Source organism: Ochotona princeps, chromosome 11 (genome assembly GCF_030435755.1).
Source record: "Ochotona princeps isolate mOchPri1 chromosome 11, mOchPri1.hap1, whole genome shotgun sequence".
Classification (NCBI taxonomy): domain Eukaryota; kingdom Metazoa; phylum Chordata; class Mammalia; order Lagomorpha; family Ochotonidae; genus Ochotona; species Ochotona princeps.
Genome location: NC_080842.1, coordinates 20,346,769 through 20,418,857, shown reverse-complemented (window position 1 = coordinate 20,418,857; position 72,089 = coordinate 20,346,769). Strand labels below are relative to the sequence as shown.

Below are 72,089 nucleotides of genomic sequence, written 5' to 3'. Positions count from 1 at the left end.
AAATTAGAAAGGCACCAGGTAAATATGCTAAGCATACATCTGAGGAGCTAAAAAAATAACAGCAAAATAATCCTGGGCCTGGTGTGATGGCTCAATAGCTAAATCCTCACCTTGCAAACACCAGAATCCCAGATGGTTGCCAGGATCTCATAAGGGTGCTGGCTCATACCCAGATGCTCTACTTCCCTTCCAACTCCCTGCTTGTAACCTGGAAAGCAGTAGAGGACAGCCCAAAACATCAGGACCCTGCACCCGTGTGGGAGGCCCAGAGGAAGTGACTGGCTCCTGGCTTCGGATTGGTGCAGCTCCAGCCTTGTGGCCACTTGGGGAGTGAATTAATGGATGGAAGCTCTTCTTCTCTGTCTCTTCTCCACTCTGTATATCTAATTTTATAGTAATTTTTAAAAAAAAATTTTTAAATAAATTAAAAGTCCACATTTTTAAATTGACTATATACTAAACTTAATGTAAACCCCCATCATTTTTGGTATCAAAGCACTTTTTTGTACTTTATTTGCTTTCCTTTAGAGCTTTTCATTTATTTTTTAAAAAGATTTATTTATTTTTATTGCAAAGTCAGATATAGAGAGAGGAGAAAAGACAGAGAGAAAGATCCATCTGATGATTCACTCCCCAAGTGATGGCAATGGCCAGTGCTGCACCAAGCCGAAGCCAGGAGCCAGGAACTTTCTCCAGGTCTCCCACACGGGTGCAGGGTCCCAAGGCTTTGGGCCGTCCTCAACTGTTTTCCCAGGCCACAAGCAGGGAGCTGGATGGGAAGCGGGGTCGCCAGGATTAGAACCGGTTCTCTTATGGGATCCAGGCACGATCAAGGCGAGGACTTCAGCCGTTAGGCCACCACACTGGGCCCTAGAGCTTTTTAAATTAACTGATATCTTTATAGACTGAATTTATTTCAATGAGTCATTATAATTATTTACTTTTTATTTTATTATTTTATTTATTTTTTATTGTTATTATTTATTACTATCCTATTATAGTATCTAATGTTCATTAAAAATTCATTTAAAAAATGATGGAGGGCCCAGCCTGGTAGCCTTGTGGCTGAAGTCCTCACCTTGCATGCCCAGGATCCCATATGGGTGCCAGTTCTAATGCCGGTGGCCCCACTTTCCATCCAGCTCCTTGCTTGTGACCTGGAAAGCAGTCAAGGATGGCCAATGCCTTGGGACCCTGCACCTGCATGGGAGACCCTGAAGAGGTTCCTGGGTCCTGGCTTTGGATTGGCTCAGCTCCAGCCCTTGTGGGCACTTGGAGAGTGAATCAGTGGACAAAAAATCTTCCTCTCTGTCTCTCCTCCTCTATATATCTGATTTTAAAATAAAAATAAATCTTTTAGAAAAAATTCTATGATGGATGTTAATATAATACTCATGAACTAGTTCATTTTCTTATCCTGAAGTTAAAACTGTCAATAATCTAAAACTCAAGACTTCTCCACAGTGTCTGACTGGAGAGTCTAAGTGATCAACCTAAGCACCAAGAGTGTACAGAAATGATGGCAGGCAAAGCACACTGCTGCTTTTTTGTACTACCATTTGTGATTTTAAGGTTATACTTTTTCCAATTTTACATGTATATTATTGCATGTTACCTTTTTGTGCTTTTTGGTTATTTAAAAATTTTACTTTCATAAACTGTTAAGATTTTCTCTTATACTGACAGAAGCTGTTTTGAACAATAATAGTACTTACGTCTTGAAAGGCTGATTCTCATCGTTGTCCTGCTCCAATTGTGAACTGGAACACCTAACAAACCCATCTGAATTTGCATCAAAATATCTTCTATAGCCACATTTCAGGGCAAGTCTTTAAAATAATAAAATATATATTATAAATTTTAAAAATGAAATATGAAAAAATAAAATAATATATGTGTGTATAGATATGCAAAGCAATTTACTCTGGATATGCACCAAGCATTCAAAACTATAGGCAGCTACCTGTGAACAGAGTGGAAAGTGCAATTCCATAGTCATATATACAATTTATATTTGCCTAATGTAAACATTGTATGATATCTTGCATGTATCATACTGCAAATATTTTCCAAACTCATCATTCTTCAAATATTCTATTATTGGTATTCCATCTTGCTTAAAATATTCTTAACAATAATTGCACACACTTAGGTGCTATAGTAATGCATATATACAGTGAATGATTAAAACAGGGTAATCAACATTTCTCCATGTCTGGCATTGCTTTATTGTTTGAAGCTTGAAATTTCTTTCTGCTATTTAATCATACACTATCTAAGTTTTTGTAAATGATAGTCTCCCCATTATGCTTGCCAACACTGGGAACTTCATCCTGCATTGAGAGTCTGATCTGATTCCTGTTATCCAAACTCCATTTCACTACCCTTTTCAGCCTTTAGTGATCACCATTCTGTGCTCAGATTGAATGATTTTTTTTCTTTTAGCTCCGCCCATATGAGGGATAACATGCAGTATCTGTCTTTCTGCATCTGACTTAACAGCAAGTCTTCCAGTTCCATCATTTTGCTCCAAGTGACAGGATTTTCAAAGCAGACATCTGAGCAGTACTTACTATGTAGATTATAAGCACTCCGTATTGCTTACACAAATTTAATTCTCAGAACCCTAAGAGATGTTAGTGCTAAATCTATTTTAAGATAATGAGGCATTTAATATTTTTTAAAGATGTTTTGGTCAAAAGCCTAAAAAAAAAAAAAAGCCAACGTGAATAGCCTCCCATACTATCTCTTATTACTGACTGGGAATATTTTTCATTTTTTTCTTTTTTTAAGATTTGTTTGTTTTTATTGGAAAGGCAGATATACAGAGAGCAGGAGAGTCAGAGAGGAAGATCTTCCGTTTGATGTTTCACTCCCCAAGTGACCACAATGGCTGGAGCTGAGCCAATCCGAAGTCAGGACCCATGAGCTCTTCTGGGTCTCCCACATGGGTGCAGGGTCCCAAGGCTTTGGGTAGTATTCAACTGCTTTCCCAGGTCACAAGCAGGGAGCTGGATGGGAAGCAGGGCCACTGGGATTAGAACCGGCGGCCATATGGGATCCCAGCGCATGCAAGGTGAGGACTTACAACCACCACGCTATCACGCTGGGCCCTGGGAATATTTTTCATAATGACCTATGAATTGATCTAATAGGGAGTTATTATGGAGAACGATAATAATAGCAAGGACACTGTTCAAAAACTTATGCAGGATGACTTTGTCTTCAGACTTGGCTTTGTGATGGGGCTTATGCTGATTCAGTAGTGCTCCGCTTCAGTTTACACAAAGATCTTGAACAGCAGTTAGAATTTGACAAATGCAGACTGTGCACACGTGTGTGTGTGTGTGTGTGTGTATGTGTGTCTTGCTGCGAGCTGACTAATCCTAACCCCAAAATGAGTCAGAGGCAGACTCTTGGAAGCTCGGGAGTCTTTATTCACTGGCACGAACTAGTGGACTGTTCCGAACCGTTGTAAGTGGAAAAGGGGCGCAGCTGCAACCATCCGTACTCAGGGGTTTTTAAGCAACAATCATCTAATCAACAAAGATCACTGACACATGATACAAATCATTCACTCAACCAAGCTTCATCAGTGCACAATACAAAATTATTCAATCAACTACAGTGGCATGAAACACAGAAACCCAATCAGTCTAAGTAGGATGTACTCTTAACAACCCAGTCAGTAAGGGCTGTATAGTAGCGAACAACTGAACCAGGCAAACAAGTCCTTCCAATTCCATGTATAGAAACCAATTCAGAACAATCGGCTTACTACACAAGCTGTAAAAGAAAAGCAAGATCTCACTGTGGAATGAGATACCGTCTTGTGATAAGTACTCTCTCTCCCATTGGGATTTTCCAAGAACCGGAGGTTATAGACACATCTGGATGTGTCTACAACCTTACTATCACCATTTGTTATTATCCAGGCTGTCACACTGTGTTTGCGTGTGTAGCTATAAGGAATCCAGTTGACTGGAATGCAGGGCCAGTATAGTAATGGGAATTAGATCTGAGGCGATAATTTGAAGACATACTGGAATTTAAGAATTTACAACACCTGTGGGCCTCATGTGAACTAGATCGGGGAGGGCCAGGTTGGGCTGACTATTCCGACTGGTGCAAGCAAAAATTAAAGTGGGTGAGGGTTGATTGGGCTTTGCCACAGCATCAGCTGATAGAGGCTGGCTCTGGGAGCTAAATCTATCAAGTTAAACTCCAGAACCACCTAGAGAGTGCATAATCTGGGAGTGGGAGTGGCCTAGTAGGGAAATAGTGGGCACCTCCCTCTTGGGTTACCCCTCCCACTGGACAGCACGAAAACCAGGACAGGGCCAGGGGTGACCAGACAGAAAGGCACCTGCCAGTATGTGTGTGGGTTGGATAGCAGGTTGGTTGGGTTGAACTAGGCTTCAATGCCTATTGACATGTACAAGAGCTAAATGGGGTGTGGGACAGACTGAACATATCTGCGGTACATACTGGCATGCATGGGAACCAGGGTAGGGGCAGGCCTGGTGTGGGTTATGGGGAGTCACCCCAACTAGGCTGCAGCTCCCACTGGTTTGAGTGAAGGCTGAGTATGAAGTGGGCAGGATAGGGTTGGACTACAACACCCATTGGTTCTAGTGGAAGACAGGGCTGGAAACAGACCTGACCCAGCAATTGCAATGACCAACATGTGCATAAGCTGATTGGGGCGACAGACTGTGCCAGACCCTGTACTGCCAAGCACACACAAGAATCAGGTCTGGGATTACCTCAGATGAAGTTTCTCTGGAGATACCTCCAACTGAACTGCTGAGCTCAGAACCCCAACCATGAAGAGACTATGTCAGCTGAATAGATTTCATCGCGACTGGAACGGCAAGATTGGCAGCAATTCAGAACTGTTGAACTGTCAAAACTGCTTGAGCAGGACCCTCAGACCGTGCCCCATATTGGGGGCCTAGGATGGATGGGAGGCTGGGTGGGGCTTTTCCCTTTGTTTCTCCCCTGACCCCAGATACAGGGAAAAAGATGATGACATTAGTGTGGAAACAATGGTATTACCCACTTTCCTATAGCCCTTGACCCTTTGTATCCTAAACAACTAAGTAAGATTATTTTAAAAAAAAAGAATTTGAATAAAAGTAGGAAGCAGTTGAGACATTCAATGGCAAGAAAGTGAGATAAACATCAATACTCCAGGATGATTATTCATTGTAGAATCCATCCTTCATGCTGGCGCAGTACTGCTCTGTTTATCTCATTTTCTGTCACTTAATCAGCCTCAACTGCTTACTGAATTCATTCAAGATCTTCTACTGCAATATGATCTCATCTTACCACCTCAGCCCAATCTGCCATCACTCTGCACACAGTATACTCTAACCAGCAGACTACTCACTGCTCTTTACATAGGTGGTGCCTGTTCTAACTCCAGGTCTTTACCCATATTGACTCCACTGACATGCCTATATGCACACAGACAGAAAACACACACACATACACACACAGATACATACACAACTTAAGACCCTTTCAGCTATTTTCTCAAGTATCATGCTTATCCTAACCTTGAAACATGCCATGAGCACCTATCTCTTCCTTAAAACACACAACATGTTTTGCCTCTATATCATACTATAATATTTTGTTTGTACCTTTTGCAGCAATTTGGACAGCGAAGAATACATAATATCGACGAAGAACTTAGTATTTATTAAGGATTTTAGGATTTTAAAAGTGCTCTACTATGCTGATTCAAGCATCATCCCACTCATTGGCTAAAGAAACTTAGATATACAGATCCTAAATAACTTGTCCAAAGGCATCCATCTTCAAGAACAAGGTTTGGCCAACCAAGCACTTCCATTCCCAGAGCTGTGCTCGTGGTTACATGCTAGACGCATTTACCTAGGTGAAAGTCCTCAATGTCAGGCCCTGTGCCTACATTCGCTTTACATTCCCCGGAATAGCTGCTTACACCAAGATGGTTGAGAAATCAATAAGTAACCGACTTCCAGCAGCCTCCAAAGATACATGCCCTCCCCTCCCATCCAGCTTTCCTGCCATTTTGCCCCACTCTTCCTCCTTCCCATTCACATCACACTTCCAACTCTCTACATTCTCCCCAGGATTGATTTTAGCATGAAAGTCCTTGACATATTTTTTAAATATTTAGTGATTGATTTGAGAGAGCAAGAGATACAGAGCAAGAGATACAGCACCTATCCACTGCTTCGTGCTCCCAACTGAGCCAGGAACTCAAACCAGGTCCACTCTCATTGAGTGGCAAGCACCTTCATTCTTTCACAACCCCTGCGCCGCGGCTACTCAACAGCTGGCAGCAGGGACGGTGTGGGGAAAATGGGGGTGAACAAGCTACAATTCCAGTTGTTTTTTTTTAAATAAAGGAACGGTGTGAGAATATAGGAAATGTCGTTCAAAGATTTTTTAAGGAAGTGATGCCTGAGCCGGTCTGAACATTCGAGAAAGGGAACAAAGGCATCATTTTGTATAGAGCACTCAAACATTTACGATAACTATGCCTACAGTGTCATGATACACTTAAATAGCAGAATGATGGACTTGTGACCATTGTTGAGGACTATACAACTGTAATTATATATATACATATATATATATATGAAAATGGGAGGGGGAGGGAGAATAGGGAGGACGGGAGGGAAACCCTTGAACCTATGAAACTGTATCCAAAAATTAAAATTAAATAATAATAATTAATAAATAAAGTGGAAAGGGTTGTATGATAAGGAAAAGGGTCAAATCATAGTTTCTTGCCTGCCGCTAGAATCCTTGCTCCTGCACTAAAAATTGAGGACTTTGAAAGAGGCGGGAGAAGCACTCGGGTGAGCAGCCCTGGGACGCTGTCTCACAGCTTTCTCTCGTCACCTGAACCTTCAACGCCAACCGCCACCTCAACTGCACCCACAGAGCTGTGTGCTTGCAACTTCCGCAGTCCCAAACTGGCACAGAATCTTAGGTTATTCCTTAAGTGCTTCCTACACGTCACGCACGCCTCCCTGGTTCGAACAACAGGTAAACGTTTATGAGATTAAAGTGACTTCTAAAGTTGCCTCAGGCTCAGCGTTCGGCGGCACCAGCCAGTCACACGGGGTCCGCAGCAGTCCAGCACGAGGGAAGCTTGACTGGGTTTTTCCACCCTCCAGTTAAGCCAATCCTCACCTACCCCAGAGACCCAGCCGCAGGCTGCTGGGGAACGACGACTGTCACCGCTGACAGAACCGCCACCTCCACCGGAGCCGCCACCTCCGAAACCCCGAAAGAAGGAGCCGTCAGAAGATCCGCCAGAGGGCGCCCCCGCCAGGAACGCGGAGGATTTTCGACCCGCTGCAGCCGCCGTAGCGCCCGACAGAGAAAACAGGAAGTAGAGTTTTTCATTGGAGATTCCTCTTCCCGTGAAAACACGACTGTTCTTAACGGGGGGCCTGAGCAGGCTCCGGTAACTCCTGGTCCAGAAGTTCCTTCCGAACCATGGCGGAATACTCTTATGTGAAGTCCACGAAACTCGTGCTCAAGGGGACGAAGGCCAAGAGGTGAGGCGCCGCGCGGGGGCCGCCTCAGGGCTGCCCCGCGGGTCCGTGGCAGGGCTGTCCTGCGTGGACCGAGGCCGTGCCTCAGGGCTGCCCCGCGTGGACGGAGACCGTGCCTCAGGGCTGCCCCGCGGGTCCGTGGCAGGGCTGTCCTGCGTGGACCGAGGCCGTGCCTCAGGGCTGTCCTGCGTGGACGGAGACCGTGCCTCAGGGCTGCCCCGCGGGTCCGTGGCAGGGCTGTCCTGCGTGGACGGAGGCCGTGCCTCAGGGCTGCCCCGCGGGTCCGTGGCAGGGCTGTCCTGCGTGGACGGAGGCCGTGCCTCAGGGTGCCGGCCGCTGCAGGGCCCGGGAGGGACGGCCGAGGCCCTGGACCCCTGAGGGAGGCAGGGCTTGCCCCTCCCGACGGGGGCTTGATGGGTCAGAACAACTGTCCTCCCTGGGATTTGTTTTCACCCTCATCGCTGTTCTTCCTAATATGAGTGGCTTTTGGGTAACTCTGTCTTCCTGATGAATACGCTGGATGGTACTGGGAGGGAGGGATACAGCCTGACGCCCCATTGCTGGCCTCGTGTACGACGAGCTCAGCTATGGTGAAGCTTCCCCGTGCTCGCCTGGACTGCAAATAATGTGATGGAGTGTAAATAATGAGGAGCATTGAATGAGAGGACACGTGCGGTCCACAGAGCCAGGGGTCGGGGCGGTGATGGGTGAGCGTCGGCTGTTCACCTCGTGAACCTGCACGGCTGTCCGAGATTGGCCATTCATACCCCCGTTGGACGGGTACAGCCGGCCGCGGAGATCAGCAGAGTTTGTGTGTGATTTGAGGTAAAACGGTAGGAAAATGTTTAGGAGCAAGGTGAAGCCGTCGCCCTTGAGGAACCTGCCTCAGGGGCTGGCGTCATGAAGAACTTGTCCTGAATAAATGAAACTTTTGCTATCTACATTTGCTGGGAAGAAGGTAAAGTTCGTTTTTGAAAACTTACTTTATGATTAAAAGACAAACAGACATGTCTCAGAGTTGCTGTGATTACTGATCACAGCCGGGATGTGTCACTTTCTGTGTGCCGAATACTGTTCTAAACACTTGTGTATTAGCTTTTTTCTAGAATCACCCTTGAAATCTGTTTTACCATTATTGAGATGTAACTCATATGCCCAAAAAAATTCACTCTGAAAGTGTGGTATTTAATACTCTTTAGTATATTTGTAAGATTCACTGTAGTATAGTTTTTCAACATTTTCATTTAAATCACCCTGATTTAGCCATCAGGTAGTCCCACTCCGCCTCTTCTCTCCCTTCCTGGAAAACCGGTCATCTGCTTTCTGTTGGCCGGGATTTACCTCTTCTCACTATTTTGTGTGAGTGGACACGTACACCATATGGACTGGTCTCTGGCTTCTTGTACATAGTATGATTTTTCTTGAAGTCCATGTATATGTTGGCTCCTGCCATTATATAGCATAATAATACTCTTATATGATTATAACACAGTTTGTTTCTCCACTGGCTGTTTCTACTCTGGCTGTTATGGATAATGCTGGTATGAATATTCTTATGGAATGTTCATATGGACATATTTTCATTTCTCTTGGGTATTTATACCTAGGTTTGAAATTGGTGGGTCCTGTGATAACTTTGTGATTAAACTTCTTGAGAAACCGCAGACTATTTTTTAAAAAGGGGCTGTGCCATTTGAAATTTGATTTAGCAATGTAGGAAAGTATATTTTAACACTTAATCCTTTAACTCTAGCCTAAAGAACTGGACTAAGTTAAACCCATTTTATAGAAAGATAAGTAAACCGGACTCGCAGATAACAAGACTCTCCCAAAAATCACAGAGCTAAGAATTGACTAATAGGATTTAAAGGCATGCAGTCTGGCTCCAGGCTCTCTTCCTGCCTGTGACAGTTTTCACAGGCCCAGAAGCAACCTCTCAGTACCACAGAAGTGTGTATCTGTGTGAATCCATAGTTTGTAAATCAACACATAGCATAAAAGCTCCATCTAGGTTTCTATCTTGTGATATTTAACACTTAAGTCAGTATATGTATAAGTTGATCCAGATTAATTACCTCCTGTAGTAAGAAGAAAAAGAACAAAGATAAGAAGAGAAAGAGAGAAGAGGATGAAGAAACTCAGCTTGACATCGTTGGTGAGTCAGTTCAGTACCTTATTCTGTACTTACTTAACATTTGTTGAATTCATTAAAAGTGTCTTCCTAGTTAGGAATTCATGACCTATTCTTATTTGCCTTGAAATTTATAAGAGCAAACATTTGGCACAGCATTTAAGATGCCACTTAGGACCCTGTATGCCGTATTAGATTACCTGGGTCCAAGTGCCCTCATGGCTGATTCTTAGATCTCCTGATCTCCCTCTTGCATTTCCCTATCTCTGCACTCTGACTTTCAAATAAATATGTAAATCTTAAAGGAACAAGAGGTTTCCTTTCTTGTTAAAAATAAGTATATACTTATGTTTATATATGTACACATATACACAGAAACAGACACACCCATAAACACATACACTTATGTATCAATTTTGTCAAATCCACAATGTGAGAGAATCAGTGAGGATAAAGAGAGTAAAACAAGACTTCCTTTTCCAGTCAAGACAGCGTAGCTATTTCTCGGCTTGGAAATCTGTCGCTGTTGCTGTAGCAGAGGGAGGGAGATTGGGAAGAGATCTTCCATCCACTAGTTCATTCCCCACATTGCTGCTGCAGCCAAGTTTGCATCAGACCAAAGCCAAAATCCTGAACGCCATCTAGATCTCCCATGGGAATGACAGACACACAGGTATTCGGGGTATATAGGAAGATTCATGTAAAGCTGGTGAAATCTAATTGGGATTCATGAATTATATCAGTGTCAAATTTTTGTCAGTCATTGTATCCTAGTTATGAAAGATGTATTGGGAGAGAGTTTAAAAAACAGTATGAGATTTCTCTATATTACTATTTGTAGTTGCAGCATAAAGTTTTTTAAAAAATGTTATGACAATAACAAAAACCTGTATCAAATCTGAAACATAAAGGTTATTTATCAATTTTAATTTTTAGGAATTTGGTGGACAGTAGCAAACTTCGGTGACATTTCAGGAACCATAGCGATTGAAATGGATAAAGGAACCTATATCCATGCACTTGACAATGGTCTTTTTACTCTGGGAGCTCCACATAAAGAAGGTTTGTGTCTGGATGAAGGAGTGGAATGGAAAAATTCTTTAAAAGTACATATTTTGATATTCATGCACTGAGGCCAAATTCTAACTAGTCAGGCATGATCCAAAGTAATGGAGGCCTGTCAGTGGACTCCTTCATTTTTTTTTTTCCCTCATTTTTACCAACTGTTGGCAGCTGTTCTTTCCAGTGTAAGCACTTGAAAATATTCTGCATAGCTCCAGAGGAGAATCTGTGGAAATTAAAAACAACATGAACAGCTTAAATAGTAAATTAAAAGAAAGAGGAAACCTGGTTGAGTTAAAAGTTTGAATTTTTTCTTACAAAACTAACCTGGCATGATAGTTAACAGTTGAAAGTGTTCTCATTCTTCTTAGTCCATCAGAGAAAGCATTAATGAGGTATAAAATAATTTAAAGTAAGTAGCAGTATCACTTGGGCCAAAATGGTTATCCCTTCAATAAATGAAAGCATTTACTGTTTTAAGTATTCTGTGTTTCCATATTTATGCACTATATTTTATTTTTTTATGTACTGTATTTTAAAACCAAAGAGTAAATAGCTTAGAAATGACTGACTAAACATCTTGCGGGCCTCTTAATAATGTAACTTAGCACTGTAGTTATAAGATAAAACAGATCTTGTTACTGTGAATACCTTACCATTCCAGTGAGTCCAAATATCTTAATGCTCTCACATTTAATTTCAGAATTAAAAAGATGCATTGTTAGAAGACAGAGTGTGTCTGCATATATGTGTGAGCAATTAACAAATTTATTTCAGCGTTTTGCTTTTTTTTTTCCTGTAGTTGATGAGGGCCCTAGTCCTCCAGAGCAGTTTACTGCCGTCAAGTTGTCTGATTCCAGGTATGTTTGAGTGGAACTGTAATAAATAACCTAAGTAACATTTTATTTCTTAATTTAGCTTCATACCTTAAAAAAATTCCTGTATCTACATAAATAAAGCAGTAAATGTTGTGCCATTTCAAATATATAACGTGTGTACCCAGCAAATACTGAAGTATATAGATTGGGTTTGTAATAACTATGTTTTTAGAAGAGAATTAAAATTCCATATATAAAGTGTAAATCATGATTCTTACCAATATGTGATAGTAGGCTGTAAATATATATTTGTAAATTTTTTAAATGAAGATTAATAGTGTCAGATCAGATAATATAGATTTGAAGATCATGCAAAAAACAAACATAAGACAAAATCTGATACATAAGGGTATTTCAAAAAGGTCATGAAAAATAAATGCATTGTGGTGCGACAAAGTTTTGAAATACATACATTTAAAAAGTTCACAGAAAGTGCGTAATATGAAAAAACTATTCATGGATTTCAAAAGTTGTTGCACCTGAATAAACTTACCTTTTAATCCCATTTATGCAGAGACTTCTATAAACTGTACTGATTCAAAGATATGTAAATAAATGATTAATAAAGGGATTTGGGGGGCAGATATTGTGCATGGCTGTAGAACATCCAACGTTGGAGTGTTCTGATTGGAGTCCCGGCTCCTCTTTCTGTTCCACCCTCCTGCTAATGCAAAGGGAGACAGCAAGTGATGGCTGAAGTCCTTAGATATCTGTCCCTCTCCCCCGTTGACCTCTGGGCTCCTGCCTCTACTTCGGCTCAGCCCTGATTGTTGAAGGCATTTGGAGAGTGAGCCAGTGGTTGGAACATCTCTATCTAACTGGTGTTTTCTGTACTTTTCACATAAATAAAAAGAAATAAAAAATTTTAAAAGAATATTGTTAGAGCCAGCAAATAAGGTAATGTGATAATAAAGAACTAAAGAATATTTTACTATTTTTATGATCATTTTTGAACCAGACATTTTGTATTCTCACAATGCAGAATGATACTTTGTCTGGTAGATTAAGAAAATTAATATAGAATATGGTGTTTCACTGTTCCAATGATTGGTTACATCAACAGATTAATCATTAGTGCTATATTACCATTAACCAATGAGTATATGAAGTCAGTTCAGACATGACAGAATTTTATTACAATGAAATATTAGAAACATTCTTTTTGTAATCACAACTATTTACTTTGTACTTAATTTGAAAGTCTCAAGTATAGTAAAAGACTTCAAAAATAAAGTGGAAGATCAGTTGATTAAAACTTCTTTTTAAGAAATGTGTAAAAAAATATATACAAGTGAGGGAAATACTTGGAACAATCTTAAAAGGCATTGAGTTGTTACTCTGAATGCACAGGATACATTTTGCTATTGTTTCAATAGGAAAACGGTAAACAATATGATGGACAAACAACATAACCAGGTATTTTTAAATTAAAAAGGAAAATAAATGATTCACACAAAGATTAAAATGCAAATAAATAAAATCTGATGCTTTTTTTAAAGCGTGTTTTTCAAATCTGATTAAAGAAGATACTGAGATGAGACTATAAGTTGACACATTTTTTTCTGGACAGCAGTTTGACAACATAATATGAGCATTAATGTTGACACACTTCAATCCAATGACTGATTTGTAGAGATAGACATTTATTACAGCGCTTAAGATGCCGCCTGGGACAGCTGCAGGCCATATTGGAGTGTCTGGGTTCTAGTCCCGACTCCAGTCTGATTCCAATTCCTGCTAATAATATACATCGTGAGTGGCAGTGGTGATGACTCAAGTGCTTGGCTTCCTGCTGCAAACATTGGAGACCCAGGTTGAGTTCCAAGCTGATCTGAGCCTGAACCAGCCTTAGGTATATGAGCATTTGAGAATTGTACCAGCAGATGGAAGATCTCTTTCCCTCCGTCTGTATTTCAAATAGCTAAAAATGAATAGAAATTTTAAGTCCTTTTTGATTAACCTCTTCTAAGGATAACACAGTGATTTTACACATAGAGGTAATATCAGTAGGACTACTGATAATACACAAAATTCTAATGTAACTTTAATGGAGCAGCTATGAATAGTATTTTTGAAGAATAATGAATTTGAAAACTGTTTGCTTTGTAATATGTAACATGTTATGTAATGCTTATATTAGAAACCAGAAAATGCCATACATATATAGAACTACACTGTGTAATGTAGCAGCAGCTAGTCACCTACAGCTTTTGAACACTGGAATATGTCTAATTTAATTTTATACATTTTTGCACAAATATATGCACACTGTTTTTCTGTTTTGTTTCTCTGAGTTTTTAACATTTGTCTCTTTTATTGAAGAATTGCCCTGAAATCTGGCTATGGAAAGTATCTTGGCATAAATTCAGATGGACTTGTTGTTGGGCGTTCAGATGCCATTGGACCAAGAGAACAATGGGAACCAGTCTTTCAAGATGTAAGTTCTGTAATTGTTTATAAGAGCTTCCTCCTCCTCTCAGTAGAAGTCTTTGTGAAAGCGTGTTTACTAAAAAAACAAAAAGTAAAAAGGTTACATATCATACATTAAATTGGCAAAATTCACTGATTTTCTAACCTTAAATCCTCTCACAAACAGTACAGCAAAATTAACAGTAGTGCTTTTTCCCACCATTTTTTTCTATCCCCCCTTGGTGTAAACATGTGATTTTTTTTTTTTAAAGAGCCAAGATTCTAGATGTTAGCTAGTTTCAAGCCTCAAGTTAAAAAATATTAACAGCAATCATCAGTTCTTTCATAAGTATTAGTACCATGTTAGGAAAACAATGGAATAGGCTAGGCCAAGTTGTGACAGTTTCTGCTTAAAGTAGTAAATGATGAGAATGGTTTGTTGAAATAAATCTATTCTGTAAAAGCATGTCAGGTTGGGGCCGGCGCTGTGGCTAACATATGCTCCCTGCTAACATACCAAGGAAAACAGCAGAAGATGGCCCAAGTCTTTGGGCACCCACACTCACTTGGGAGACCCATAAGAAGCAGTTCCTGGCTTCAGATTGGCCCAACTTTGACCAATGCAGCCATCTTTCTCTCTTTCTCCTTCTCACTCTGTAACTCTGAATTTCAAATAAAAAGGAATACATCTTTGGTTTAAAAAAATGTCATAAGGAAGCTCCAAAAGAAAAGCAAATAGTGTACAGAAAGATAATTTGAGTATAAACACAAGAATGAGGAGCCAAGGCCATGTCATAATAAACTAAGTCTCTGCCTGCAGCACAGGCATCCCATGTGGGTGACAGTTCCTGTCCCAGCTGCTCTGTTTCCAGTCCAGCTCCCTGCTTACAGAGTGGGAAAGCAGTGGGGGACGGCTCAAGTCCTTGGGTTGCTGTACCATGCAGGAGACCGAGAAGAAGCTCCTGGCTACTGACTCCAGATTAGCTCAGCTCCAACTGTTGCAGTCATTGAGGAAGTGACCCAGTGAATCGATCTCTCTCTCTCTCTCTCTCTCTCTGTGTGTGTGTGTGTGTCTCTGTCTGTGTATGTCTTCTACTCTCTGTAACTCTGCCTTTCTAATAAAAATGTTGAATAAGAAATGAAAATAGTATGTTGAATTTTGATGTTAATAAGTAAGCAATTGCATCATATGGGTGTTTTGTTAAGTCTACTGCTGCGGGATTCAAAATCTTCATTTTCTCTTTTTCTAAGCAATAGACTTAACAAAATATCCAGGAGTAAAATAGCGCACAAAAAATAGATGCCTTATCAATGAAAGTAGGAAACAGTGGATACCAAATAGAACCCAAGTGAGAGACAAGCTGTGTAGTTGAGCAGCATCTGTGGCAAAATACAGTACAAATTCAAATTAGGACCCAGCAGTGTTTTCCAAAATGTTAGCCAGCCAAACATCCATAAAAAGGAAGTTGATTACTTAGACTCAGTTCTTTAAGCAGTGATTTTCCAACTATTTTGACTCCAACCTTATAAGAAAACCATTTTTACTTTGGAGCCCCATTACAAACATACATAGAACAGAAACAGGAGTTGTAATTAAGAAATGACAGTTTGGTGTAGTGGGTTAAGCCACCTCTTGAAATACTGGCATCTCATGGGCACCAGGTTGGGTCCGAGCTGCTCTACTTACCCAGTAACCTGCTAATGACTTGGGAGAGCAGCAGCACATGCCCCCCTACACCTATCTGGGTGACCCAGATGAAACTCCCTGGCTGTGGACTGGCCCATCCCCGTCATGGCCTTTTGGGGAGTAAACCACGGGGTAAATGCTGTCGCCCTCTCCCTCGTTCAGCTGTTTCAAATAAACCTTAGAAAGAAAAAAATAAAACATTGGATGTGAAAATTAGATTCTCTTACAAACGGGGCTTAACTGAATGAACTGCTTTTCCCCCTGGACCACATGCCAGTGCTAGCCAGGAGTCAACAAATGACACACATCCCAGCCCTACCACCTGGAATGAATGGGAAATTAGATCAACTCCATGTTGGCACATGGGTGACCAGAAGCAAAGTTAGGTTTATTTTATGCTTTATACTTACTGTATTTCTTAATGTTTTATCTGATGTAAAGATATTCCAAGTTGTCAAAAAGCAGCAACAGATACCAAATTATAATGAAGCTTTACATTTATGTTAAAAGAACTTAATCAAATTTATACTACAGGTTTAGATAGATAGACATGACAATTTAGTTTACAAAGTTTCAATAGAAATCAGTGTCGTGTCTCAATCATTAAGCAACTGAGTATCATTTCCCATATTTCAGAGCCCCCCAGACCTTTATTCTGCAAGTAAATGCAAAGGTAGCAAAGGACAGTTTTATTACTTTTTAATATTTTCTAGTTATGCGAAAAGTAAATTTTACCTAAAACACATTTGAGTAAGGTTTTTGCACTTCTGCATAATTATTATTAAAGTCAATTCTGTACACTAAATCTTATGGTTATACCCTTGATAGATGTTTTAAGGCCAAAGGAAACAATTTTGTTTTATCTGGTTACATTTTAGTCTGCTAGAAAAATATACTAAAATTATAAATTGTCGGTAAATATGTAAATATATTATTGATCAAACTGTACCAGAATTATTTTGTTGATACTGAAGTAGTAAGATTATAGGTGACTTTGTATGTTTGTTGTGTTTTCTAAGTTTTATCCAAATTCTTAATTTTTTTATTTAAAAATTAGGGAATAACAGCTAATTTATCTAAAGACTTATGATTTCTGTAGGCGTCCTTATAGCTCTTTTTTTTTTTTTTTCAGGGGAAAATGGCTTTATTGGCCTCAAACAGCTGCTTTATTAGATGCAATGAAGCAGGTGATATAGAAGCAAAAAGTAAAATAGCTGGAGAAGAAGAAATGATAAAGGTACTCATGATATTTTACTATATCTTTTTAAAATATCCAATAGTCATTTACTATCTCTAAAGATTTCATTAATCACTTCTTATAATACGGTATTCCAGATAGACTTCCAGATAGGCTGGTTTGCATGAAGTGTTCAAGAAATGACTGCATTCATGAACTACCTTACTGTGCGCCCCATGTGTTTGTATCTTTTCCTGAGCAGTACTACTTGCTTTTAAGTCTGTGTTGTTTTGTTTGCCTGAATTTCAAATTTTAATTGAGGTAGATAATTTGTTCACATGGCATAAATATTTTACATACAAATACACAATGATGTGAGTACATCTGCCATCCACCTGTTCACCCATGCTCCATCTGTCCTGTTCATATCCTTCCTCTTGTGTTTTTGTATAGCTTTCTTTATGTACCTAAGAATATGTTTATAATTTTGTACTTTTTTACACTAATGGTAATCTCTTATACCTATTTTTCTCTATTCTGTCTATATTCTTCCCTTAATAGTGTATCTTGGGAATTTCCCCCCTTGTCAATTTAAGTAGAAAATTTGATCTTTCACTCTGCAATGTATAGCTGCATCCCATCCCATTTTGGATATGTACCATAAATTATTTTCTGTCCATTTAAATGTACATTGTTTCCAGGCTTTTTGTTCCAAATAGTGCTGCAGAATATTGAATGTGGCATTGCTTTGTCAGCATGTAAATATGTGTAGAGATGGAAGCTGACTATCAGACTCAAGGGAAATGTGCATTCCTGATTTGTTTGAGACTGCCAGTGTATCATCCCTAGAAATTATACTGAGCTACATTCCAACCATTGTGTAGGAGAAGGTTGATTACTAGGTTGTTATGCTTTCTTTGATATTTAAGCACCACATATAAAGCTTAAATGTCATAATTGTAAAAAAAAAAAAAAAAAACATGTAAGTCATAATAGTACTTGTAGAGTTCGAGAAGTAACCAGGAGGCAGCTGGAGTCAGGAGTCAGCCAGGAATCACACCCCGGAGCCAGTGTGGGGGTGTGGGCATGCCATCACAGGCAAACACCCACTCTCTGTTGTACATGCTTCCATTTAAAACTACTTTATTGCTGAAAATCCCTAATAATCTTCTGAGCTGTTAAAAAAAAATGGCACATTATTAATAGATTTGCTCAACAGAGGGTTCTCAGAATCCTTTAGCTTGTAAAAAAAAAACCAGCCCTTTAAGGGCCCAGCGCGGTAGCCTAGCAGCTAAACTCCTTGTCTTGAATGTGCCAGTATCCCATATGGGTGCTGGTTCTAATCCCGGCAGCCCTGCTTCCCATCCAGCTCCCAGCATGTGACCTGGGAAAGTAATGGAAGATGGCCCAAAGCCTTGGGTCCCTGCACCAGTGTGGGAGACCCAGAAGAGCTTCTGGCTCCTGGCTTCAGATCGGTGTAGCACCATTCATTGAGGTCACTTGGGGACTGAATCATCAGACAGAAGATCTTGCTCTCTGTCTCTCCTCTCTGTGTATCTGACTTTGCAATAAAAATAAATAAATCTGGAAAAAAAAAGCATTGTTTAAGGAGTACAACAAAACATATGCCTGAAATTCTTACTCACATAAAGTATGTATTAATAGGAGCAAAACCATGTATCCAGAACATGGATTTTTCTATTAGAAATCACCTAGAATGGTTAGTATAATAAGTAATGTCAGGACAAGGGAGCAAAAGTATTTAACTCTCGAGTTCTTTCTGTTTAGATCAGGTCCTGTGCTGAAAGGGAAACCAAGAAGAAAGATGACATCCCAGAAGAAGATAAAGGCAACGTGAAACAGTGTGAAATCAATTACGTGTACGTATTCTCCTGTTAGACTTACAGATTTGGCAGTGAAGTGCTTCTTAAAGCTGCTGTAATATAATCTACTGGGAAGACATGAAGAGGCAGCAGAATGCAAGTTTAAGGACAGAGTTCTGAGCCAAGTGTCTTGCTTTTCTCATGACTCAGTGTTCCCAATGCTGTGGTCACCTGGGTCAGTCAGCTCTCACTGTTCATCCAGCGAATGGATGTGAGGCAGAGTGAATGCTGCTGCGTGGGCTGGCCATGGTGCCTGCAGCCCACGTGCCCCAAGGATAAAGGGGCTTTGTAGAGCTGCACAGACAATAGCCCTCTGAAGTGGCATCACACAGGGCATCTGTGTTAGGAAGAAGCTTTAGGTTGTAACTACATGTTTTAAATAAGTGAAAAGAATAACATTTGCAAATTCATCAATAAATGTGTATTAAAATTTGAGCTCTTTTTCAATGAAGACATTTTCTTTACAGAAAGAAATTTCAGAGCTTTCAAGACCACAAACTTAAAATAAGCAAAGAAGATAGTAAAATTCTCAAGAAGGCTCGGAAAGATGGATTTTTACATGAAACACTTCTGGACAGGTAGTTTTATATTTACTAATTTCCAGCTGTTTTAATTACTCAATAGAATTGGCATGTAAAAATTCTTTTACTCAGATTATTTTGAATTTCAGTTTTTTTGTCTAATTTATAGTATTTGTATATATAGTAAAATTACCTAGAGAAGAAATGATAATTCTGGGAAATGGTTATTAAAAAAAGATTACCTAAAATCTGTAACTAGCGTCTGTGTACTTATGTAATTTATTATAAGAAATCCAGTTTTGGGCCTGGCGCAGTAACCTAGTGGCTAAATCCTTGCCTTGTATGCGCCAGGATCCCGTGTAGACACTGGTTCATTTCCCGACTGCTCCACTCTCCATCCCTGCCTGTGACCTGGGAAAGCAGTAAAGGATGGCCCAAAGCCTTGGGACCCTGCACTCAAATGGGAGAAGCTCGTGGCTTCAGATTGGCTCAGCTCCAACCGTTGTGGCCACTTGGAGAGTATACCAGCAGACAGAAGATCTTTGTCTCTCCTCTCTCTATAAATATGCCTATTCTTTTTAGAAAAAAATACACCTAAAAGCAGAAGTAATTAAAATTGCTTTTGTGAATTGGAAAAGCCCTAGGAACCTTTGATAAATACTAGAAAATAACTTAAGAATTTAGACTCCATGTTGTATGGAAACAAAGTTGAAATTTAAAATGTTAATAAAATGCCTTAGTGTGTTTTAGTAAGACAACCAAAATTGAGCATGCAGTTTCTAACCATGAGTTTCATATGTAATAGCAGATGACTATATGTGAGTAATGTTTTTGTACTTTGATTGTTTTTTTGTTTGTTTTTTGGGGGTTTTTTTTGGTCTCTTTACACTGTTTTTATTTGTCTTTGTTTTTACACAGGAGAGCCAAATTGAAAGCTGATAGATACTGCAAATGACCAGAATTTTTGTTTCTGTCTTACGCTTTGGTTTTTCTGAATAAAATATTCGCTGAGTATTTTCACAGATTGTGTAAGTATTGATGGCTTTATTGAACCAAGATTCATTACGTTTAGTCAAGATTTTTTTTTTTATGAATGCACTTTTAGCTAATTGTAGTTTTTCTCATGGAGGGGAAACTTAGGATCCGCAAAGTACTACGGAATGTAGGCATTTTTGTTGTTGTTTCCTGCATTTCCCATCATGAAGTATCAAAATCTGATGTTTTGGGCCTGGCAACTAAAGTTTTCGCCTTGCATGTGCCGGGATCTCATCTGGGTGCTGGTTCTAATCCCGGCAGCCCCATTTCCCATCCAGCTCCCTGCTTGTGGCCTGCTAAAGCAGTCAGGAATGGCCCAAGGCCTTGGGACGCTGCACCCACGTGAGAGACCCAGAAGAGGCTTCTGGCTCCTGGCTTTGGATCGGCTCAGCTCTGGCTGTTGTGGTCACTTGGAGAGTGAATCATCAGGCGGAAGATCTCTCCTCCTCTCTCTGTATCTGACTTTGCAATAGAAGTAAATAAATCTTACAAACAAAAAAAAAATTAATGTTTCCTGTGCTGTTCATAATTCTTACATCACATGTCCTAAACAGCACCGTTATTTTCTTATTTGAGATTCATTTTATTTGAAAGGCAGAGTTGCTGAGAGAGTTGGAGAGACAGAGACATCTATAAGCTGCTTCACTCCACAGATTACCACAATGACCAGTGCTGGGCTGGTTCTACGCCAGGAGCTTCATCTAGGTCTCCCATGTGGCTGGCAGTGGGCCATCCTCAGCTGTTTTCCCAGGCATATTAACAGGGAATTCAATCAAAAGTGCAGCAGACAAGATGTGAAGATTTATTTATTCATTTTTATTTGGAAAGCATATTTTTACAGAGAAAGGAGAGTCAGGGCTTCCATCCACTGGTTCACTCCCCAAATGATCACAACTGCCAGAGCTGAGCCAATCCAAAGCCAGAGACTTATACCAGGTCTCCTACATCGATGCAGGGCCCTAAGATCATAAGCAGGAAGCTGGATCAAAGTGGAGCAGCCAGTACACAAACTGCTACCAATATGTGATGCCAACACTGCTGGCGGAGGGTTAGTCTGATAGGCCACCACACCCAATCAGTGCCTTTAAAAGAAAGTTTAAAAATCCCAGAAAGTCAGTCAGCAGAGCTGTGAAAAACTTCTTGAGCACTCCCCAGATCTCAGGCAGTCCCAACAGATGTCAGGGAGGCTGAGCAGGAAAAAGGTATCATCCAGTAAACATTGGAAAGGAAAGTCACTTGACCAAAAAGCAGATAGTCTCAGAACACAGAATGCTTAATTATGGCATTTAGACACAATAAATATGGATACAATGTTTTCACCCTTTCTTATGGGATGGGAGGGCGGCTTAAAGAGGCTCAGATGTAAGTGTTGCTGTTGTTCAGAGCTGGCTCACTCGCAGTTCCTGGACACAGTGTTCTGAGTGTCCTTCAGTTCCAGTGAGTGTTTGAAATCCAGGCTGGATATCAGATCCTGGGTTTCACCACAGGAAATTCTGACTCAAGACTGAGGTTGACTCAGGCATCCATGTGTTTTTACAAGTCCCCTTTGAATCTGGTGTGCAGCTGGGATTGAGACCAGGGCTAAACTGCCAAGCATGGCCTCTCAACATGTGAGGAACCTAATGTCCATCACAGCCTTCCAAAGGCACCCTTGCTCTGCAGACCTGGCTTGACATGCTATTTCAGACCTCAGCATTCTTCATCATGTATTCTTTAGATTCTTAGATTAAAAATCTAATTATTACTGTGATCCTGAAAGCAGTGCTTCTAGTTTCCTGCTGGGATTACTTTCCTCTCCAAGGCACATTTCAAAGAGACTAAAGAAGTTGTCACATCTGGAAAACAGGGCTGCTGTCACCTGCTGGGTAGAGGCTAGGAATGCTACCAAATATTGTGCTATTCACAAATAGCCCTACACAACAAAGGGTTGTTAGGCCCAAAATAGAGAATATCAAGAAAAGACACCTGCCCTAGACTTGATCTTTGCCTCACTTTTGCCAGCTCCCAGCCCCTAAAAATAAACGGTAGTTGTAAGAATCACCTAGGGTACCGGTAGTTTTCCAGTTTAGACTTTCAAGACTCATCCTAGAGGTGCAGACTTAGCAAGTCTAGGATTGATTCCATGAATGTGCTTCACTGGGTATTCCATGATATTCTAAAGCAAGTGATAGAAACCATAGTTTGCCCAACACCACCCTTTAGAGATTACACCCATGGGGCTGGTACTATGGTATGGTGGGTTCAACTACTACCTGAAGGACTTTGAGTTCCTGTTGCTCCAGTTGCCAATCCAGCTCCCTGCTAAGGTGCATGGGAAAGCAGTGAAAGGTGGCCCAAATCCTTGGGGCCCTGCACCAACGTTTAAGATCCAAATGGAATTCCTGGCCCCTGGCTTCATCCTTGCCTTGCCCCAGCTAATGCAGTTCTTTGGAAAGTGAACCAGTGCAAGGAAGATTCTCTCTCTCCCAGTAACTGTTTAAAACACACAAATCTGTAAGAGAGAAAGAGATTGGATATAGCTTTCAATCACTAGATGGTACCTACACTCTGTGCCTGCTGGCTGATGTCAGCCTACGCATTTTAATACAGGGTATTCCTGGAGTCCTGTCCATCTCATTCACCCCCGTGTTTTCCCTAGTTCTGGAACAGAACTAGAAATCCTGATGAAAGATGTAATTTTTTTTAAATGCATACCTGTTCTCATGGAGTTTATATGCGTGAAGGGGCACAACAAGTGCTGATGATAGATGAAAGCTCCCCTGTTTGTGCCATTGCACTTACAATCCCTGCTGGAATGCCAATGTCATTGTAGGAGATAGGCAGAAGCTAAGAAAGACTCACCTAAATATCATTGGTCCACATTATTCCAGCCTGAACACAAGGATAGCATGAGGTTTTAAACAACTGACAATTAAAATCAAGAGTCACTCTGGCTAAACATCTCAGATTGACCAGTCTAGTACCGTTAGCAAGAATAAGATTACATCAGACAAAAGGCTAACCAAGAGAAAGATCCAATCTGTTTTCCCTTAATATTTTTCATAGTAGGAAATTTCAGCTTCCCTGGCTCAACTTTTGCCACAACTGCTGCAGACATCTGGAAGTTTTGTTTTAAATTTAAATTTCACTTGAACTTCCAGTAGTTCCTGCTGTTGCTTTTATAGTTTCTTTTTCTCTGCTGTAATTTCTCATTCAATTTGAGGTAGTAATTCATAAATATGTTTGGGTGGAACATTTGGTGTGCTGGTTAGGATGCCACTTGGGACACCTAAATCCGCTATTAGAGCGCCGGGATTCAAGTGCCAGCTCTGCTTCTGATACCAGTTTCCTGTTAGTATGTATTCTGGGAAAGGGTAGGTGATAACCCAAGTACATAGGTCCCTGCCACTATTTTTATTTTAACATTTTTTTAAAAGATTTATTTTATTTTTATTACAAAGTCAGATATACAGAGAGGAGGAGAGGCAGAGAGAAAGATATTCCGTCTGATGACTCACTCCCCAAGTGAGCACAACAGCCAGCCGGTGCTGTGCCAATCTGAAGCCGGGAACCAGGAACCTCTTCCGGGTCTCCCATAAAGGTGCAGGGTCCCAATGCATTGGGCCGTCCTCGACTGCTTTCCCAGGCCACAAGCAGAGAGCTGGATGGGAGGTGGAGCCGCCAGGATTAGAACCGGCGCCCATATGGGATCCTGGGGTGCCTTCAAGGCGAGGACTTTAGCCATTAGGCCACTGTGCCGGGCCCAGTGTTTTTTTTTTTAAAGCAGATATACACAGACAAGGAGGAACAGAAAGATTTTCTGTGCACTGGTTAACTACCCAAGTGACCTCACCAGCTGGAGCTGAACCGATCCAAAGCCAGGAACCAGGAGCTTCTTCCAGGTCTCTCACATGGGTGCAGGATCCCAAGGCTTTGGGCCATCGTCAACTGTTTTCCCATGCCACAAGCATGGAGCTGGATGGCAAGTAGAGCAGCCGGGATACGAACTGGTACCCACATGGGATCCTGGTGGTTGCAAGGCGAGGATTTAGCCACTAGGCTAAGATGCCAGCCCCATTCCCTGCCATTAACATGGAAGATCCAGATTTGAGTTCCTCAGCCCTGGCTGTTGCAAGCATTTCAGGAGTCACTGACAGAAGGAAGACCTTTATCTGTCTCTGCCCTTTAATTAAAATGAAAACAAATGTATATATATTTTTTATTTATGTCTACTAATTCCAAAATCTGGGTCCTTTTGGGTTCTAGTCTCCATTAATTGTCTTTTCTTATATTTCTCCTGAGTCTGAAAATTGAGTTATATCCTAAACATTATAGACGCTGTTTATTTTATTCCTCAGAAGAGTGTTGGTTTTTTTGTGGACCTCAAAGTAAATTCATTCTTTTTGCAGTGGGCTGCAAGTGAAATCTCTCTTTAATTCTTGCGCTATTTGGCTCTTGAAATCAGACCCAAGCGAGTAAGGCTCAGGGATCAATGTGAACACTGGGTAGTGTGGCTTCCCCTTGTGGCTGCTGTCTGCTAAGGATTTCTCCCTCACTATGCAGATTCTGGTTATTCTGAATTTTGTCCTGTGATTGCTCAACTAGGAAAAGCTAAGAAGTGGTCCCTTGCCCTTCTCCTCCCCAAGTTGAGGACCTGAACACAAGACTCTTGACATACTAAATAAGGAAGTAAAGAAGGAAACCACTGAACTGAATGAATGCAGCCATAAATCCAAAAATAGGCCTACTTTTACAAGGCAATGCATCAAACTTGCTGACTCTGAAGCTGCCCCAAAACAGTGTGAAGTTCCTAAGTCAGTGCTGGTGTAGATTTAATCACTTCATGGGTTCAACTCACTCTTGCAGGACACTGTGTATAAACTCTTGAGAAACAAGACCATATTAAAATATGTTAGTTGAATACCATATTTTATTAGGCAAATTACCGTGAAATGATTTTCATACTGGATTAAGAAACACCAAAAATTGTTTTCTTTTCATGATTGTGTTCTTTTATGGTATTGTCATAGTGCTACTCTGAGAAATACAGTGTAGACAAGCTCAGCTATAATTATTTTAGGCTTACAAACGTAAAACTCATTTCATTTTACAGAAAGTTTAAAACAAAATGAGACAGATTATTTCATACATGTTTTGCCCCTTTCCTGAGCTCATTTGGAATTTTAGTTTCTTTAAAAGTAAGTTTTTCTGACCTGGCACAATAGCCTAGCAGCTAAAGTCCTTGCCTTGCATGCACCGGGATCCCATATGGGTGTCAGTTCTAATCCCGGTGGCCCTGCTTTCCATCCAGCTCCCTGCTTGTGACCTGGGAAAGCAGTCAAGGATGGCCCAGAGCCTTCGGACCCTGTACCCGCCTGGAAGACCAGGAAGAGCTCCTGGATCCTTTCTTTAGATTACACAGTCTCGGCCATGGCGGCCGCTTAGGGAGTGAATCCTCGGACAGAGGATCTTCCTCTCTGTCTCTCCTCCTCTCTGTATATCTGACTTTCCAATAAAAATAAAATAAATAATAAATATTTTGAAAAGGAAGTTTTTCATTAAGGGAACTTGATGGTTTGAAATAAGATTTATCTCTGACACTTTTAGGTGTCTCTTGATTATTCTGTTTGAATATTGCTCTTAAATTTTATTGAAGCTTGGCTGGAGAAAATTCGGTGTTTCGTTACTCTACATATTTTAGGTTTTAAAAATTTTTGTTTTCAATCACACAACACTTAAATTGAAATCTGCAGGTGGTTATTTTTCTTACAGTGTTGTAGAATTCTAATGACATGTTGCATTGCTGTCCCAAGTATTGCTGCTAGAGCAGAAGGGTGTAGCATTACTTGCTTGTGTGTGTTTTTTTTTCATCCTGCAATTTCCTAAGTGTGGTCCTTGGAAACTAAGTGCAATTGTAACAATGGAAATAAGGAATACAGAGTACATCTCTTTATTCCTCTCAGAGATAGAAACTTGAGTACATACAGACGGTAAGATAGGCAGTCAAGTCGATTTCTAACAAAGTTGTGTAATTACACCCAGTCACATAGAGAGGAAAAAGTCAACATTTCCTGATTTATACTCTGTTCTTTTTCTTTATCATTCGTTATGCCTATGTTGCTGATTATTGACTAACTTTTTAAAAAAATTACTTATTTTGAAAGGCTAAGGGGCATAGACAGAGATCTACAAACTAACCTAATTTCCCTCAACAGCTGGGGCTGGGCCAGGACAAAGTTACAAGCCCAGAACTCAATCCAGGTCACCTACATGGGTGGCAGCAGCCCTACTACTTGAACTTTCCCCTGCTGCCTCTTAGGGTGCACATGAGCAGACAGATTCAGGACTCAAATCCAAATGTTCCACTATGAGATACAGGTGTCCCATGTGGCTTCTTGGCCAACATACCAAATACCTATTCCTATTCAGTCTTGTTACCTACTGTTAAAAGTATCCCTTAAAGCTTTTTTTGCTGTTGTTTTTTGGTTTGAGGTTTTTTGTTTTCTTTTCTTTTTTTTTTTTTAATTAATACTAGAAAAACCCAAAGATGTACTGAGATTGAGAAAAATCTAAAGTTAGAATAATAATTTGGCATGTCACCTGTACCCACTCAGCTGATGCCATGTACGTGAGTTGGCCACCCACACTCATGTCTGGTTCAGACCAGCCTAGATGGCGTTGTAGTTTGTTGGTCACATAAACCCTACCTTAGATCAAGGTTTAATTGTTTCTAAGATTTGTTAATTTTCACAGGTAGAGTTAGGAAGAGAAAGATCTTCCCATCTACTGGTTCAGTCCCCAAATGCCCTCAACAGCTGGACCAGGCCAAACTAAAGCCTGGGGGACCTCCATCCGGGTCTGCTAAATGAATAACAGAAGTTCTAACACCTAGACCATCTTCTGCAGATTTCCCACTTACATTAGCAGGGAGCTACATCAGAAGTAATGTAGTCAGAACTAAGATCAGCACCGATATGTGATGCTACCAGCCCCTTGGATCACCTTTAAAACAGTAGCAGAAATTCTTTGAATATATTCCTTCTTAGTCTTTAAGAAAGCATTTTCCTCAACTACCTACATAACCAGAACCTTCTGAAATATTTCCTTGTTTTTCATTGTTAACTCCTAAATTCTCTCTGCAAAACCTGTATATATCACACCCTCATGACACACCAGTTTTCTCCCTTTAAACCAAAGAAAAATAGGCAGAAATTTTAAGTACATGGCAGGAAAGTGATCAGGAATTCCCAGTAGACATATGACTTCCCCATGAAAGCACCCTTTCTGATTTTTTCCCGTACTCTCATTCCAGTGCACTGGAACTGTTAAAAGACTAGAATGGCCATGGCTCCAGGTGGCAGTTTTAAAGCTCCTCACTGTTCCCACCCGTCAGCTCAGGCTTTGAAGCACAAGCCATTTGCACTCACCCCCTGCAGTTGCTTTTTCTTCTTCAACTCAGATTCAGAGCACCTGAACCTGCCTCAGTAGCTCCCTCTTCCCTGACCCTACTACCCACATCTATACAATTGAGACCTTATATTTACCTGCTTTAGAAATGGGCTCTTCAGTCTAGCTTAGCTTCTACTCTGCCTTATAGTGACTGGACATCATTAGGGTGAATATTGGGCATTTGCCACACCCTTTTACTAGAAGGGAAAGCCTCTTAACAAAAGTTGAAATATACATTCTCACTGCCCAGCCATGTCTATTAGACTTAATTATTTTCTTACAGTTTGTTTTATTTCTAAGCCTGTTAGATTTTTAATGTTACAAGGAGTTCTCAGTGTAAAACATGATATAATGCCAATACTTTATCACATAACAAATATAAATATTACCTCTGAAGAATTCCCACATCATACCTAGTCAATGGTAATCAGGATCTCCAGTTTTATCTTTAATGTTAAAGTATATTATTGATCAATTTTCCATATAATGTGAATAAATGAAGCTGTCCTACATTCCTGAAAACAGATTTACTATTCCTTTTGCTATTCTGATCCATGACATCAAAAATATGAATTTAGGAATATGTAATTGGCAATAAAGATGTGCAAACTCTTTTCCTGAGAGACTTCATAGACCGGAGAGACTTAATAACCAGAGAGAGATTCTACCATGTTAGAGAACTCAGTATTATAAAGATACAAATTCTTAGATGTGTAAACTTTGCTTAAAACTGAGAAGCTGGTTCTGGAATTACAAAGAGGAGCAAATACATATGATTGTGTAACAATATATACAGTCCTGAAGAAGAATTTTTTCTTTGCTAGATACTATAACTTTTAGTAAGCAAGCATAGTTAAGGTGATTGGTACAAGCATAAACCCAGGCAACAGCAAAAATTCCAGAAACTCAGTTATGTGTAGGAATTTCGGTTTTTATTAAGTAAACTGTAGATGGAAGGAGGAGTTGGAGAAAGAAGAATAGTTCAAAAATTGCTTGGGGGGATTGCATGCATCCTCACCTAAAATTTAAATTAAAAAACAATAATTGTTAAAAGAATAGAATGGGCTGGCATGGTGGAGCAGCAGACTACTCCCCTGCCCTGTGGCACCAGTATCCTATATGGATACCAGTTCATGTCCCAGTTGTTCCATATCCCATCCAGCTCCCTGCTTAAGACCTGGGAAAGTGTCAGAGGATGGCCCTTGTCCTTAAGACCCTGCATCCAAGTGAGAGACTTGGAAGAAACTCCTGGTTCCTGGCTTCAGCTCAGCTCTGGGCAGTGCAACCATTCAAAGAGTGAACCAGCAAATGGAAGATTTTCTCTGTCTCCCCTTCTCTCTCTGTCTTTTTCTTTCTGTACAACCTGCCTTTCAAAGAAAACTAAATAAATCCTTTTTTAAAAAAGGAAAGAAGAAAACTTGTTACCTAGATAAGAAAAAGAATCAAGTAATTGATAAATTCAACTGTATTAAGACTTTTTCAAAATATTTTGTGAATCAAAGAATTTGTGCAAATCTTTAACTCGTGCACAAAACAGAAGAGGTCCTTTCCAGATTCTTTCAGTGAAGTTAATGTAATCCTGATATCAAAGCCAAAGACCCTAAGAAAGTTGCAAGCTAGGATCTCTGATAAACATAGATGTAAAAATCCTGAACAAAATACTAACAAACCAAATTCAACAACACATTAAAGGATCCTGTCATGATCAAATGAAATTTTATACTCGAGAAGCAAGGATGGTTAAACATGTAAGTCAGTCAATGAGATGCACCTAATTAACAGAAGAATAAAAAAACAGTATCAAAATATGTAGGGGTGAAAATAACAAAATTCAACACCCTTTTTTATTAAGATTTTTTTAATTGGAGAAACATTTCCAGTGGTAAGGAAAGAAAGAGATCTTCCATCTGCTGATTCACTCCTCAAATGGACACAAACGCCAGAGCCACATCGATCCAAAGCCAGGAGCCAGGAGATTCTTCCAGGTCTTCCACTTGGGTATAGGGGTTCAAGGAGATGAGTCATCCTCCACTGCTTTCTCAGTCCAGAAGAAGGGATGTGGATCACAAGTGGATCAACCGGGACACCAAACTGGCAGCCAAATGGGACGCCTGCTCTTGGAGGTGGAGGATTAGCCGATTGAGCCAACGCTGGCCCCTCAGTACCCTTTCATGATGAAAATGTGTACAAGGAACTTAGCCAAATAAAGGCTAGAAGTAAGCCCACAGATAACATTATATTCAGTAGTGAAGAAAAGCAAACTTTTAAGATCTGAAACAAGGCAAGAATGTCCACTCTTGTTTCTACTCAATGCAGTCCTGAAAATCCTAGCTTCAGAAATTCTGAAAAAAGAAATAATAATAATAATAATTATCTCTGTCCAGATGCCATTATCACATATCTAAATCCTGAAATACAAAATAAGGAAATCCAAAAAAGCTTGATATAAAATCAACACAAAAGATGAATGAAAAAAAAAGATGAGTGAAACTTCAAATCATCAAAAAGGAAATTAACATCAAAAAGAGTAAAATACTTAGGAATAAATTTAACCAAATAACTAAGAAAGTTAAAATTGAAAAACAAAACACTGAAGAAATGATGGTATACATCAGGTATTTGTGACATGTAGAACATCTGCATCTCACAGTGCCTAGGTTCAAGACTTCATTCTCAGACTTGAGGTTGGCTGTGTCATCCAGTGGACATTAGGAGGGCTGCATCATCCTTGGATCAGCAAAATCGACCATTTCAGTTATCTAAACCACTTAGGCAGAACCCTCAGAATATGCACACATTGGAACCGTGGGTTGATATCAGGTGGCAGTTCCCCACCCCTGGGTACTGTGACATTTGGCAAGCTGGTGTGGCTTCCCCATGTATCTCTCCCCATCCCCCAAAAACAAGAGGAAGAAATAGCAAATTTGGAATCAATTATTTCACCCACTTTTCCATAACCCTCGATCCTTCCCATCCTGATCAACCATGCAATCATCATGGGAAAAAAAGAAATGAAAAAAAATATAGTAACAAAAAGAAAAAGACTGCTTTCTCCTTTAGATCCAGCTTCCCGCCATGGCAGGAGCAGCACGTGCTGGCTTAACTACTTGGGTCTCTGCCACCAACGAAATGGCATTCTAAGCACCTGACGTCAGATTGGCCATCACTGGCCCTTACCACTGCGGAGTGAACCAACAGAAGGAAAAGCTCCCTTTCTCTGTGTGAGAGAGATTCTGCATTTAAAGTGAATAAATATGAATAAATTTTTAAACCAAGGAAACACTAATCAATGGAAAGATACTCTATGTTGATGGATTGGAAAACATCTTGGTAAAATGCTCATAGCACTCACTGTAAATTACAGATTCATCGTAAACCCTACAAATATTCTGGTGATATTTGTCACAGAAATTAAAAAAAAAAATCCTAAAATGCAACAGAACCACCAAGAACTACAAATAGACAAAGTAATTTTGAAAAAGAACACAATTACTAGCATAATCATTAACTTCACTATATATTGCAAAGATACATTAAACAAGATAGTATGATACTGGTATAAAAAAAAGGTAGAGAACAAAACCAAAAATAGCAAAGTCGAATGACATTAAACATTAAAAACTTCCTGCTCAGCAAAGGAAACAAAAGGAAGAAAAGGCAACCAATATCACAAAATAAGAAATGTTTGCAAACCATGTATCTAATGAAGGGTCAATATCTAAAACCTAAGAGGAATTTTTTTTTAAGATTTATTTCTTTTATTGCAAAGTCCAATATACAGAGAGAAGGAGATCCAGAGAGGCTCGCTCCCCAGGTGACCACAACAGCCAGAGCTGAGCCAATCCAAAGCCGAGATTGGCTTTTCTGCCAGGTCTCCCATGCAGGTGCAGGGTTCCAAGGCTTTGGGCTGTCCTCCACTGCTTTCGCAGGCCACAGGCAGAAAACTGGATGAGAAGTGGAGCATCCAGGATATGAACCAGTGCCCAGTTGGGATCCTGGCACATGCAAGGTGAGGACTTTACCTCCTAGGCTACCACACTGGGCCGGAGAATTATAGTTTTACAGTTCAATTTAAAAATGTACAAAATAAAAATTTGCCAAGGAACTGAAGTATTTTTTACAAAGAAGACACACAGATGACGCACAGATTATTATCCACCATCATTAAGATCAAAGAAATGTAAATTGAAACCACAATGAAATTACCTCACACTTGTTAGGCTGGCTTTTTTTATTATTAAATATGCCAGGGAGAAATGGGAGCCCCAGTACACTGTTGCAGGAAATACAAAGTGATGTACCCACTTTAGGAAGTAATCCAAAGGCTCCTCAAATAACTAAAACAAGCACTACACATGACCCAGCAAGCCTACTTCTGTATGTACACTTGAACGAATTAAAATCAGATCCCATGAAGAAGCTTCTCTCACGTTTTGTAACATGACTCACAATAGCCATGACATGGGAACAACTCAGCTGTCCACTGGCAAACCAAAGGATGAAGAAAATATAGTGTGTGCGTACAATGTGCTCTCCCTTAAGTGAACATGGAGGACACAAGACTAAGGGAAATAAGCATTTACAAAAGGACAGATGCTATATGCTGCCATTTACATAATGAATTAAAAACAAACTCATGGGACCTGAATAAAATAGTGCTTGCCAGAATCTTGGAGAAATATGAAGGTATTAGTCAAAGAATATAGGGTTTCAGTCATACAAAATAAATGAGTCATAAGGAGCTACAATAAGGCATAGCTAACAATACAGTAGTTAACAATATTAAAATTTTATCAAGCAAATGGATCTTAAGTGTTCACATACACAAAAACAAGCAGGGAGGAGGAGACATTTGAATGTGGCAAATAGGTTGATGGCACAGATTACAGTGATTGCCTCATTGGACTTCACTTATCAATGGAATCATGAAGTTGTGTATATTAATTATGTATCAGTTTTGTCTATGTTCAAAAAATTTTAGGGGTTTTTACCAAAAATAAATATACAGTAAAGACGTAAAATGCTATCTCCTGGGAGAAGAAATTTGTAGCATAATTTATCATGTAGTCTTCCATTGTTGTAATTCCTGAGGCTAGGTACTTTAAAGAGAAACGTGGATGATCCAGCTCACAGTTCTGGAGGTGGGAAGGCTTCATGGCAGTAATGGACAAATTAGGTTAGACTTGAACTAATTCTCAGGAAACATTGTGATTGAGAGGGTAGGGTAAGTTTTGTAAGTAATCAATCCTGTGGTGATGGCATGACAGGGCTGGAAAGTGTGACAGAGGCAGTGACAGGGAGGCACCAGAGAAGGCTCCATCTTTTAAAGGGCCCACTACCTCTTACGATGTATTTATTTACTGGCTCCTAGCTTCAGCCTGCCCCAGCCCTGGCCATTGCAACCATTTGGGAAGTGAACCAACACATGGACATTCTCTCTTTTTCTGTCTCTCTCTTGCTGTCACTCTTGCTGTAGCCCTGAGTTTCAAATAAATAATGTTGTTGCTATGTTTATTAATTGTTGCCTGTTTTCTCTCAGCACTGGTTCTTAAGGAAAATCATTCCCCTTTGTTCACTGACATGGTCAAAGCCTGTGATAAGAGGAAATACTTACAAAACTGGTGAATCAGAGGATTCTCCATACTTATTTATTTGTTGTTTATTTTCATTTGATTTGAAATGCAGAGAGATAAAGGAGGCAGCGAGAAATCTTCTATATGCTGGTTTATTTCCCAAATGCTTGCAACAGAAAGTACTGGGCCAAGTTGAAACCAGGAGCCCGGAACTTAATCCTTAGTATCCCAGGCGTCAGAGACCCAAGAACTCGAGCCGTGGTCTGCTGCATCTAAGGCACATTGGCAGGAAACTGGTATAAGAAGCAGAGCTGAGACTGACTCTCAGGCACTCTGATATGGAATGTGGGGTCCCAAGCAGAGTTTTTGCTGTGCCAAATGCTTAAGTTAGTGTGCAAGACTAGATACTGTCTCCTCCTACATGGTCCTGATGAAGGGTGTTCCAATAAGACTGGGTTGGTTTGGTTGTGCTTCCTGTATCTTTACCAGAACCACTATAACAAAAACCCCTAAAACTTCAGAGCCTTGAGAAATAAAGTTCATATTATATGGTTTGCTCAGAGATTAAAAACCTGATCCCCAATGTGTGTTATTCATAGATCTCTGACTCAGTTCTTCCAGAACCACACTTATCCTAATGTCATCACAGGTAGACTGGAATAGATGGGATTTCCACACATATGGAAAGAACAAGGGACAGAAAGAAAACAATCTGTAGGAGTAATAGTTAATTAAGGAAAAGAGGTTAGACTTGAATGCATTTTCTTGCAAAACACTGTGATTTAGAAGAGTTGAGATAATTTCTGTAAAGAATCAGTTGTGTATATATTATGCATCCACATGTTGAGTCTGGTACTGGCTGTTGCGGATAGGATGGATGACATAGACATGATCCCTGTCATAGTAGAGTTTTCATATTAAAAAGAGCAAACACTAAGTAATTCCTAAGTTATTAATCAAACAAGTATGTATGCAAAGTATTGGCAAGGGAAAGTACAGGATATTTAAGAATTGATAGAGTGAGCAAACTTAGTTGGGAGACAGGTCAGGAAAAGTCTCCCTTAGTGAAGATATAGTTAAGCTTGACTCTAAGGGATGAGTAGGAGTTAATGCTCATGAAAATTAGCATAGGAAAAGATACTACAATCAGTGGGACCTGGTGAGCAGCAAGGATGAGAGAGGAGAGAACAGGGTGCTTTTTTGTAGGAACTACTTTTTGGCTAAAATGCAGTAAGAAACAATGAGAAGGAAACAAAGCCAGAGAGGAGATCCGAGGCAATCAGACATCTGAGCAGGGCCTCCCGTGCCATCCTGAGGATCCTGGATTCTAGCGACAGTGGAAATACTGAAGGCAGGGAAGTAATTTGATCAGATTTGCATTTTGCAAGGAACATTCTGGTTGCGAGAGAGAAACATGAGTCCAGGTAGGAAGTCATTACAGTGCTGGACATGAGAAATTATGGTCCTGGACCAGGATATGGGCAATGAGAATGGTGAAATGAGTGATCTAACAATTGTTTAAAACATAATGAAGTGGAGCCCGGCGTGGCCTAGTGGCTAGAGTCCTGGCCTTGAATGCGCCCCGGGATCCCATATGGGTGCCGGTTCTAGTCCCGGTGGCTCCACTTCCCATACAGCTCCCTGCTTGTGGCCGGGGAAGGCAGTTGAGGACAGCCCAAGGCTTTGGGACCCTGCACCAGCGTGGGAGAGGTTCCTGGTTCCCAGTTTCGGGTCGGCACAGCACTGGTCGTTGTGCTCACTTGGGGAGTGAATCATCAGATGGAGGATCTTCCTCTCTGTCTTTTCTCCTCTCTGTATATCTGACTTTGCAATAAAAATAAATAAATCTTCAAATAAAACAAATCTTAAAATCGCATTAAAAAAAACATAATGAACTGTTGCAGTGATTAAAAGTGACAAAGGAAACTTCTTTAGGAGTCAGGGTAACACCTAAATTTCTGGCATGGGCATGAACATTAAGAATAGATAGTGATGCCAGTTACAGAAATGGAAGAAAAACAGATTTGGGGGCAAGAATAGAAATGATGAATGCAGTTTCTGTCTTAACTTTGAGGTGTCTATGAAAGACAGTTTTGGAGATACAAGATAACAGAATCAGGACATGGAAGTCATGCGAGGGAATGAGGTCACCCTAGAAGACACTGTAGTTCAGACAAGCAGATAAGAGACCTTGGACTCCTAACACTAGTCTGACATGGCAGATAAGGAGCTGGCAGAACACTGGGAGGAGTCCAGGGAGAATACAGAAAACCAGCAGCAGGCAGTATAATGGAAGCTATAACAGGGAAGACTAAGGAAGAGGGCATTTTATCCATTTTATCTAATGTACTGAAAGAGCTGGCAAAATGAAATTTGTCTTTTGTATTACAGAACCCACATAGGTACCTCTGTAAAAGCATTGCTGGTGAACCGTATGATATTCAGATGAAGAAGTGTTGATACTTGAGTGAGAGGTGAGGAAATATATATAACAGAATTGGTTCCATACTTTTAATTTACAGGAATAGTAAAAAATACAAGATTCTATATTTTTGTATTAAGTTTTAATTTTGGCAAGCAGAAATATTTTTTAAATTATAACAACTTGTACCATCATTTTATAAAAAGGCATTACATGATGTAAAAATATGAAGTTTTAACATTAGACTATAGGACAGGTCTTTGGATAAGATATTTGTTAACGATCTGATTTTTGTTTATGTGCTATATGGGTAACATGAGAAGCAGTTTATCTACTTCCTGACTTGCCACACACACATAAAAATCTTGTGATGGGGGCATGTATGTAGCATAGTGGTAGATAGCCACATTCCACATCAGAGCTCCTAGGTCTGAGACTGGCTCTGCTCCCAACCCCAGCTTCCTGCTTATGCATACCATAGGAGGCAGTAGGTACAGATGGTAACAGTTGGGTGCGTGGATTAAGTTCCTAGCACCTGATGTCATACTGGCCCAGTCTTGGCCATTGTGGGATTGTGGACATTTGGGGAGTGAGCCAAGCTGATGGGAAAAATTTCTCCCCCAGTCACTACCCTTTAAATGCTGAAATGAGGCATCCTTAGCATGTCTGAAGTTCAGAAAGAAGGCTGAAGTTATCGTGGCACAGGGAAAAACTGGTATGAGATCAGAGGAAGAACATTTACTATATTGGCAAAAGATGGAAGCTGGAGAGAGTAGCTTAGGAAGAGGCAGAGAAGCTGATGAAAGCAGAAAGAACCATCAAGTAAGAGATGTAGCTGTGTGTGCAATCTAGAAAGATAAAAAGTCTAGGTGAACTCTAGATGGAACTGTTTGTGTATAAGATAGGTGTCTACCATTTTAGTCTTTCCTGTTTTGGAGACTGTCAAAACTATAACAGGTTTGTCAACTGATCTTAACATTTACTATAGTGGATACATGTACGTGCCATATAATAAGAAAGCCTAGACATATTTATTAACCCAGGTCTCAAACTTCCCACTCATAAAATGAGGACAATTACAGCGCCTACAACTTCTGGCAAGTAGCCCATTTGTAGTTTATTGATTCCTTATATTATTTTAGCTGTCACTTGGTATTTGATGTCAATGTACTTAGCTTAGTTATGTTATTCAACATGTATTCATTGAGTGTTACTACATTCCAAGCCTCGTACTGGGTACTGAGAATATAGCAGTAAACAAAACAAAGTCTCTGCCTTTGTGGGGCTTACATTCTGGTTAGAGGGAGACAGGTGCCTCACAAATAAGACAATAAGTATCACATCAAATACTGATTTTTGTAATCAGTGTAAATAAAATAAGGAGGATAGAGAGTATCTCCAAAAGCCGACCTTATATATGGGATGCTATGGGAAGGCAACTTTGACAGGGGTTTTTTGCACATCTGAATAACTACATGTATTTAGGAAGGAACATTCCAGACAGGTGGAGCAGTAACTGCTAACATGGCTATGTTTGGTATGTCTACAGTTCAGAAATAAGGCTACAGTATCATGAATCTAGGATAAACTGATGGGATATGCCATACCGGGATACTAGCCAAATCGTAACTATTCCATAGTTATCATAGGAATATGGCTTGGAGAGTCATTGGAGGTTTCTGAGGAGAGGAGTCACATTATCTAGGTGGAAAAAAGAGACAACAGAAGCAATCTATATTAGAGTAACTGGAACCTAGGCAGAAAGAGTGTTGAAAAATGTTTAGATTCTGAATAGAAAACATTTTGAAGATAAAACCAGTAAGATATATTTCTGTAATGTATGTGTGGTAAGATATAAAAATAAGTCAAAGATGACATTAAGATTTGAAGCCTCAGCCAACTTTGGGAAAATGGAATTGCCATTGTGAGATGAAGAAGACTGGAAAAGGGACAGTACATGTTAGTTCAGAGAAAATAAAGGGTTTTTTTTTTTTTGGTACAGGTGTGACACAGCAATTTAAGCCCCCTATTAGGGATGCCTGCATCCCATATTGGAGTATCAGATTCAAGTCCTTATTACTTCATGCTTCTCACCCAATATACCTAGGAAACAGTGGAAGATGGCCCAACTACTTAGGTTCCTGTCACTCAGATGGGAGACTCAGTTGTTCCTGGCTCCTGGTTTCAGCCTGACCTCGTCCCAGTTGTTCTGAACATGTGGGGAGTGAACTAGCAGATGGAGGCATTCTTGTGCATCTGTTACAGTTACAGAGAGAGAAAGATCTTCCATCTGCTGGTTCACTCCCCAGATGGCCGAAACAGCCATGCCTAGGCCAGGACGAAGCCAGGAGCCAGGAGCCAGGAGCTTCATCTGGATCTCCACATAGGTGGCAGGGGCTCAAACGCTTGGGTCATCTTTCTCTATTTTTCCCAAGCTACTATTAGAGAATTGAATTGGAAGGGGAGCAACTGGGACACAAACCAGTGCCCATATGAGTTGCAGGTGTCACAGGCAGGGCCTTTATCTGCTATGCCACAATGCCAGTCTGAAGTTCATAGAATTGTAGTACACCCTCTTCTGTTAAGAAAGGAGGGAACTTAATGTGCATACCAGCTACGATGCTCTCAGACACAATCATTCAACTTGCAAACCAACCAACCCCAACTGGATTTAGTAATAGAGAAGAGTAGTGGCTCATGGAAATGAAGAGTCCAGTTGTTGGACAGGCTCCGTGCTTGTTTAATCTAGCATCTTAACAATGTCATCAGTGACCCAGTTTCCTTTCATCATTCCATTGTGCTGTCCATGGTATCTGTTTTATCTTAGGCAGTTCCCTTCAGTTTATAGCATGGATGCCAGCAGCAATGAGAACTAACTTCCTCTGTCCTATCAGAAGAGAGAGGACAGTTGCCCAAATTGCAGAGCAGAAATCCTGATCTTCAAACCACAGACTGTTTGGTCCTAGTGTTTCTTTAGAGAGGAGATATCAACAGCATCTCAGAAATGCTCCACTTTGGGGACCCTGGGATGACATCCGGTGACTGTTCCCCATCCCCAGGTACTGAGGCAGTTGAGAGGCTGGGCGTGGTTTCTCTCCTAATATCTCCCACGTGGGTACAAGGTCCCAAGGCTTTGGGCCGTCCTCAACTGCTTTCCCAGGCCACAAGCAAGCAGCTGGATGGGAAGCAGGGTCTGCCAGGATTAGAACTGGTGCCAATATGGGATCCTGGCACATTCAAGGTGAGGACTTTAGCAGCTAGGCTCTCATCCCAGGCTCTGTCATTTTCTTTTTTTTAAGGTTTAGTCATTTTTATGTGAAAGGCAGATTTTTAGAGAGGTCTTCCATCTGCTGGTTCATTTCCCAAAAGGCCGCAACTGCAGGAGCTGAGTGAGCTCAACTGAAGCTAGTAGCCAGGAGCTTTTTCTGGGTCTCCCACGCAGGTGCAGGACCCAAGGACCCATTCTCTGCTGCCTTCTCACCCCATAAGCAGGAAACGGGATCAGAAGTGGAACAGCCGGAACTCAACTGACACCCATATTGGATGCTTGTGTTTGCAGGCAGAGGATTAGCTTATTATACTAGCATGATAGCCCCACTTTTGTTACTTTCAAACTGAAATATAATCTCCATACTTCTTGAACTTCTAGTACAAATTTTTAAATACTTCATTTATTAAGTCATACCTGTCCTGGGTTACGTGGTTTTATACATGCAGACTTCAGTTAGGGTGGGGTGCTTTGGCTGCAATGATTTTAACGCAAGGCACCACCTCAAGAACCTAGGAATGTTAGGTAGGAGATTGGGAAGTCCGTAGCTTGCCAAGAACTTCAGCTATTCCCATAAACAATCTGATTACTTATGCTGACTCTTGCATACTAAACAGGTTATCCAAGTTTTAAACTTGATACTTCTATTTAGCATTTGAACCACCCTTCACAAAGACACAATCACTCACTTGTACATTTAAATACCATTTTCTGTGAATAGGTCAGTGTGTTGAAAACCATGACAGTTTGCAGCAGCCGTACACCCTGCCTTCTGTCCATTGCTACTACTACTACAGGAGAACCAAGTAGGCAAAACAATGGATGTTTAAGAAAAGAATACATAAAATGGCCTAATTTTTTTAAAGATTTATTTATTTTTATTACAAAGTCAGATATACAGAGAGGAGAGACAGAGAGAAAGATCTTCCATCCAATGATTCACTCCCCAAGTGAGCCACGATGACTGGTGCTGCGCCGATCCGAAGCCGGGAACCAGGAACTTCTTCTAGGTCTCCCATGAGAAAATGGCCTAATTTTAGGGAACTTCAATTAGGCCTCAGAAAGTTGTATAAATAATTATATAAAAGTGTGCATAAGATTGTTATGCTGGACACGGCATTTGTGGCACAGCCAGTAAAGCTGCTATGATGTTGGCATTCCATACGGGTGCTGGTTGGAGTCCTAGCTACACCACTTCCAATTCAGCTCCTTGCTGATGTGCCTGGGAAAGCAGCAGAGGGACGATCCATGTCCTTGGGCACCTGTACCCTCATGGGAGATCCAGATGAAGCTCCTGGCTCAGGACCTGCCCCGCTTTGGCCATTACTGCCATTTGGGAAGTGACCCAGCAGATGGAAGATCTGTCTCTCCCACTCTGTAACACTGACTTTCGAATAAATAAGTGCATCTTTATTTGTTTAGAAAAAGAATATTATGCCAGTTGGCTTAAGTCTGCATGAAGAATCTGGTTTTGCAAGACTACCTGACTACCAATTAATATCCTATGATTGGGAAATTCTGTTTACTGGCACATTGAAGTTACTCCAAGTAGTGTTGACAATAAGTAATTTCAAATCTAAGTTATTTGACTCAACAATAGCTACTAAAATTGGAATCCTCTCTCACAGGCTTATATTTTTTTAAGATTTATTATTTATTTATTTTTACTGGAAAATCAGATATATAGAGGAGGAGAGACACAGAAATCTTCCTTCTGTTGATTCACTTCCCAAGTGGCTGCAATGGCCCAAACCGAGCCCATCCAAAGCCAGGAGCCAGGGACTTCTTCCGGGTTTCCCACATGGGTGCCGAGCCCCAAGGTTTTGGGTCATTTTCTACTGCTTTCCCAGGCCACAGGCAGGGAGCTGGATGGGAAGCAGGGCAGCTGAAACACGAACTGGTGCCCATATGGGATGCTGTCGCGTGCAAGGTGAGGACTTTAGCCGCTAGGCTACCGTGCTGTGGCCCAGCACAGACTTACCTTAATCTCCAGGTAATTCAACATAAATATGTATAATTCTACATTACACATTTCCCCCAAGGTGAAGCTTAACCACCTAGTCAAATCTGCCCTCCCCCTCTCCTCACCCCCAATGTCATCCACTTTCTCTGTACTCCATCTGATCCAGTCACATGGACTCTGAAACCTCCGCATCTGCTGCTTCCTCTGCCCCACCACCCTGTGCTGGGCATGCCTACTTCTCAGCAGCGTCTGTCCTGCTGGGCTTGTTCAAGACTCAGCACTCTCCATCCCCAGCCTGCTCGTGGCTGATACCTGGCCCCTGCTTTTTTCTGAAGTGTTTATTACTTTTCTGACATAGCTCACCTGGAATGTAAGCCTCATGGGAGAAGATTTTTGTTGGTGTTGTCTCCTTCTTTACCTTCAGAAAAACAATCCGTACACTGCAGATCCCCAGGACATCTTTCTTAAATTACTAGTGAAAGGTTTCATGATCTGCCCATGTAAATTACAGCTGAAGCAGGAACCCAAATATGCCTTCATCATCTATTTGTTTCACAAGTAAAACTTCCTCCTTAAATAGAACAATGGGGGGGTGGTATCAAATCGTCATTTTCCAACATCTTAGAATACCTGAGTTTTTTAAAAGAAGTAATACAAATTAATGAAATTGCAATTTCACACACATACGTGGAAGAAGACACAGGAAGACTTCTGTGAACAGCATTCTGAGTTTTATTGAAACGTGGAGAAAGTGCCGCTTGGGATGTCAGGCTCAACCAGAAAGTGCACCCCAGAGACCAGGACTTCCTATCAGCCCGAGCTAACCAGTGCACGGGGTGGCAAGAAGGATCAGCAAGCGCTGTCTCCCCGTCCATCTGTTCCCCAGAAGTATCTACCCGGCTCCCAGATCACCGCAGCCACACCAAATTAAAATCTCCCAGGACTCACCGGAACACACCCAGCTGCTGAGAGGCCGGACACGTCTGTGAAACAGGGTCCGCCCATTCTCTCCTGGTCACCCCACCCGAGCCTAAGGGCAAAGAGCTGAACCAGTGCGCGGGGTCGGCTGCACGCGGGGCTCACAGGGATGAAGCGCTCCTCTGGCCCCTGACCCCTGGCCCCTGACAGCGCTCCTCTGCCCGGGACCTCGCAGTCAGGCGGAGGGCAAGGGTGGGCAGGAGCCGGACGTCACCTTGCGCGGTGCGGAGACCTCGGCCGGTCCGCAGGCCTCGGGGCGAAGGCGGCGAGCAGACCTTAGGACGCGCCGGAGCCCGGCCTCCCGCACCGCCCGCCCCGGGGACGAGGCCCCGAGACCACGCCCCGGGGCGGGGCTCCGTCAGGGTCCAACCACTGCGCGCGGGCGAGGGGGTGGCGCGCCGAGAAATACCCGCTTCATTACACGGGTCCCCGCGGCGGCAGGGAGGCCTCCTCCCCTCCTCGTGTGGTGCGGTCCTGGGCCGCGAGTCACGCGGCGTAGGCGCGGCCTGCTCTCCTGCCCCTTCCCCTGCAGGTCGTTCCTTGCGCGGCCTCCGCTGGCGTCGCTCGCGGCGGGCGCCGGTGGAACGATGCCGGGCCGGAGTTCCCTCACCTGCATTCTCCTGGCGGCGGCCGTCACCTGCGCCTTGGCGCAGCACGCGCCGCCGGTGAGTGAACTCGAGAGGAGGCGCGGTCGGGCAGGTGCAGGCGTGACGGGACGGGGCGGCCTGCCTTTGGGGAGCACCCGGGCCAAGGCAGCATCTTTGCGCGGGCCTGTCATTCCGGATGCCCCCTGGGTTGGATGGGTTGTCAGCTGGACCCGTGACATCTCTCAGGGAAGTGATGTGCGCAGGAGGGTTGGGGGTGTGATTCGCACCTCCTCCGGTGGGAGTGGTCGTCCCAGGCATTCACAACGGTGAAGAGGGAAAAGTTCTGCTGGCCTTGCGTGTAGGGCCATCCAGCAACCACCCAGTGTGAGTGCTGTCGATTTCCGTCATCAGGTGCTTTCTCTCCTGAAGGAGAAGTTCCTTTGCAAAAACCTACCTTGCTGTCGCATGGCCCGGCGAGATGCCAACCAGGAGCAAGTCCTAACGTGCTTGCTGTGGCTTCGTGCCAGTCACAGGAGGGAACGTCTGTCCCACGGCTCTCGCTCGCAGGCCAGTCACAGGGCCAGCGACTTCGCAACTGCTGGAGACAGTGAGGGACCAGCGTGACTCGTTCATTTTACAGAGGAGGAAGTAGACCTAGAGCGAGAAAACCCTAGCCACAGGTCACAGTGTTGCTTACTGAAGCATCCCTAAATCCAGCCTCTGGACGCCCAGTCTGGAACGCTTTCACAAGGGAGCTCATTAAAAGCAGTTAACACTACGTGTTTCTTTGGCGATAGGTGAGATAATTAGGAACCTGCTAGCCTCTGACCCGAGGCTCCGGGGCAAGATCTGAGCTCTGGTAGATAGTTGTACCACATACATACCGTTGAACATAACTCTGCGTTTATTCCCATAAAGGGGAGTGCCATGTGAATAAAGATCATGGTGAGGTATAATCCAGCCTTGAAAAACTAACTTGGAACGAAAGCAGATTCTGAGATGTTATGTCCTTCGGGATCCTAATAGTACTTCTACACAGAAAGGTTGAAAGGTTACTTTAGGGTCTGTCAGAAATTAAATCGCTAAAGAGCATTAGCATTATGGGATTTTAAAAAAAGAATTTCAAACTTGAGTGCTGTCAGTTCCATAAGAGCACCAGGTCTGCATTAGAAGTTGAACAAATTAGAGTTAGTATAATTCTCTGAAACCAAGAGAACCCATACCATGGGATGGAAACAATTCATTACACTATCATGACTAGGGTTGTGTGATTTGGGGCAAAGACTAAGAAATAGGACTTGGTTTTGGTTGAATGCCTGCAGAAAGTGAGGCAGTTCTGCAGTTGGGTGAAGAAGTTAATAGTCCCTCATCTGGCAAAAGAGCAGAATAGCTGTGTTTTGTGCATTGTATGGTACCTTTGTTCTTGCCTGCACTTGGTAGGAATCTTGGAGTAGCCTTTGCTTTGACTTTATGCTCAAGAGAACAAGAAATAGCTTGGCTGTGAGTGTCAGACCAAGTGAGAGTAATACTGAGGTTTTGCTGTAAAGCTGAGGTTATTTCTGACATCAGGGGTTACTTGTTTTTCCCTTCCTTTTTTTCAGGCAAACTTTTCTTTTTTTAAAGATTAATTTCTTTGGGTTTTTTTATTTGAAAGTCAGGTACTGGGAGACAAGGAGAGACTGAGACAAAGAGATCTTCCATCGTCTGTCTCACTCCCTGAGTGGCCACAGTAGCCAGACCTGAGCTGATCCAAAATCAGGAGCCAGGAACTTTTTCCAGGTCTCCCACACAGAGACAGTCCCCAGGACTTGGGCCAATTTCCACTGGTTTCCCAAGTGCATTAGTGGGGAGGTGAAGTGAACATCCCAGAGATAGGAATCGTAGGTGCTGGCATCACAGGTAAAGGCTCAGCCCACTATACCACGACACCAGCCCCAAGACAAACATTTTTTTAAAGATTTATTTAATTTTATTGTAAAGACATATATAGGGAGGAGGTGAGACAGAGAGGAAGATTTTCCATTTGTTGATTTACTCCCCAAGTGAGCCACAACAGCCAGAGCTAAATCTATCTGGAGCCAGGAGCCAGGAACCTCCTCCACCTCTTCCATGCCGGTGCAGGGTCCCAAGGTTTCGGGCAGTCCTCGACTGCTTTCCCAGGCCACAAGCAGGGAGCTGGATGGAAAGCAGGGCTGCTGGGATACAAACCAGTGCCCATATGGGATCTTGGTGCATGCAAGGTGAGGACTTTAGCCTCTAGGCTACCGTGCTGGGCCCAAGACAAATGTATTTTAAAAGCTGTTTTCAGAATAAGAAAAGCCAACCATCTGATGATGAATTTAGTAGCTGTTATCTGGAACAGAAGTTGTCAAAATCTAATGCAGCCCCTGGTGTTAGTTTGTGAAGCTGCTTTCACAGGTCTTCAATCAGAGAAAAACATAAAACTAGTCGTTTCTTGTATTAGGCTTTATTCCAAATTTATGGACCTCTAGTTGTTGTTAAAACATTCTTTTTGAAATTGAAATACACACGTAGATGTGGCATGAGTAGGACTTGGTTTATTTTATGTTAACACCTCTGCTTAACGTAGTGGAAAAGGGAACCTCTATATGGGGCCCTGTTCTCTCTTTGACTGATCTTGAAAATTGTGGGGCCTGCTGACCAGGAATCACATGTAAGCCTAGTGACTTCCCTCGGCCTTGGGAAGAAGCACTGTTTCAATTTGAACCATTCTGTGAAAAACAGTGATCCTGTGGTAACAGAGGTTGTTTCAAAACATCTTTTGATAAGTGTTGAGTAAGGAGGGCTAGCTTTAAATGATAAACAAAAGTCACTTGGCCTGGAAATGTAGGAGTGTTTTGTTTGAAGCTTTCAGCAGGATGATTATTTCAAGATCACCTTGACTGATTTTCTTTATTCAATCTATCGAAGCCTGTCATGAAATATTTTGGTAGGAACTGTTTAACTCTTCAGCAAGTTCTGCATAGTCACTCCCACTATGCATTATTTGTTCCAAGAGCTGATCCTGGATGGGTCACCAAGGGAATCTAGGCCTCTACCTTCAAGGAGGGTTTTCTCAGATTCTTTTTAGTAAAATGTCAATGACTTAATAGATGCCATCAAAGCCCAAACGAAAAAGTCTGGAAAGAAAGAGCAAGAGACCACCACACTGGATGCTGAAGCACTGTGGTGATATCCTCAAAACAGTGGGAAGCCATTGGATGGTTTTAAATGGGATAAATTGGTTTTGTTTGTTTGTTTTTATTTGAAAGGCAGATTTACAGAGAGAAGGAGATATAGAAAGATTGTCCATCAGCTGATTCATTTCCCAAGTAGCTGCAATGGCTGGAGCTGTGCCAATCCAAAACCAGGAGCCAGGAGCCTCTTCCGGGTCTCCCACATGGGTGCAGGGTCCCAAGGCTTTGGGCCATCCTCAGCTGCTTTCCCAGGCCACAAGCAGGGAGCTGGATGGGAAGTGGTACAGCTCAGACACTAATCAACATCACTATGGGTTGCTGGTGCATTCTAGGCCATGTTTTAGCCACTGAGCCATCAGGCTGGGGCTCCACAAGATGAAGTTTTAATTACAACAAAATTTGAATTGAAAAAGAACACTTTAGATGGGAGATGAGCAAGAGCATGAGGAAATTTCTGAAGGAGAAAATAGACTGCGTTAAAAAAAGGTAGTGCCAGGGACAAGGAAGAGAAAAGCAGGAAGCAGGACACACGGCAGGAAGACTCGGATAGGGATGTGGAAGTGCAGTGTCACCGTGACCCACACATTGCCGAGGTGCTTAGCTGGGCAAGTGAGCATCCGTGGCAAGGAACATAGGAAGGGAAAAGTATAGAGGCTGAAGAGCAGAGTTGTTTTTATTCCAATTTATGTGGAATTTCTAGGGGCAGAGAGACCACAAGCAAACTGATGGGACTGGAGCCCAGGAAAGGGCAGGTACTAGGAGTTGTAGGCATAATATTCTTTAAAGCCATTGAAGCAGATGACCTCACAGAGAGGTTAAGAGAGAAGTAGGTGAAGGGTGGGTGATTTACACAAACAAATGTGCCAGATAAAGAAGAAACTGGTAGAGCCCAGCAAGGTGACCTAGCAGCTAAAGTCCTCACCTTGATCGCGACGGGATCCCATATGGCCACTGGTTCTAATCCCGGCAGCTCCACTTCCCTTTCAGCTCCATGCTTGTGGCCTGGGAAAGCAGTTGAGGACGGCCCAAAGCCTTGGGACCCTGCACCCACGTGGGAGACCTGGAGGAAGTTCCTAGCTCCTGGCTCCAGATTGGCTCAGCTCTTGCTGTTGTGGCTGCTTAGGGAGTGAATCATTGGACCGAAGATCTTCCTATCTCTCCTCCTCTCTGTATATCTGACTTTATAATGAAAATAAAATAAATCTTTTTTAAAAAGAGAGAGAAAAAGAAGAAACTGGCAGAATTAAAGCAGTACCCTGAAGGGGAGGAAGGATACGTGTGACAGGATGCTCAGGGAGGGGCAGGACAGACTGTGTGCACCGAATGTGATGTAACCATTACAGTTGGCCAGTCAAGGTCACCAGTTGGTCATCTTAGCCAGAGAATAGCATTGGGGCCAGAAAGTGGAGGTTGTACATGGAAGAGCTATCTGAAGAAAAGGACAACAGCTGGAGAGTTAATTATTCTCAATAATAAACCTGCGCTGATTTATAACATTGGTGAGCATAAAAGAGAATTGATCAGTAACTAATTATTGAAGCAAATTAGTTTTTATGTTCCAGCTTCTCATCTGAGTGATGACTTTGTTGACATGAGCTGTTGAATAAACAATCATTCTCACAAAGTCTCCAAAACTCTCATAGACCCCATCTGGTTTCCCCCAGAACTCCAAAGGAAGTGGCACACAGGCTCATCTGTTTAGCATTCAGCAAACACTGCTCACCCACTGTGCGCCTGCTGTGTTCCGTATGCTGGCCCTGAGTCAGTCGTCAAGGTGGACAAGACCCCCGCTTCCAGGGAGAGTATGTTCGCCTTCCTTTACCTCGACGTTAGTAGTTGGGTAGGGTGGTGTCTCATCGAAGCCCAGAAGACATAAAAATATTCATGCGTTCCTCTAAATTATATTCAGAAGAAACATGTCCTTTCCTAGTATGTTTCTGGTAAAATGTAGATAGAGAACATTTTAGAAAGCAGATTTCCAGAAAATATCTGCTGATGAATTAAATAAATTGAATATTGTCTTGCTAGAATTGCTGGCTTGCTTGTATGAGATTTAATATTTGTTTAAACTATCTTCCTTTATTTTCTGTGTATGTGAATAGGACAAGCACACAAGACTGTTTTGAACTTTATTGTACATTGTTAGAAGCACATGTTGCATTGGGTTTGCTGCCAATTCTGCAGGACTCTTAATTTTAAGAAGCTAGACAAGTTGTGTCCTTTAAGTCCTAAAGCATCGGCTCCTCAATGAAGTAATTTGAACTGCATGTGTGTATTGTTCTCCTTACTATAATATGTTCAGTAGATCTCTGATTGGTTTTCCCTAGTAAGTGGAGAGGACATACAAATTCTGTAATTTAATTTCCAAGATATTTAATTTCTAATCACATAAAAAAGTTAGAAAAATTTTGATCTCAGAATGTCTTGTAAAAATATTTCCCAGAGTTTATTAAAGGATCAAACCAGCCTTCAAATTTGCACCACTTTCCTCCATCCTTGAGAAGCAGTGGGGTGTGGGTGGGGTTGGGGTATAAAGAGAGAAATTCTGAATTTGTTTCTCTTGTGAGAGAAGAGCACAGTGTATCAAGGAGACTGTGCCCTCTGCCTACCATCTGTCTAGATGCTTTTCTATCTTGATAAAATTGTCTAGTTTTAAATTACGTGTAGCTAAATTTGGCAATAGGAAGAAGCTTTGAATAACCATTGAACTCATTCCAACACTATTTTAGGCTGTACATTGATTTTTGGAGTTATTTTTTCCATGTGGAATTTTCCCAAGGGTGAGGATGTAGCTCTCTTTCCACCCCATCTTTAAAAAGAACCTTTGTTAGTTTAAATGGCTTCTGTGTTAGTGCCTTCTGCACACCTGAAATAATGTATTCTCAGTGACTGCCTTTGTTGTTTTCACTCAAGTTCCACCTTTATACTTACTGCTAATTTCCATGCAAATTCCTTGTCTGTTGCAGCCAGAATTATGACAGTTGTTAACTGAGACTCCCACATGTGTTGTTGCAAGACTTATCCACAGCTGTTACCCCTGGGGCAAGTCAAATTCTCTCCTAATCCTTGACACCACTTGTGGCCCCCTCAGAGTCAACTAGACAGTGTGCCCTTACCTGGGTTTTTGTCTCAGCTCTTTAGGGCATGCAAATGTAATTATTAAGGAGAAACGGGAGTCATTAGATTTCTCATTTGCTGAATGAGAAATTCACCTCAGAATTCCTTAACTAAGTGTAGGCTTTCTTGACGCAAAATGAAACTGAGGCATTGATTGTATTGTGATCACAGCACAGAACTACATGATGGAACAGCAGAGACCCTGGTTCTGTCCCTAGCTGTGTAATCTAAAAATCATTGATGGAGCTGAGTTCACATCTAGACCATGGCCATGAAATTTCCAAGAGCCTGAAACTCAGTAAAGGACATGGATTGTTTTTTGTGTGTGTGACTTGAATCGTATTTTAAAGTCGCCATTCTCATACTGAATGAATTTGTATAGCATAAGGATTGCTATTCTGAAGTTAGAAATTGGCTGTGTTCCTAAGTGATGTGTTTAGAAAACTCATATGAGTAAATTGAGACTTTCTGAAGCAAGTTGCTGTATTTTAGTATCTTTCCAAATTACTGACAAGGTGCCCCAGCGCTGTGGCCTAGTGGCTAAATTCTTACCTTGCATCCGCTGGGATTCTATATGGACACAGGTTTGTGTCCCGCCTGTTCCACTTTTCATTCAGCTCCCTGCTTGTGGCCTGGGACATAGCAGAGGACGACCCAGAGCCTTGGGACCCTGCACTCACATGGGAGACTCTGAAGAAGCTCCTGGCTCCCGGCTTCAGATCGGCTCAGCTCCAACTGTTGGAGCCATTGAGAGAGTGAACCAGAGGATGGAAGATCTTTCTCTCTGTATCATCTTCTCTCTGTATATCTGCCTTTCCAATAAAAAAAAAATCTTAAAAAAATTACTAACAAGGACTAATGCATTTAGAGAACTGTGTCCTCCATTACAGTAGCTGTTATTTTAAATTATTTTCAGACAGTGACAGTATAAGGCATTGAAAAATAATTTCAGAGTCATTTTCTGAAAATATTCTATGTAAAGCAAAACATTTCCCTCTTAAAGTTTACTATTCAAAAGTTTGTGTCTCCAGACCAAAGATGAACTCCCAGTGAAAGGTTGAAAATATCCTAACAGTAGGATGCTGGACTCTCCAACGTTGTCCATTCCTACAATGTCGGGAAACACTTGAATAGTGGAACGATGGACTTATGATTGTTCATGAAGGACCACCCATCGTAATACTAGAAGGGAAATCAATGGGGGGGGGAGGGCACTTGGGGGAGGGGAGTGGAAAAATCCCAGAGCCTATGAACTTATCATAAAACAATAATAAAAATAATCTATAAAAATAAGTTTGTATCTGACTATACAAGGCCAAAGCAAATGAAACCATCCATACAGGCTGATGAGCAGTGACGGCCTCCAGCTCCATCTTTGCACCCCTAATAACAGCCCTTGTCACTGTGCTCCTGGTTGGCCAGGTAGTTATTTCACCCCAGAGGGACACTCAACCAGAGCCCCGTCTCTTGCCATCCTGGTTGTGTGCAGCTCTTTGAATTGATTGGCATTCTCCCCATTATTTGTGCTAAAATTTAATTTCATCCCTAGTTATCATCATGAATAATGACATTAAGTTTGTGCTGAATTTGCTAGCATTAATTGACTGTAGACATTGCCAACTCATTCTGAAATGATAGATAAAAGTGTAGATTGTTTTCCACATCTAAATAGTATTACTAAAATCAATCTTAAGCCTTACAATTCACTCATTAAAAACATAAAGTTCAGTTGCTTCAGGGTATTCCCAGAGTTTTACAGCCAACTTAGAATATTTTCATCAGCTGCAAAAGAAATTCACCACTCAGTCCTCTCCCTTTTCTACCAAGACACCCCTCCTCCTGATCTGTTTCTGTCTCTGTCTCTGGATTTGCCTGTTCTGCCCATTGCATGTAAAGGGAACCATAAATTATGTGGTCTTTTTGAAAGGCATCTTTAATATATCATGACACATTCACAGTTCATCTTTCTTATAGCATGTAGTAATATTCCATTTTTAAAAGGTTTGTTTATTATTAATTTTGAAAGAGTACAGAGAGAGACAGAGAAATCTTCCATTCACCGATTTGCTCCCTGAATGATCATAATGACCACTGCTGGGCCAGGCCAAAGCCCGGAGCCAGGATCCACGAGTTTATTCCAGGTCTCCCTAAGGGTGGCAGTGACCCAAACATCTGATCCATCTTCTGCTTTTCTCAACCCACCTACCAGGAGCTATATCCGAAGTGGAGCAGTCAGGACACAAACTGGTGCTAGAATAGGATGCCAGCATTGCTGGCAGTGACTTAATGTGCTACGCACAACATCAGCCCTCCATTTCTTCTTATTGCTGAATGATTTTCCAGTGTATGTATATACTACATTTTGTCTATCCATTTATTCATAAGCTAGTGGGTTGTTTACAACTTTCGGCTAATGTGGATAATGCTGCTTTGAACACTACTATTTGTATTTGTGTGTTTTCCTATCTCTTGGTTATAGACCCAGGAATGGAATTGCTGGCTTCTGTGATAACTATGTGTTTTGACTATAGTGGAACTGATAGTTGTTTTCCAAAGCAGACACACTGTTTTACATCCTAGCATCTCGTGTAAGTGATGGAGCTTCTTCACGTCCTCACCAGCACTTGTTACAATGTATGTCTTCTATTATAACCATCTTGATGCATTTGAAGTAATTTGAAGTAATGTCTCCTAATGGTTTTGACAGATACTTCACTGATGGCTAATGATGTTGAGCTTTTTTTTTTAGCTTATTGGCCGTTCATGTGTCTTCCTTGAAGAAATGCCTATTCATATCATTTGCCCATTTTAAAAATTCAGTTATTTTTATTATGAGGTGTAAGATTTGTATCTTTTACCTGTAATTCTCATCAGCTGTGTGCGATGACATAGATGTGCTTTCAGTCCTTGACTTTTAATTCTGTTCTTTTTGTTTTAGATGTGTACTCTGAGACTGATGCCACACTGTCTTGACTACTGTAGTCAACAAGTATTGCTAGATTTATTTGACTTAGGTAAAAACTTTCTTACTACAGTCACTTAGTGGAACACGAGCTTATTCTACTTACTCCATCCCTGCACTAACGTACAGCAGGTCTTGGTTTCTGAGCTCAAACTCCAGTCCTAGTAGTTTCCTTCTACCATCTATATAATCTTACTGTAATTTATATTTCTTTGAAATAATCATTTTGCAATATTGAGTCTTCAGTGAGAGGGTAGATAAACGTAATTGCCGTCTCAAACTTGTAATAAAAGGTCGTATATCTCGGTGGACTTTTCTGTAATAATTTTATGTTAGGAGAAAATTCTGCTTTGCTACTAAGCTTGGACAACTCTCCTCAATGCAGACTCGCTCATTCATGTGTCAGGCGGCGGCTTCAGTGTTGAAGGCTGCCCTTATGCCAAGGAGCTCAAGAGTCTGGTAGAGTGAGACAGAAACAATTAGAGTGAATGTGGTGTCAAAATGGAAATATGTGCCAGTGCTGTGGGAGTGCAGAGGAGGGTGACTCAGCTCATGTAGAAGTAAATGAGGACTGAGGAAAGCATTGGAATTGGATCTTAGTACCACGAGTTCTAAGAACTGGGTAGGGAAAGACCGTGCAAGGCCAAAAGAATAACACATGCTAAGGCACGGATGGGTGAGAGTGGAGAGAAGTGTTTGTATGAGGCTATAAATATTAGGAGTGTCCACATATTGAACTGGAATAGTGAAGCATGGCCACATTATGAAGGATCCAAGGCAGTGTGCCCTGCAAATCTGGTTTGGGTTGCAAGGCCCAGGACTGGTTGTAATAGAACTGACTCATACTGATAGTATGATCACATTTCACCATGCCAGTTACTTCTGGAGATAAGCCAGCCTTTCTAACATGAGATTTTCCCACCTAATTTCTGGTATTTCTTCTTTGCTCCATGCATTATTGCAGTAGAAGAGCCCAATTGTAGGGCCTGGTGCAGTAGCATAGCAGCTAAAGTCCTCACCTTGCATACCCCAGGATCCCATATGGACACCGGTTCATGTCCCAGCTGCTCCACTTCCCATCCAGCTCCCTGCTTGTGGCCTGGGAAAGCAGTTGAGGACGGCCCAATGCACTGGGACACTGCACCCGCGTGGGAGACCCGGAAGAGGTTCCTGGTTCCCGGCTTTGGATCGGCACGCACCGGCCTGTTGCAGCTCACTTGGGGAGTGAATCATCGGACGGAGATCTTCCTCTCTGTATATCTGACTTTGTAATAAAATAAATAAATCTTTAAAAAAAAGAAGCATTAAAATCATCTGAACGGGCAAAGTCATGCTTGATTTTTTTATTCACCAGCTGTAACTGTTTTCACAAATTGTCAGTAGGTATTTATGATTCTCAGGAATTTTAAAATTCTGTTTTTTAGTGGACAGAAGACTGCAGAAAATCAACTTATCCTCCTTCTGGACCCACGTGAGTAAACCTTACATGATCAAAACCCACTCTGACCTTTGTTGAGGTTTTTTTTCTCATGTAATGATCTCAAATAAAAATGATAATGATAATGATAATGAATAGAAAGCAGGTAGTGTCCTTATTCCATGGCAAGTTTCTTTTTTGAAGTTTGCGTACAGTGCATTTGACTAAGGTCATGGGGAAATATTAAAATACCCATTTCTTATCTATCAAAATGATAGGAAATAAAGGGGCATCTGTTTTCCATGAAATCCTACTACCTACCTGAGCATTTTTCTCATTTTTGACAAGTGAAGACCAAGGACTGGATTTGGTAGAAAATCTGCAATTCTCTATTGTCTCTGAAAATAAATCATCAAATTATATTGAAGCAAAAGGTCCTAAGACCTCTTATGTGAAAAAAAAACACAAGAAATAATTTAACCTGATGTGAAGAAGATATTATAAGACAGGATTGGAAAATATAAGAGCAAAAATCATTTTTAGCATTCTCTTTTAGTCTAGATTTTGGTCTTTGCAAATCTTTAGTGGCAAAATGAGCCTGTGAGAATGACAAAACAGCTCATAGGTCTACAGAATGTGGAAAAAAGGAAGCAATGTGGGGAACAGGGAATTTTTCCTCCTACCCTTCCTCTCACTGAAAGTATCCTGTTGAGCACGTAGTGGAGGCAGAGCACAAACTGAACCAGTGATAACAAGGTTTTTTATAACATTCCAGATCTCTTTCTTGCCCTGTTGTCTTCTCTCTATTCTCTTTTCTCTCTGGTGTATATAGGTGAACCTTTAAATAAACTAGTAAATTGTATTGGAGCAAAAAGCTGAAGAGCTCATATGTGAAACATTCAAGAAATGCACTTTAACATAATGACACTATTGAGTAGAAAACACAATTGTAGTGAATAAAAGAAGAGTATTCTAAGTTACACATGTGTGCTCTTGTCTCAATTCTGTGTTCCAAATAGCCTTGAGTCCAGTGTCTGGGATGCTGACCTCTCTCACTGTACCCATCTGAACCCTTGTGCATTTCTTTTCTACTGCTCCCTGGGTGCTTAGCATTTGCTCTCCTATTTGGATGTGTGTTGTGTTACTTGGACTGGGAGCCAGGTGGGTTCAGGCAACTGGTGACTGATAATATGATGACCTGGACAAAGCAAATGCTAAATCTCAGAAATGATTAAATGGTATTTGCTGTGTGTGGTAAAGTAGGAGGATCTTCCATGGTACTTGCTGATGGTTCAGTAACAATTACTTCAGATTGAGTGAAACTGCAAATAACCTAGATTCTTTGGAGTTACTCACCTTTCTGTGGGAAGAGATAAGTTTTAAGGCAGGAAACAATTTAGAGCTAACCAATTTCCATATGATTCTCAAGCTAACTTACTTTGCAATGTTCTTTTTTAATGGGCTTTTTGCTAAAAGACCTTCCTTCCTGTCACTGCTGAGTCCCGGCTTCAGTGTCCCAACTGAGATCATCTCTTGGATGCCCTCACTGCCCAATTCAGTGAACATTTAATGAAAACCTTCCATGTTAGAGAGCCTGTTTCCTCCTCCCTTTTATATGCACTTTCCATGTCTGTGAATTACAGCTGCAAAACTGTAAGCCCTTCCTGTTTAGGCACTTGACTAAATACGTCTTGTTACCTTGTGTGTGTGTGTGTGTGTGTGTGTGTGTACAAACATGTACATGCATAGATGTCCATATGTATACACCTAAATGCATGCACATTTATACATGATCTTAGTGTCTATGTGTGTGTGTTCCTGCTCAGTTTATCTTCTGCTACACTAGCCTGATGACCTACACAAAAATCCTCAGCTCTCCTCAGACCCTTTTCTTTTCTGGATCTTGAGATCCAGAAGAGAGGCATGGTGTTCATGTACCTTTGAAGGACAAAGAACAAACAGTCTTCCTGTACCCGTCAGGTCATTCTGTTCTGTCATGTCAACTGACTGCTTGGCAGCATGCATGGGTAACTGGGAGGGGGGAAGAGGCACCTGTTCTTCCAGCCTGACCTGTCAAATCTATGCTGGAGATAACAAACTGAAAGCCTGTCACCTCTGGTGCTTCTTAATCCCATTAAGCATTTCTTTTTTTGCTGCTCATTGGGTGTTTAAATCTGTTTATTTGTATGTCTGTATTGTGTCACCTGGTCTAGTTTCCAAGTCACCTGGGAAATCATGTGGGGTCAGGAAATAAGATCAGTAATTTGATGACCTAGACTCAGCATATTCTGAGTCTCAAAAATTATTAAATGATATTTCCTGTTTGTAGGAAAGTAAGAAAATATACCAATATTCCTAATTTTTTCCATATTTTCTATAATTATTTCATAAGGGGAATACTGTTTCTTTCTATAAGAAATCGAAGTACAGGTATTAAATGTTACTTTACAACCATATTTAATGAGGGATAAAATGTGGGATTGTAGTTAAGTTCAAATTTTTACAACAATTTAAATTGTTAGAATAAATCTAACAATTGTTAGATTAGAAGTTCTGATTTGTGAAAGCTTGATTTTTAAGAAATGTCTGGAATGCTAACGTCCCCACATGGTTTCTGTCCTTTACTGCAGAAAGCAGGCTGCGTCTCCATTTCCCCCTGAAACCTTGAGACTGTTCCGGATACTGGCCTGGAAAAAAAAATGGGAATTTATAATAGATCGGGGAGCGTGTTTAGGTTTTGTTGGATTGTATGAGGCAAGGAATAGCTGATTGGATTTCACATGTAAAGCACATTTTATGATAGTACCACCAGCAGGCTTACCTGCAGTGGGCCACCCATGTTGTCATTGCTACCAGACATGAAAGTGCAAGTGCCTGCTTGCAGAAGGAAGAGTTAAGCAGTATCTGCCCATCATTGGTGGGAAAAATTATTGAGTTGAGGACAGAACTTTGAATATGAGTTATAGTCAAGCAGAAATGGAATTTGCTGAGATGAAAAGATTTTTTCCTGGGATTTAAGAATGATATTTCATTCACATGGGTATAAGGTCCCAAGCAAGAGGAGAACTTAAAAGTTCTTTGAGAAGAACATAATTTACTCTTTCCATGTGATTTTGTTTAAATTTATGTTTCTAAATTTAACTGTGCTACACATTAACCCCAAGCTCAGCAACAATATTTAGAGAACTGAATAATTAGTTGTTATTGTAGAAATGTCTTTGTAAATGGAAGCACAGTATATGACTGTAGATATAAGTCTGAGTAAGGTTTCCAGAGGCTAGTACCATTGCAGCACACACCAGTGGGCACCCTCAGTTTCTCTGGCACAGAACACTAATGAAGGACCCAACATGTTGGCTTAATTGGCTAATCCTTCCCTTGCAAGCAACAAGAAGAACCCATCTGGGTGCCAGTTCATGTCCCGGTTGCTTCACTTAAATCATCCAGCTCCCTACTAGTGGCCTGGGAAAGCGGTAGAGAATGGCCCAAAGCCTTTGGACCCTGCACCCGTGTGGGAGACCTGGAAGAAGCTCCTGTCTTCAGGTCGGTTCAGCTCCAGCTGTTGCAGCCATCTGGGGAGTGAACCAACAGATGAAGGATCTTTCTGTCTCTCCTTCTCTCTGTAAATCTGCCTTTCCAATAAAAATAAATTCTAAGAAAAGAAACAACTAATGGATCAGATGATACTAAGTCACTGAATGGCACACCCATACAGGCTTTCTCAGTTTTGTAATAAGTGCCAGAAAATGATGTTTCTGTAATTACAGAGATTATCGTAGATCATCACCATATCTCTGATCTAGCTGTTGATAAGGGAGTGACTGACAGCAGAAACTGTTGCATGTAAGCCAAGGACTAGGCAACTGCAGAATGGCTGTCATAGAATAGGGGTTGGGCTTGGATTTAGTGCCAAAGAAGAAAAAAGAAGGAAGTAGCCAGAGGAAAGAGTGGAACAGCAGGGAGTACTGAAGGCTCTGATGTCAGTGCTGGGAAGTTCATCTGTGTTGCCGCTCTGGGGCTGAAAAGATGCCTTTACTCACAGTGATTTGGCGATAGTGTTAGGGACAGGGAAAACACTTGGAGAAATAGCCCAAGCTTAGAGTAAGTATTTACAGATAAGTAGGGTGTGAAGGGTGGTGGGCATTTTCCACAATACTTAGATTATAGCTCTCATAATCTGTTTTTTCTCACAGATCATGAACTCACATTAACTTCCAGAATGTACAAGTATAATCCTGTTCTGGGATTTCTGAGGCCTATGATTATATGTGCAGCATAGGGCAGAAGCACTGGGTAGAGAATGAACATTTTTTGGGCAAAATTTAGTTTGAATAACCAATGTCTATTTTGTTACTAAGAATGTGTCTCAGATATATCCTTATAGATGTAACTATCTAATGCCCCCCCAAGACAAAACAATTCCAGTATTTCAAAGTGATATACCTCTCTTTACAGATATAGGGGACAAGTTCCATGGTACACTATAAATCTTGATTTACCGCCCTACAAAAGATGGCATGATCTGATGGTTGACAAGGCAGCAACGGTATGCTATGAGTCTTAAATCCTCTATTTCCAGCTTTACTAAATGGAAGTGCATTTTTTGTTAAAGAATCACTTTTTGAAAAAATCCAACCAGAGTTTAAAAGTGCACTTTCGAAACTTTTCTGCTCAGCACAAGCAATTGATAGTGGAGGAAAAATGTATCATTTAAAAAAGATGTGGCTTCTTGTTCTTTCCTACAGATTTTTTTGTTTGTTTCTGTGCATTTTGATCCTTTTGTGTAATTACCCTTCATGTGGATAGTTAAAGATCAAGTGTTATTTTAAAAATGAATTGTGGGGCTCGGTGGCGTGGCTTAGTGGCTAAGGTCCTCGCCTTGATCCCATATGGCTGCTGGTTCTGATCCCGGCAGCTCCACTTCCTCTCTGTCTCTCCTCCTCTCAGTATATCTGACTTTGTAATGAAAATAAAATAAATACATCTTTTTAAAAAAAATGAAGTGTGAGTAAATTAATTGAAAACCTTTTCTAATAGCACTCTTTGATCTAACTCTGTATAAAAATGTAAAAGTCTATGTCCTTTCCCATTGTACCAACATTAATGAAAGCACATCTTTATATCTTTTATTAAGTGTGTGTGTATTTGTTTTCCAGATAAAGATTATAGTGAACACCCTGAAGAATGTAGTAAATGCCTTTGTGCCAAGTGGGAAAATTATGCAGATAGTGGATGAAAAGTTGGTAAGAAATTATTTCCCATATACAGTGCACATACACATATACACAGAGTTCGGAGAATGTGGTATTTATTTGGGCATAATTCAACAATATCTTCTCAGGAACTTTTGAAAATTTGCATTTATTAGGGATTACCACGAAAATTTCAGAGGGACTAAAATCTGTGGATTGGTAATATTAGAGTAACAGGACATAAAGCCTGGGAAATCTCAACAGTTAAGTATTCTCTTTTATGGTTTTTAATGTATGGACTCTTGCAGAGCAATGAGCAATGTACATTTTTCATCTGGGAGTACGAAATTTTCTGTCCTTTGAATGTTAGTTGAAGCTCATTCTTGAAGACATGATTTTGTTCTTGAGTATTTTGCCTTAGTATCTCAGGACACCCAGCAGCTCTTCTAGATCTGACCAAAGGGCTGTGTTCTATGGAATCCTTTCAGAGCTGTGTCCCTTGAAGTCCACTTGGGTAGAATGTGGCCCTTATGACTTTCGTTTTCCTCCTCGGTCATGCAGAAGGACCCCATTCCCAGATCCTTTTCCATTTAGATGGGACCAATAGAGCACCTAGGCCCTGGCTGCTGGAGTCCTCCCTTCTCTTTCTTCCCTGTCTTTTCTGTAAGGTACAGACGGTATGGAGTAGACAAAAAGCCCTCATGCAGATGGGACACAGAGGACCTTGGGGTCGTTTAACACTTTGTATAAGAGTAGTCCTCTGTGTTGTCGTGGTGACCAAAAATGTCCCAAACTTTGGCAAATCTCCCCTAGTTGGATAGGAGAGACACAAAACTGCCTCTGTCAAGAATCATTGTCCTAGAGGCTGGATGCTGGACATGTCCTCCTGATTATGATTGACCTACCTGCCACCAAGCCTGTCACCTCTCGGTCATGCTCTCAGAGCCTTTGATTAAAGTGGTCTTCAGTTTTCCTGCCTGCCAGACTCCCCCCCCACACACATGAAAAGTATTCACAGGAGCTTAAAATGAATAGGTCCCTACATACTTCATCTGCCCTAATTTCCTCTCTATTGTGAATGACAGTAGGGGGAACCACACTGCAGAGTGTTTGGTGCCATGCTTTGAAATTCAACACCATTAGGTTTTAAGACTGGATCATTCACATGCTAGCTATGTGGTTTTCGCAGATTTCTTAACCTATCTTAGTATTTACTTATTTTATGTGGCAGTTGTGAGGTTTAAGTGATACATGTAAGCAAAGCATAGTTTTAAAACATCCGTGTTGGGAAATGTTCATTAAGTTATCTTTGTTAACTTATACTGCAAATTTCCACTTATGTAATACTCTGATTTTTTTAAAAAAATTATGTTTAGTTAGGTCATAGCACCAAGCTGATGACAAGCGGGACTTGTGAGTTTTAAGCACACGTGTCAGCAACAGCATGTGCTCTTCACTAATGATGCGGATGCTGGCAAGTCATGGCAGTTGCACATAAAAGCGTGATGTCCCCTATTGAACTTGCTCGTCTGACTGTGGTTTGCTAACAGTGTGTGTTAGTGCTTCTTAGCCCGAGCATCACATTAACCATGACAGACGGTTCTGTGAATGTAAAGCATATTGCAGGTTTATTGCGGTTGGTGTGTGAGGAGAAAGTAAGGGTGCATGCGTGTGGCTGGAGGGCGAGTTGGAACCAAGGTGAGGAGTGCTTGTGGTGATGCCACATGTGGTGAGATGGGTGAGGTCAGCCAGGTGAAGTCATGTCAGCATCTGCTGTCCCTGGGGAATTGGGGAATTCTGAGTACAAATAAGGATATTTTGGAAATACATAATGGAAAAGTAACTCTTTTGTATAGTAGGAACACTATCCGGGACAAATTATGTGTCAAAGCAGCAATCTCAAAACATGTTTATAGGCTGAATCCTTGTCCCTGCGTTTGTTTTCAGCCGAGTATGCTTGGCAACTTTCCTGGTCCTTTCGAAGAGGAGATGAAGGGAATCGCAGATGCTACTGGTATACCTTTAGGTAAAGCTCACTTTACAGCATTTAAGAAAGCTAACAAAATTCTTGAAAGTGTTTTTATTGAGGCATGAAATAAATGTGGTAAATTGTACAGATCTTAAATACACACCTCAATGAAGCTTTTCTATTCTTTTTAAAGATATATTTATTTTTATTGAAAAGGCAGGTCAGAACTGTAATACTGCAACAAGATGAAGGAATCTGCCAGGGGGGAAGGGCTTGGGGAGGGGTGGGGGGATTCCCAGAGCCTATGAAACTGTCACATAATGCAAAATAATTAATAAAAAAAAAAAAAGAAAAGGCAGGTCAGATTTACAGAGAGAAGGAGAGACAGAGAGATCTTTTGTCTGCTGGTTCACTCCCCAAGTTCCCATCTAGCTCCCTGCTTGTAGCCTGGGAAAACAGTAGAGGATGGCTCAAAGCCTTGGGACCCTGCACCCACATTGGAGACCCTGAAGAAGCTCCTGGCTCCTGGTTTCAGACTGGCGCAGCTCCAACCGTTGTAGCAACTTGAGGAGTGAACCAGTGGTTGGAAGATCTTTCTCTCTGTCTCTCCTCTCTGTAAATCTGACTTTCCAATTAAATAAATAAATCCCTAAGAGTAATAATAACAATAGTAGAATGAAAAAGAGGGAGAGTCAGGTCTTCAGTTTGCTGATTGACTCCCCAAATTCCTACAGCGACAGGGCTGGGTCAGGCCCTGTCTGACTCTGGGTTTCCTACATGTTTCGTAGGCCCCCACATGCCTTCCCATGAGCATTAGCAGGATGTTGGAGCAGAACGCAGAGAAGCCTTCCGAGTTGGAATATGGGCTCCCCAGCAGCAGCTTGATCCACTGTGCTGCAGCGCCTTCCTTCCCCTGTGTTTCTGATGATCATATGCACACATTTCTCTTGGGTATTGACCTAGGAAATGAGTTGTTGGGTTGCGGAGTAGCTATACTGTTAGCCTTAATTATTCAAAACCAGTTTCTTATAGTGATTGTATTGACAATCAGTGTAGCATGAGTTTCTGTTTCCTCCAGTTAATCTTGTCAGTCTTTTTATGTGAGAAATTCTTCTGAGAAACATGATAGTTTTATGGTTTTAATTTTCATTTCCGTAATAACTAATAAATCACTGACTTTTTCAGTTTATTGGACTTTTATATTTCTTTTTTCTTTGCTTCTTTTGCAGAAAAAAGTGTTAAAATCTTTGCCCCACTCTGTTGTTTGGTTTTTTTAAATATGTATATTCAAAGGAGTTCCTCATGTATTCTGCAAAAAGTCCTTTGTTAGGTATCCCAAATATCTACTCCCAGTCTGTCTTGCATTATTATTCTCTTATTGGTGTTCTTTAATGGACATTGTTAATTTTAATGAAACTTAATAGTTTCATTAGGATAGCTTTGTCTCACTTTAAGAAATCTTTGCCTATCCCAGTATTATGAAAAAATATTTGTATGTTTCCTTCTAGTTGTTTTGTGTTTACTTTTTTAAAAAAGATTTATAATTTTTTTATTGCAAAGTCAGATATACAGAGAGAAGGAGAGAAAGAGAGGAAGATCTTCCGTCCGATGATTCACTCCCCAAGTGACCACAACAGCCGATGCTGCGCCAATCCAAAGCTGGGAGCCAGGACTCTTCTGGGCCTCCCACACAGGTGCATAGTCCCAAGGCTTTGGGCTGTCCTCGACTGCTTTCCCAGGCCACAGGCAGGGAGCTAGATGGGAAGCCGGGATTAGAACTGGCACCCACATGGGATCCCGGCGCATTCAAGGCGAGAACTTTAGCCACTAGGCTACCACGCCAGGGCCTTGTGTTTACTTTTAACACTGACACCTACAACCTGTTTTGAAATAACTTTTTAAATGTTTTTTATTAAGCTTTATATTTGAAAGGTTGTACAACAGAGAGAAAAGTCTTTCATCCCCTTGTCACGCCCCAGATGGCTGCAATAGTCAGGTTTGGGCCAAACCAAAGCCAGGAGGCAAGAAATCCAGCCTGTTCTCCCACCTAGGTGGCATGTGTCCACGTGGTCCTCTGCTTTCCCAGTGCATTAACAGAAAGCTGGATTAGGCAAGCAGCCCAGACTCAAGCAGGGATTTTGAAACAGGCTGACGTGAATGATAACTTGTGCCACAATACCAGCCCCTTGAAATAGTTTTTGTGTATGTCAAGGGTCAAGTGTTTTTTTTCATATGGCACATCCTATTGGTTAGACACTGTCTATTAAAACGACTGTTCTTCCCTCAGTAAATTAAAGTGGTATCTTTGATATACTTCAGATTACTGTACATAATCTGTTTCTGATTGAGGGCTTTCTACAAAGTTTTATTGATCTCTTTCCTTATATCAATACCATGCAACCTGATTTCCTATAACTTTTTTATATAAAAAATACTAGTAAGCCAATACTAAATACCAAGAGCAAAATGGATTCAGATTCACACATGATTCATAATAAGAGTGGAATTTAACCAATATGGGGAAAAAAACGTTGGATTGTGATGAAAAGCACATGTTGGGGCCAGTGCAGTGGCTCAACAGGCTAGTCCTGCTGCCTATAGCACCAGTACCCCATATGGGCACCAGTTGGTGTCCCAGCTGCTCCGCTTCCAACCCACATCCCTGCTTATGGCCTTGGAAATAAGTAGAGAATGACTCCTCTCCTTGGACCCCTACACCCATGTGGGAGACCCAGAAGAAGCTCCTGACTCCTGACTCTAAATCAACTCAGCTCTGGCATTTGTAGGCATTTGGGGAATGAGCCAGCAGAGGGAAGATCTCCCTCTCTGTCTTTCTTTCTCTCTGTAAATCTGCCTTTCAAATAAATATTAAGAAAAGCACGTATTAAGCTTAACAGGTTGTTATTATATAGGACAGAGATCAAATGTGTTATGTGTCTTTGAATTAAGTGCTATGTTGGAAAATTATCAAGAAATATTCTACCATGAGCTTTCTTGGCAGCTTTGCACTAATTATTAGTAGGTCTTAAATCTCCTTTTTCACCTTAGAAATGTTAGTCATATTGTAAAAAATAATGTTTATTTTCAGCCCACAGCCAAGAGCTAGCTGTGTTATATTCTCATGCCTGTGCTCCCCAAAGGAAATGTAAAATGAGTCATAATGGACAGTATTTCATAGCACAGTTCTAACTTGCCCAGATGTTTAGTGCACCAAGTGGCTGCCTCTTTCTGGGTCTCTTTTGTCTTCAGTTTGGAGAGAATAGGCAAATGGAGCATGCCATACCGTGCCGCCAGCTATGCAGGTACATTTAGATCCCACATTCTCATGAATCAAAGAGAATTAAACTTCTTCACTTTTCTCATACCATTATGGTTTAGTCTGTTAACAAAATTTCTTTCTGTTCTCACAGGAGAGATTATTTCATTCAATATTTTTTATGAATTTTTTACCATGTGTACTTCAATCATCACTGAAACCAAAGAAGGTAAATATGTACTGAGGAAAGTCTTCTAAAGCAGTGGTATTAGAGCTCGCTGTGTAAATGGGGTCTATGTTTGTTTATTGTCCCTGGAAAATCTTTATAAGTGCACTGAAAACGATCCTTATTTAATATTATTCTAATGGCTATTAAAGTTTAAACAAGATGCAAACATCCTACAAGTTATTTTAGAGTAAAAAACATTAACCGCTCGGTCAGCTAGTCCCCTCTGTGTGCTAGAAATATACATAGGATGTGCTTCCTTATCTTCATATTTGTAAAGATGTGTGTATTTCTGAAGGTGCCAGAACAAACCTTCCGCCATTGCACTAGCTGTACTTTCCTTTGTTTTTCCTAGCTGGTTCCCAAAGTTCAAAGCACAAAATGCCTTCCCCTGATTCACCCTGATTTTTGGTCTGTGTTGTGCGTATGGTCTGCTGCCACCCTGATAGTTCCAGCCGGAGATGACAATCCCTGAAGGCAAACACTGATTGGACACATTAATTGGGGCCAAAGATATCTGTGTCCTGGCAGAGCCATCCCATGGAGGACCAAAGAATGACCATTGGCCCTTTTCTCATGTTCTGATTTTTACCATGAGCACTGTGCTGTCAGGTTTGAAGGGAGTATGTTCCAGATGCAATGATGACAGCAGTTTCGTCTTAAGACTTACACTATCAGACTGCTTCTTAAATGAAGCAGTTGGTTAAAATAAATTAACCAAAATTAGGTTTCTAGTTATGGCTTAGAATCAGTTATACTGTCTTAATAGCTATTGAAGTTCTCTTCTGCTTACTGTTTTAAATAGGTCATCTACTACATGGGAGAAACATGGATTTTGGAATATTTCTTGGGTAAGTATAGGGCACAGTATTCATCATTCCATTAAAAGAGTAGATTACATTATATAAATAAAGAGTTAAGTAATAAGTCAAGGGCACAGTGTGATCATAAGTAAAGATAACTGGATCCTTTAATTTTCCCAAGATAAGCTGGACCCACTGACTCCATTATTTGAAAATTTAAATCTGAGAAATGACAGCTAATAGCATAAATTCGACACATACTTGATGGCCATAGATGCAGTCTGTCTCATGTATTCCTTAGAAGAAAGAGGAGCATTCTATGGACTGTGTGTCATGACACTTCTTTTTTTTTAAGATTTATTTTTATATTTTTATTTGGAAGTCAGATATAGAGAGGAGGAGAGACGGAGAGATATTTTCTGTCTATTGATTTATTCCCCAACCAGCTGCAACAGCTGGAGCTGAGCCAATCTGAAGCCAGGAGCCCAGAGCCTCTTCCAGGTCTCCCACGTGGGTGCAGGGTCCCAAGGCTTTGGGCCATCCTCAATTGCTTTCCCAGGCCACAAGCAGGGAGCTAGACGGGAAGCGGGGCTGCTGGGAATAGAACCAGTGTCCATATGGGATCCCCGCGCGTGCAAGGCGAGGGCTTTAGCCACTAGGCTATGGTGCCAGGCCTGTGACACTTCTAAAATCATGAGTTTTGTAATTATAGACCAACATTTTGTAATTATAGACCAGGGCTTGTTGTTAATAGTCTGTGTGAGAGTGGAAGTCACACTTGAATTTTGTGTGCCTCGGTTTTATCAGCAGGAAAACAGTGGACAAACCATCTATGGTTTTAAAGATCTTGTCATATTCATCTTGGCTCATCCTTGTTCTGAAAATGTAACTAAATTTTTGTCTTTTGTAGGTGGAATGTAAATAATAATACCTGGACCGTAACTGAGAACCTAAAACCTTTAACAGTGAATTTGGACTTCCAAAAGAACAATAAAACTGTCTTCAAGGCTACAAGCTTTGCTGGCTATATTGGCATGTTAACAGGATTCAAACCAGTAAGAAATCTTATTACATGGCTTCACGGGTAGCTTTGTGTCCTGCTTTTACTGTCTCTGAAGAGTTGGGGGTTGGGAGATCTAAAAAAATGAGGACCTAAAAATAACATGAAGCCCCGGTGCATCCACTGTACTTCTTGTCACTTTCATAGGTATGAGGTCACATGGTAGAGGAGATTAGGAAGGAAACAAAGGTTTCCTCACCTGTGAAAGGGCATGTAGCCAGGTGGCAAGGGCTGGGAGTCACAGAGTGGTCTCTGACCCGGGGCTGAGTTCACAGGCAGCTGGGGCAGTATGTGCTCTTCAGTTTCCGCTCCAAAAAATATGGCAGTCTTGTCTCAGATACCAGATGGGAAAATGCTTTAAGCTTTTTAAAGGACATTTTAATGTAAGTTGTGAGACAGAGAGAGGTCTTTCCTCCACTAGTTCATTTTCCAAGGGGCCATAACAGCCAAGTCAGGGACAAGCTAAAGCCAGGGACCAGGAACTATATCTGGGTCTCCACGTGGCTACATGGGTAGGAATAATCCAAGCGCTAGGGACATAGAGCTTCTGATACTGAACTCACACTCCACCCTGGTGCTTCAAGTGGCAGCTTAATATGCTGCACCGCAGTGTGTGCCCAGTTTAATTTTTCTTTGTATTTCCCCATGACCCAAACTAGACCTTCGTATGCGGTTATACAGTAAAGGGGTCGAGCCTTAAAGACACTGGTTGAAGATTTTTACTTCACTGCCTTGTCCTTTTTTCAGGGACGGTTTAGTCTTACCCTGAATGAACGTTTCAGTATAAATGGCGGTTACATTGGTGAGTAGGGGGTAACTGAGATGGGAATTTCACAGCTGTTGGAGGAGGAGCACTGGACTGTCTCTTCTAGGGAGGCCAAGTTCTTCCATGGCCTGTGCCACCCTGTGTGTTTGCTCTTTTCCAGGTGTCTTAGAATGGATTCTGGGAAGGAAAGATGCCATGTGGATAGGGTTTATCACCCGATCAGTTCTGGAGAACAGCACAAGGTGAAGTGATTGGTAGCTTTATTATCAGCTATTTATTTTATTTTCATGTACATCAGAATGCAAAAATATTTCCCAGGGTGCAATTTACCTGATCTTCCTTTGCGAACTTCTTCGCTGAACCTTCGACACTCATGTAGAGTTAACTAATTTCCTTTGTGTGTTCTCACCACACAGAAATGAGTGGAACTATCTCAAAAAAATACAAGGTAGTCAGTTATTTAAACAGTGTTCAGGATGCAGACTGTATGAAAGGTATTTATTCATCGTTTTATTCTAAAAGGAAATCACTCACACAAAAGCAAAGTTGTGCCACAAAATCATCATTTAAATAATTTAATGAAGTAACCTAAAAGTTCTGTTGTGTCTCAGGGCAGAAATAGTACATCATCAAAACTGTGTTTCCTTCAGCTGTCACTGCATCCTCATAGCTTCCAATAAGTGGGCATTGAGTCTGACTTTCCTACTTTCAAAGGAGTAAGATTTAGATGTCTTCTTGTGTAATTCATTTCAATTCATACTAGCCCTCATTTTCAAGAAGTTTAGCTTTTGTAGTCCCAAAGTCTTACATCTGTATAGTACAGTTTCCCTGTGTTGTGAGGTTGCGTGGAAGGCACTGACAGAGTGGAGAATGATGCCTTGAGTCTTTTCCGTCTCTCTTACAAAGCCAGGGACCTTGTGCAGTTCCCATCTCACATCTCAGTGTCCCACCTCATGGCAGGATCATTTCTCCTGCAGCTGGTTTTTCACCAGCTGGTTTTAAAAAAGCGAATGTCCCTCAGATGTTTGTTTGTCCTTAGTTTCCACAGATCTAAATACTTCTAAATCACCTAAAATATTTTTTTCTGTTAAAAATGTTTCTTTATAGTTATGAAGAAGCCAAGAATATATTGACCAAGACCAAAATATTGGCTCCAGCATACTTTATCCTGGGAGGCAACCAGTCTGGAGAAGGTTGTGTGATTACACGGGAAAGAAAAGATGCCCTGGATGTGTATGAGTAAGTAGATTTGTTAAAGCGAAATAACTGGAGAAGATTAGGCCATTTGGCATGGTGGTTCAAATATTAGGATGTACACATCCTTTGTCAGACTCCCTGTGTTCAAGTACCAGTTCCACTCTCAATCCTGGCATTCTACTAATACATATCCTAGGAGGCGCTAGGTAATGGCTCAACTACTTGGGTCCCTGCTACCCAAGTAAAAGATCTGGGTTGAGTTCTAGGCTCCCAGCTGCGGCACGCCCTGTCGCAGACTGGGTGGGCATTTGGGAATAGAGCCAGCCGATGAAAAGCTCATCTCTTAGCCATTTGAATAATTAGCATTGTAAATACATCTACCTTCTAAAGTAGAAGCAAAAGCATAAACTAATGTACAGGTTTTCAGACATGAAGCCTATAAGGAGTCTCTCCTTTTGTATCCAGATTGGCTCCTGAGCAAGGGAGATGGTATGTAGTAGAAACAAATTATGACCGTTGGAAAAACCCGCTCTTCCTCGATGATCGCAGAACCCCTGCAAAGATGTGTCTAAACCGCACAACCCAAGAGGTATGTTGGCGATGTCATACATAGAAAGAAACTGTCACAATTAAAGATGATCTTAATGCTAGTATTGTCCTTTACTATAAATATTTTACAAACTGGCATTCCTCAGTATCCCCAGACAATCCCCACTGGTTGGTTGGTTTGTCTTTAACTTCAGTAGCAGAAGTTTGCAATGCTAGATGCCATTCTGTGCACTTGAATAGCAGTGGGTAATCCAAGAGAAAAGGAAGAGAGAAGAAAAAGTCATACCTCAGAAAGGTTACCTCTGGCAGTGACCCCAAAGCAAGCGGTGGCAGGTTGAGACTGAAGAATGTGTTGGTTTTTGATGGCCTGTTTGAATGGGTAAATGTTGCCAACATCTATATTGCACTTACTGAACAAAGCTATTTTTGTTTCAGAATATCTCATTTGCAACCTTATATGATGTTCTGTCAACAAAACCAGTCCTCAACAAGGTATTGTGAAATGTTCACACTTATTTATTGATTTAGTGACCTTCCTGTTAGCTTGGATCAGTCTGAGCACAGAAGTTTTATTTGACTTCAGACTGCTTTTTAAAACGGGCAGTGGCAGGGCAGTGCGGGGGAGGGGGTTACTCTGTGACTAAGCCATGGCTTTTAGAAGTGCAATAGAGAAGGGAATTTACAAGACTTTAATTTCCAGCTTTACTTATAAGACATTTCAGTGAAGCCTGGCATTTAGCTCTTGACTTATGCTTATACAAAAATCTTATGCTATACTCTTTAACACCTAAAACTCACAAAAGCAACATCTGATGTCCATTTTCAGAGAAGTGTGAATGGGTGGGTTAGAGTTTCCCTTCAACTTCAACACACTATTTTTCTTTTTAATCACACATAGCTGAAAAGTGCAGAAATGTAAGTCATACCATTTGGGAATAGTTGTTCTATGTGTGTTCAGGCATCCCTTCTCTCTCGCACACTCCCTAAAACAGGCATGTGTCCACTACATCTGCTCAAACAGCCTGCCTTAGCTCCTCAAACCCTCACACATGGGCCCGGTGGCGTGGCCTAGCGGCTAAAGTCCTCGCCTTGAATGTGCCCCAGGATCCCATATGGGCGCCGGTTCTAGTCCCGGCAGCTCCACTTCCCATCCAGCTCCCTGCTTGTGGCCTGGGAAAGCAGGAGAGGACGGCCCAATGCATTGGGACCCCGCATCCACATGGGAGACCCGGAAGAAGTTCCTGGTTCCCGGCTTTGGATCGGCGCGCACCGGCCCGTTGCGGCTCACTTGGGGAGTGAATCATCGGACGGAGGATCTTCCTCTCTGTCTCTCCTCCTCTCTGTATATCTGACTTTGTAATAAAAATAAATCTTTAAAAAAAAAAAAACCCTCACACAGCATCTTCCTGCGAGTTCACAGTGACTTCCATAGTTCATCTGTGTGCTCGGTGTGCTCTGTACCTGCAGAGTGGAGATGACAGATAGCAGCACTCCCCAGGACACTGCTAGACACTGAGGATGGTCCCAGGAGCTTTAGGTCACCAGGGAGCAGGGATGATGCAGTGAACTGCTCAGGAAGGAGTGCTTGTCATATATATATTCCTAACTTGGACCCATGGTTCTGTTGAAGTTGGTTGCTTTCATTACTGTATTACAATGATTATATAATTGATTGGTATAAATATATTAGTATATAACATATATTCATTGCTTAATATTAAATAATTTCATAAAGAAAATGTTAATGTGTTAGAATATCTTAGCATTGAAAATATCCTTAAAGGGACAATAAATTTTCTTTCAGCTGACGGTATTCACAACCTTGATGGATGTTACCAGAGGTCATTATGAAACATACCTGCGGGACTGCCCAGACCCGTGCATAGGCTGGTGAGCACACAGACAGCTGACCAACCACACTCAGAGACACAGAGTCATGATCTCCAACGTGGCTGTCTGGGCAGGGGCCCATCTCCTGCCAGGGACTGAGTATCCACTCAAGTTTTTTGGAGTCATGAGCTCACTCTTCTCAAGTGTTTACAACTTCCACACTGTTTTTGCCAAATCAGTTGATTCTTCTTACAAACAGGTAAAACAATCATCTAGAAACTTGCTGCCTTTCATTTCACTTTGACATTTGGAGTTGGACCATTAAACCCTGGGCGACCCACATCCATGGAATAATCCAGGAATTTCTCGGCAGGTGCACTCCAGTACACCTGTGGGACAAATGTGTGTGTGAATAGCCCACGTGATTCAGGTTTCCACTTCTACTTTTGTAGATGGATGCTTTCCTAGGTTTCAGACTTGGCCTCTTGGTTCTAACCTCTGTTAAAGCTACTTTGCTGTTAGTGACAGCAATAGAATTTCACTACATTCATCTGGAGGATGAGAAACCCAGCTGTGTGTTTCTCATACGGGGTAATGAATGGCCCACTGACTGTGTAAGCAGTACTTTGGAGGGTCAGTGAAGTAAGTAGTGTGCAGGGCAGTCTTTTACAGAAATAACCAAAGTGTTCCTTTTATCCCATTTATTCTACTTCCCAGTAAAATTTTAGGCAGAGAGTTGGTAACTTCAAAAATTGAGTCCCTGATTCTGAATTAGTAAGTAAACATGTTCACAACCCAAGTAAAATAGGAAGTAAACTCATTATTATGAATTCTCATTAGTATCATTTAATAAATAAATGTTTAATTTTTTCTTCTGCTTAACAAATGCATTTTTTAAAATGTATAGATGTTATTAAAAATGTTTTCCACAAATCAATCTACTTATGCAGAATACTAATGAAACTTGTTAATCTAACTTTCATAATTAACTGTGAAATACATGCCATTGGTGCAAGATTGTGTCCATATCATTTTGTATGATCTTAGCTGTATCTTGATACTCAATAAACAGCCCTTGGAAGCAGTGTCAGCCAGCAGTCATGCATGCTGATGAGGTAATGTATAGAAGTGTTGCTGTGGGGGTGGGAGGTTGTTATGGAGATACACAAGCTGAACATAATATACTAAATATCAAGTTATGCAAGTAGGTTATCACATAGGTGACTAAATGGTCTCAATCTTGCATGACTAATACTTACCACCTCTTGACCAGCATCAGCCTAGTGTGAAGGTGTCCACAGGCAACCTCCACCAACCCCCAGAGAGGACATTATGAAATTAGTTCTAGCATCACTCAACTAAACCAAGAGGAATTACAAGAGGGTTTGTGTTAAAATAGGATTCCAATGATGATTCCAAGGATTCCATTCCTTAAGGTTCTGTCCCTCTTCAGGCAAACTTGATCTGTTTTTCTTAATGTCATACTCTTCGATGTGCAGGATAACAAAATGAGATAATTGTTCCAGATTGATTCCTCAGTAGTAAATTAACAAGTTTAGAGGAAACGGATGGCATTAAAATTTTAGGTAGGATTGTGTAGTTGCAAAGCAGTTTATAAAATAGTAGACACTATTTTAAACCTATTTATGTCATACTCTGGGTGTGTATACCTAATGCATAACAAAATACATATGTAGAAATGAAGATGGCTGAGAGAATATTACCCAAAATGCTAAATGTGGTTGCCCCTGGACAGCCATAAATACTGTTGCAATCTTGAAATGAGAAGATATGCAAATGGTGAATGTTACTGACACAGTGTTTTTAGAAGTACCAGACAAAATTAAGGTTCAGGTAGGTCCCAAACCATGGACTCTCTCTGCCTGCCTAGTTCAAGAGAGGTCATTGGATGGAGAGCTGACACATCTGGTTTCTCTGCAGGCCAGACTTCAAGCTACCTCAGTAAGAGGTCATCCAGAAC

The 72,089-nt window shown here is 41.3% G+C and overlaps 2 protein-coding genes across 2 annotated transcripts; both read left to right on the top strand.

The window, feature by feature from the left end:
- Positions 1–7,410: 7,410 nt before the first annotated feature.
- FRG1 (FSHD region gene 1) lies at positions 7,411–20,335 on the top strand. The gene is made up of 9 exons (XM_004597816.3): positions 7,411–7,568; positions 9,650–9,720; positions 10,633–10,758; positions 11,561–11,618; positions 13,959–14,073; positions 16,865–16,969; positions 18,698–18,789; positions 19,260–19,370; positions 20,232–20,335. Exons 1-9 carry the CDS (start codon positions 7,507–7,509, stop codon positions 20,266–20,268), a joined length of 777 nt encoding a protein of 258 aa, XP_004597873.2. The 5' UTR covers positions 7,411–7,506; the 3' UTR covers positions 20,269–20,335.
- A 22,151-nt stretch (positions 20,336–42,486) lies between these two features.
- ASAH1 (N-acylsphingosine amidohydrolase 1) lies at positions 42,487–71,198 on the top strand. Its single transcript, XM_004597817.4, has 14 exons — positions 42,487–42,645; positions 53,268–53,314; positions 57,716–57,806; positions 58,417–58,503; positions 60,400–60,478; positions 63,832–63,906; positions 64,709–64,754; positions 65,617–65,761; positions 66,514–66,568; positions 66,693–66,774; positions 67,640–67,771; positions 68,195–68,318; positions 68,714–68,770; positions 70,083–71,198. The coding sequence occupies exons 1-14, from the start codon at positions 42,568–42,570 to the stop codon at positions 70,170–70,172; spliced, it is 1,188 nt and encodes a 395-aa protein (XP_004597874.2). The 5' UTR covers positions 42,487–42,567; the 3' UTR covers positions 70,173–71,198.
- The last annotated feature ends 891 nt before the right edge of the window (positions 71,199–72,089 follow it).

Excerpts from the sequence above, each read along its gene's own strand:
- FRG1 (XM_004597816.3), top strand. The coding sequence starts at position 7,507 with ATGGCGGAATACTCTTATGTGAAGTCCACGAAACTCGTGCTCAAGGGG. Across the intron at positions 9,721-10,632 it reads AACTCAGCTTGACATCGTTG|GAATTTGGTGGACAGTAGCA; the intron begins GTGAGTCAGTTC and ends TTTAATTTTTAG. Across the intron at positions 14,074-16,864 it reads GGGAACCAGTCTTTCAAGAT|GGGAAAATGGCTTTATTGGC; the intron begins GTAAGTTCTGTA and ends TTTTTTTTTCAG.
- ASAH1 (XM_004597817.4), top strand. The coding sequence starts at position 42,568 with ATGCCGGGCCGGAGTTCCCTCACCTGCATTCTCCTGGCGGCGGCCGTC. Across the intron at positions 42,646-53,267 it reads TGGCGCAGCACGCGCCGCCG|TGGACAGAAGACTGCAGAAA; the intron begins GTGAGTGAACTC and ends TCTGTTTTTTAG. Across the intron at positions 60,479-63,831 it reads TGCTACTGGTATACCTTTAG|GAGAGATTATTTCATTCAAT; the intron begins GTAAAGCTCACT and ends CTGTTCTCACAG.